The sequence below is a fragment of the Musca autumnalis genome, unplaced genomic scaffold (genome assembly GCF_047663935.1).
Source record: "Musca autumnalis isolate F117 unplaced genomic scaffold, ASM4766393v1 scaffold_3, whole genome shotgun sequence".
In the NCBI taxonomy this organism is placed as follows: Eukaryota; Metazoa; Arthropoda; class Insecta; order Diptera; family Muscidae; genus Musca; species Musca autumnalis.
The window spans coordinates 219,916,691-219,988,779 of record NW_027411866.1 but is presented as its reverse complement, the minus strand read 5'-3'; the positions used below and the strand labels follow the sequence as shown (position 1 = coordinate 219,988,779).

The window sequence follows — 72,089 nt, the reverse complement described above, 5'->3', positions numbered from 1 at the left end:
TTCAATGTCTCTTTTCTAAATGTTTGTTTGGAAGAATTATCATAATCAGGTAGGTTAAGAAACACGAATTGAAGATTTTAATATATTGATCAGAAAGTTGTAATTAAATGTATCGAATTTTAAACTTATAATGATATTTGACATTTATTAGTGTCTAGCAAGAAGCAAGAATAATCAAGAAGTGTAATTCCCTAATAATTAATTAGCTCATTTTTTATACAAATTTCAGAAGTGAACTGAACAATTTTCATATTTCCACTACACGACCACTTGTTGGAATTATTACATTTTCACACCTTCTAAGTAAAAATATTTTTGAAAATACCAGCCTGGCAACACTGTTTGTATCACACCTTCTCCCGTTAATTACATTTATTTATTTAATTGTAATTCGAAAGTGTAAATGTTTAGTTTTGACCATTGGTGGGTGAACGGTATTTTAGAGTCGTCAATGACTGGAAAACACTTTAAAGAAATTGCTCACATTTCGAATAATTTTCTTACAATGAATGTTTCACTACAAAAGTAAGATTACACTATGCAACACTGCAAATGCAAATAGCGAATATTTTTCTAAAAGAAAACATTAAGAACAAATTAACGGTTTTGGAGATATGGTGCGAAATGTATACAATTTATTGAAATTGTCGATATTTTATAAGATTTGAGGCAATAAATGTAGTTTTTCTAGTTCAATATTTCTTTAAATATTTTACTCTTGCCCTTATCTACAAATTTGCTTCAGAGGTCAGATGAAGATTCACATAGATTTCAGAGATATAGCTCAGAATTTCTTTAAAAAGTCAATATTTACCCATGTTCAGATGGGGCCATAAAAAATTTATGCTGGATTATGATCTGTGCTTTCAAAAAATCCTAAGCTCAAATTGTTTGCACAAGATCACCTTAAAAATGTTGCACAGTGTTAGTATAGAATATTCTTGCATTATTAATATATTTTTTATACCTTCCGCCATACTAGGAATTTTAAGAAATTTTAAAGGTATTAGCCCATTTTTACCACCGAATTCGTTGTAATTTGTGATTTTGTGTTTACAGAGAGTGAAAAAAATTTCTACCAAAAATTGTTTATACAGATCCACATATTGGTATAGCCCCCATATAACGGTACCACCCGATTTCAGGTATTTTCAAATTTGTATCTATAATTTCTGCCTAAATTGACTGTAAGTTGGCATTTATAGTTCTCAGCGGTATTTTTGTATCGATTTTTGGTATTTTTCATATCGCTCATTCACTCAAAGAGTGACATAACTCAAAAAATTCGTTTTCTGAGTTAGCAGTTTCTATTTTTATACCCTCAGCATTTATGCTAACGAGGGTATATACACTTTCATACAGACAAAATGTGCCTCATCGAAATAATAGTTTTAGACCCCAAGTATGTTTGAACGAAATGTGTTTCAGACAATTTGGAGTCGATTGAGCAATGTCCGTTCGTCTGTCTGTCTGGCTGGCTGGAGCGCACGATAACTCTCGAACGGATGAACCGATTCCGTTCAAATTTTGGCTTTCGTAATATTTTGCCCAAACTTAGTTTAAGTACGAAGATGGGCTATATAGGCCCACTCCTTCCGGTACCTCCCCCACAACAGTTCGAAAATGTTCGGAAAATTTGTGCGCACGATAACTCTTGAAGGAAGTAACCGATATGGTCCATACTTTGCCCATCGTAAAATGTGTACCAGGCTTAGACACGGTTTCAACATGGACTCAATCGGTCCACTCCTTCGGGTACCTCCCACACAAAATTTCGGAAAAGTCCAGTTTAGGGCCATCCCTCGAATCGCTTTGATTTTTGTTTTAGCAACTTGTATTCACTGCCCCCCATACGACGGTACAAGTTTTATCAGGGCAAGTCCATACTTCCTGAGAAAATATCCTGAGAGTTGCAAATAACCCCTATGACACCGTGTGAGGTGATTGGAGCGCAAGATAACTCTCGAACGGATATGCCGTTTCGGTCCAAAATTTGGTCTTAGTAATATTTTGTTCAAACATAGTTTAAGTTCGAAGATAAGCCATATCGGTCCACTCCTTCAGGTACCTCCCCCACAAAAGTTCAAAAATGTTCGGGAAATTTGTTCATACGGTAGATATATATAAGGTTCAAATATGGACTATATTTGTCAATTCCTTCGGGTACCTCCGACCAAAATTTCGGATAAAATCACTTTAAGACCTGCTCTTGGCTAACTTTGATTTCTGTTGAAGCAACTTGCAATCGCTGTCTCAATTACGACGGTAAACGTTTTTTCACTGGCAAGTCCATACTTCTTGGGTAAACAGCTCGAAAGTTGTGGAAACCCCTATGGCACCATATGTAGTAGCTGGAGAGCACAATAACTCTCGAACCGATTTGGTCCAAAAGTTTGCCTTCGTCATATTTTGTCCAAACTTAGTTTAACTTCAAAAATGGCCCATATCGGTCCTCTCCTTAAGATACCTCCCCGACAAATGTTCAACATGTGTGTCCAAGTGCAGTTTAGGGTCTTTTCGGAGATCCTTTGGAAATTTATACCGATGATGTTCTTTGTGGTCCTGTTATAAAATTATATTTTCCGTGGACAAGTCCATGCTTCTTGGCATACTGGTCCAACAGGTGTACGGTAATCCACTGAAATGACTAGTGGGTGCGATATCTATCGAAAAGATATGACTCTCAAAATAAGATCCACTTCCGTAATGCACTATGTCGGTCCATTCCTTCCTCCGCAAAACTTTTAAACTTTAATCCTAATCCACATTTTTGTCGTCAAGTTCAAATGTCCAAAAAGTGCCATAAAATTCAGAAAAGACCCTAAATACATTCGATCTATCCGTAGATGAAAGTCCCAATTCCCTGTCGGCAAAGCCGACTCATATTTTTTTACTTGTTTCTACGACTTTTACTTTATCTTGTGTCAAATTTTCATGCTGATATCTCTAAAACGCATAATTCAACACAAAAGTATTTTGAGCTTATGAAGCACTAATCATGCTTGGTCATGTACAGAAATTTAGCACTGATATCTGGCTATCTGCTTGAAAAATATGGTCCAAGTAGTTTTTTAGTTTTAGTATAATAATCTTTTTAAATTGGGAGTCAAATGTCAATCGCCAACTTAAAACGCGTTTTTCTCGAAACTTGATTTTTTTCGAGATGTGTCTCTTTGAGTAAATGAGCGATATGTTCCATAAGCCGACCTAATCAATCCTCTCAGTTTGCTGCTGTATTTTCCCAATCTGGGATATGGAGTTTTCTGTTGTCGCGTTTTACTTGTTCGCTCCGAAGCCTTGGCCTTCGAATTCTGTGTATGCCGCCCTTTTTAGCGGGTTCATCATCACTCATTCTTATGGCATAGCCTAGCCAACGCAATCGTTATATCTCGATTTGTTTAACTATACTGATGTCGTTGTATAGTTGATACAGCTTGATGTTCATACGGCGTAGATATTCGCCGTCAACGCAGATTGGCCCGTAGAGCCCGAATATTTTTTCTCTAGAACTTCCTTGTCAGCTTGCGCAAGTACCAAGGTAGTATGAGTGTTTTGTGCTCTTGAACCAAGTTATAGTGGTTCAGGTCTGAAGTTATAGTGATCTAGGTCTGAAAACTCCCTCAAAAAAACTATAACTGAATTTCTCGTAATTTTAAAAAATATAATGTTTTTTTGTTTTGTTCAATAATTATTTTCAAAATTATGAGAAATTCAGTTATAGTTTTTTTTAAGGGGGTTTCAGACCTAAACCACTATAACTTAGCCATTTGTTAACCGATTTAAACAAATAATAACTTTTTCTTATTCACCCCTTTAAAAGGAAGAAGGATCACTAGAAATCCGTTGTGAAAAAAAGAAGATATGTCCGTTAAAATTTGAAAATGTAAGAAACCCAGATTTTCACTACTTTTACCGTTATAAAAGAATAAAACGAAGTGACCCCAACAAACTAAAGGCATTGTCGTTGTCCATGGATCCCAACACGATATAATTTTGCATCAGAACACTTGAATATTTTTCTGGTCAACTTTTGTAGCACAGTGTCATTTATCGACATTTTTCGAAAAGTTTGCACCTTCCCAAGGCCAAAAACGCGAAGGGCTTATTAAGGTTTTCAAATCGCTTCGGCCTAGTATATACACTTTCATACGGGCAAAATGTGCCTCCTCGAAAAAATGGTTTTAGACCCCAAGTATGTTTGGACGAAATGTGTTTCAGACAATTTGGAGTTGATTTAGCCATGTCCGTCCGTCTGTCTGGCTGGAACGCACGATAACTCTCGAATGGATCAACTGATTCGGTCCAAAATTTGACTTTCGTAATATTTTGCCCAAACTTAGTTCAAGTTTGAAGATGGGCTATATCGGTCCACTCCTTCCGGTACCTCCCCCACAAAAGTTCGAAAATGTTCGGAAAATTTGTGCGCACGATAACTCTTGAAGGAAGTAACCGATTTGATCCATACTTTGCACACCGTGAAATTTCTACCAGACTTAGATGGGGTTTCAATATGGACTCAATCGGTCCACTCCTTCGGGTACCTCCCACACAAAATATCAGAAATGTTCAGTTTAGGACCTGCTCTCGAATTGCTTTGATGTTTGTTGCAGCAACTTGTATTCACTGTCCTCCATACGACGGTACAAGTTTCATCAGGGGCAAGTCCATACTTCCTGAGCAAATTGCCTGAACGGTGCAAAAAACCCCTATGACACCGTGTGTAGTGGTTGGAGCGCAAGATAAATCTCGAACGAATCTGCCAATTCGGTCCAAAATTTGGCCTTCGTAATATTTTGTCCAAACATAGTTTAAGTTCAAAGATAAGCCATATCGGTCCACTCCTTCAGGTACCTCCCCCACAAAAGTTCAAATGTTCGGAAAAATTGTTCGTAGGTAACTCTTGAAGGGAGTGGCCGATACGGTTCATACTTTACACATCCTAATATATCTACCAGATATAGATCAGATTCAAATATGGACTATATTTGTCCACTCCATCCGCTACCTCCCACACAAAATTTCGGAATTAAACCTTTAAAGGACCGAACAAAAATTTGCAACCATTTAAAATATGCCGTTATAATTGGAACCGAAAATAGGTACCTCGGGGTCTATGCCAAGACATTAACATTTGTTGACAATTTTTGGTGGAGAATTTTTGTGACTACTGGGCACCTTAAATGTTAAATTTCAGCTAGTTCTATCAAAAGTGTAGCTAAAATCCTCAAAAAAACCTAATATCGGGAGGTACCGTTATATGTGGACTATACCAAAACATGGACTTGTATGTTGAAAATTTTTTGTGAAAACACATTTTTAAAACCCTCACTTTTACCCAACTTGACATACCGCCGATGATCAATATACTAAATTTCAATCCAGCTGCAGCAATAAATATCTAACAATATTTATTGTCCACTTGGACCAAAACTATTGTGAATTGTAACAACATATACATAGTTTTACCTCTAACCAAAACTATCGTACTTACATGTTTGGTCCAAAGCGTTATAGTGTCGAAGTGACAATACATATTTATATTTAGAACACATAATATAGTCCAGTGTGACAATAACGATTGTTGGATTGACAATACTACATAAGGAATCCAACAATATGTTAACAATATATATTTTGCTCTTGGAATATTGTTGGATCAAACATATTTTTTTCTCTGCGTGTGTATAAGTTTTCCAAATGTCAAAAATAGCAAATTTATTATAATTTAATACGAATACCTATAGCCGACTCTATCCGCAGCCCGACAGAACTAATACCTGAAATGTCATTACCTAAAAAAATATGACTTTGACCTAATTGTGTGGTGCAATTGGTTTAGCATTACAAATGCTTAAAAACCATTCGAAAACAATTTATTTTCTTTTCATATAAAATACACACAATATATGTATCGTCACATCTAAACAATATATTGGATTATATTATTTCACTTATCGCTTAGCATTTTTATTTGATGAATGCATTTACCTTGAAATGAGAATAAAGGTCATTGATGAGGGAACCCAAAAAAAGAAATAGAAAATTTACATTTTTCAATGTTCCCCTCTTTCTGCAAAGCATTTTATATTATGTGAAGTTCAATCGAGTCGGACATTTATTTTATTATTTTATTGTGAGTACTGCTAAACATTTCTTTGTCTGAGTTCTTGAGTTCTAAAATTCTTTTTTCATTAGTCTATAATTATATGCGACTGACGGTCTTAATGTGCCGCGATGGTCTTTGTCGTAAACACTTGTTGAACGGAAATCCTCTTTAGAATTGTACGCCATGTCATTGACACTCGCATTTCTTATTCACTATTTGAGGTTTTCACTTTCAGCTGATCCTTTAAAACACGAAAAACTACAAGTAGGAAGTCTGTCAATTCAAATTCGCGTGCCTCATTAAATGCTTAGTTTCAATGACCTGTCAGGAAACAAACCTACACCACTCCTTTTTTATATTAACATGCACCGGAAAGGACATTAGCCATCTATTAAATAAATTTTTCCGAAAGATCGCACCAGCAGAAGTGGTCAATACAGACATACATATCTCCCTTGAGCCTGGAAGTCAGGTATATAACTGTTGAGATAGAGTTGCTGAACGTTTACATCCCACCAACAAATAGCTGTACTCCAACATTAGTCCGCTTTTAAAATGTCATAACCGTCTGGTATTGGGGGACTTTATTGCTCATCATGAATTATGGCATTCGGTCCTCGTAAACGAGCAGAGGGGTATAGTGATGGTTGAGCAGATTGATAGCTCTACGTTTTCCAGGGTCAGACGTAGCGGAAAGACTCCAGTTCGCCAGCCATAACACCGTGTCCCCTGATCTGACAGATGACGTCACCCGGTAACCCGTCGTTTCTATTGGATCAGACCATCTCCCCAAAATTTTCACCATCTGCAGACCGCCCGATTTGATCACTTTTAAACGGCGCACTTTCATCAATCATGGTAAAGCTAATGGGCCGAGTTTCGGAGAGTTTGCTACTCACAGCTTCGGAGATCTAACAAAACCTTCTGACGTTCGGCTAGCAGAAAGGACGCTCCAAGACATCATCACTACTGCAGCCTCTCGCCATATTCCTGCCACCAAACTTCCCACCAGACGCGACAGGATTAGCAAATAGCGTAATGAGCTTAGTCGTGCCAACCCCAGTGATCCCAGAGTCAAGGAGCTGACACTGGAAGTTATGAGGTTGGTCGGTGAGCATAAGCAGAACAAGTGGTTAAATTATCTAAAGAGTTGCAACATTGGAGGCGAAATAAGTTAAGTCACTCTCAAACCCTGATAAAAAGGAAGGTATTATCTCAGTCACGTTTAGCGATGTTACGTTGGCTGATGCGAAGAGGTGCGCAAATTATTTCAATCGGCAGTTTGTTGAGCACCCTGGGATTGGCAGGGCGAAGAGTACTACGTCTCATCAGATCTCATACTGCTGAGTATGAACCACCACAATTTAGAATGGATGATGTTGCGAATGGGGTGACGTAGGGGATGGAAGATAACAAGGAACATGGCAAAATCCAGGATTTATCTTGGTCCCTCTTTCATCTCAAGTGGACACTGACCTCCCCGTGGTGTCACTTGGGGAACTGCCTTTAACACCCGTTAAAGGTAGTGAGCTAACATGTGCCGCGCGTTCACCCAAAGAACGTTAAAAACTTGGGTTTGGGCGTGGGGTTAGTACCCCTCCCCTAGAAAAAAAACAGCCTACTATGAAACAAGTGAGAAAAGGCTATAGTCGGTACTGGGCCGACTATGTGATACCCTACACCACTATCTCTGTGCATAATATTTTCACTCGAAAACATTTCTTTTAGGGAGATACGAAAGTTTTCACCTTTCTGGCGTTTATACCAAATGACTTAAGGCGAACTGAACCAAAATAATATTTAATTGTATATTTGACTGCTATCGACATCACCAACATCAATAGGCTTCTATCTCTCTGAGAAAATTTCGTGATGATCCGATCAAAATTCCGACCTGTTAGTCAGGCTTTGCTTTTAGAAGGTCCCCAACCATAGGTGTGATATCCGTCATTATTATTAAAATCGCAAAAATGAAAAGTTGGGTTCTATTAGCAACTATTGCGATATCTTCGTTGTGTGACCGCCTACGACAACCTACGTTACATCGTTTCATAGGTGATATTTTCCACTTTCATTGCCAAGTTTTGCTTTTAGACGCTGAGATATTTGCTTTGGAATAAAATGTAGACTTTTTCTCCAAATAACTTTTTTGCTCATTCCGACCCCTAATTACTATCCGACCATCACCAAAATCAATAGGCTTCTTCCCCTCCGGGACCTCCATCAACACTCAAAATTTCGTGACGATCCGATCAAAATTGCGAACTGTAGCGTGATTTCCAAAAAAATGGAAAAATGGGATGTATTACCGACTATTGCGATATCTCCGTTAGTTGGTCACATACGCCGACTTGGTTGCATCATTGTAAAGATGGGATCTTCTACTTTCATAGTTAGGCTTTGATTTTGGAAAGTCCCCAACGAAAGCTGTAATATTCGTCATTATAATTAAAATAGCAAGAATGAAAATTTGGGTTTAATTTGCGACTATTGTAATATCTCCGTTGTTTGATCACCTACGAGAACTTACTTTACATCGTTAGAAAGGTGATATTTTCTATTTTTATCGTCAGGTATTGCTACTGGTATATCCCATATAGAAGCTGAGATATTCGCTTTAAAAAAACATTGTCTTTTTATCCAAATAAGTTTTCTGAACATTACGACCCCTAAATATTATCCGACCATCACCAAAATCAATAGGCATCTTCATCTGTGAGGCCCCCATTAACCCTCAAAATTTCGTGACGATCCGATCAAAATTGCGACCTGTAGCGTGATTTCCAAAAAAGTGGAAAAATGAGATGTATTACCGACTATTGCAATATCTCCGTTATTTTGTCACCTACGCCGACCTAGTTTGCATCATTGTAAAGATGGGATCTTCTACTTTCATAGTCAGGCTTTGCAAATGGAAAGTCCTTAACCAAAGCTGTGATATTCGTCATTATAACTAAAATCGCAAGAATGAAAATTAGGGTTTTATTTGCGACTATTGTAATATCTCCGTTGTTTGATCACCTACGAGAACTTACTTTACATCATTAGAAAGGTGATATCTTCTTCTTTTATTGTCAGGTCTTGCTTTTGGTATACCCCATATAGAAGCTGAGATATTCGCCTTGGAAAAAAAACGTTGTCTTTTTATCCACATAAGTTTTTTGCCCATTCCGACCCCTGAAAATTATCCGACCATCACCAAAATCAATAGGCTTCTTCCCCTCTGGGACCCTCATCAAGACCCAAAATTTCGTGACGATCCGATCAAAATTGCGACCTGTAGCGTGATTACAAGGTTTAGATGGACAGACGGAAAGACGGACGGACGGACTGACGGACGGACACACATAGCCAGATCGACTCAGCTCGTCGAGACATTCATTTTGGTATATATAAGTTTGGGTCTACGACCATTATTTCGATGCGTTACAAACTTTTTGGGCAAAACCAACTTATAATACCCTTCCCACATAGTGGTGTAGGGTATAAAAACGAAAGAAAAGAAAAACAAATCCCTCAAAAGTTGACGACCCCAGCAAACGTTTTAAGGACCATGATCTGCGAATCTGCACCTGGAATGTTCGCACTATTTATAGAGAAGGTGCAGTCTTCGCATTGGCAGACGTACTTGAAAAGTACAAGGCCGATATTACTGCCATACAGGAAATACGATGGAACGGGAAAGGCGTCACAACAACACCTAAAGGTGACGCACTGTATTATAGCTGCCATGACTCAAAGCATGAGTTTGGTTGCGGATTTGTAGTTGGTCGGAGGTTAAAACATCTGGTCTCCAGCTTCACCCCAGTGAATGACTGACTCGCTGCAATTCGATTAAAAGCAAAATTCTTCAATATCAGCTTTATTTGCGCTCATGCTCCCACTGAAGAAAAGGACGAACAGACCAAAGATATATTTTACGAGCGCTTAGAAGAAACATATGACCGTTGCCCTGCCCATGATATTAAAATCATTCTAGGCGATTTTAATGCCATAATTGGAAAGGAGAATATCTTTGGTCCAACAGTCGGGAAATTCAGTCTCCACAGGCGCAAACATTGATTCGGACCACTACCTTGTTGCAGCAAAGGTACGTACCCGTCTAAACTTTGCAAATAAAGCACGGACAGACACAACGCGGAAGTTGGACATCGATAGGCTGCAAACACAACAGATAGCCACAGCATATTCCACTCAACTAGCCCAATTGCTTAACGCGAGCACTCCTTGTCCCGATAACATAACAACACAATGGCAACATATTGCCCACTCCATGCAAACAGCCGCAAAATCCATACTTGGATTCCAGAGACCTCCACAAAGGAATTCATGGTATGACCAGGAGTGTCGTGCTGCTACCGAAGAGAAAAATGCGGCATATAGAGCTACTTTACAATCAGTAGCAACGCGTAGCGCGCGAGAGAGATATCGGGAGAAAAGGAAAGAGGAGAAACGTATTTTCCGCAGGAAAAAGAGAGAGATGGAAAAGCGGGAGTGTGAACAAATCGAGATGTACAGGAGACAGAATGAAGTCCGAAAATTCTACCAAAGAGTGAAACATCAAACTGATGGCTTAGGAACTGGCACATCCTCCTGTAGAGACCAGCAAGGTAATCTTGTAACTGATACAGATAGTGTGCTAAGGATATGGAAAGAGCATTTTTTCCAAACTGTTGGTATCCAATAGTAGCGAAGTCGACGAAGATACCACAGATCCAATCCCAGAAGATGGTATTTAATGTATACCACCCGGCCAAGATGAGGTAAAGACAGCAATAAACCGGCTGAAGAATAATAAGGCAGCAGGAGCTGATGGCTTACCAGCCGAGCTGTTTAAAACCGGAGGCGACACGCTGATAAGGTGTATGCATCAGCTAATTAGCTCCATCTGGCAGGAAGAACGCGTACCCGACGATTGGAACCTGAGCATCCTGTGTCCCGTCCATAAGAAAGGAGATAAGACTTTATACTCCAACTATAGGGGCATAAGTCTTCTCTCTATCGCCTACAAGAAAGTGTCAGTGATATTGTGCGAACGACTAAAGCCCATGGTCACCGAAATAATTGGACCATGCCAATGCGGCTTTAGAACTGGCAAGTCCACCATTGACCAGATATATACCCTGCGGCAAATCCTGGAAAAGACCCAAGAGAAAAGAGACGATCGACACCTACCACCGCAAAGCTCATTCGGCTTTGTAAAATGACTCTAAATGATACAAGACTCAGGCAAGGAGACAGCCTTTCGTGTGATCTTTTCAACATCCTGCTAGAAAAGGTTATACGAGAGGCAAACGTCAAAAGAAGTGGCACAAATCTACAATAAAATAGCCACATGTTACTTGCTTATGCTGATGATATAGACATCATGGGACGACCTCTAAAAGAAGTAACCGATACCTTTATGAAGGTCGAAGGAGAATCTGCTAAAGTGGGTCTGGCGGTGAACGGCGAGAAGACCAAGCTGATGGTGTCGACGCGCAATGCGTCCATTGAGATCAGACCAACTGTTGAAGTTGGGTCCTATAATTTTAAGGTAGTAAAAGACTTCGTATACCTCGGCACCCCGTAAACACAATTAACGACATCAAATGTGAAATAAAAAGAAGAATTATTTTGGCCAACAGATGCTACTGTGGCTTAAGTAAGCGCTTTAAAAACAAAGCCACAACTCGTCAAACAAAAATAACGCTTTACAAAACACTGATACTACCCGTTCTGATGTATGGTTCCGAAGCCTGGGTACTTGCGTAAGCAGATAAGGCAGTGCTTGGCGTGTTTGAGAGAAAAATTCTTCGAAAGATCTACAGACCAATTTGCGTTGACGGTGAATATCGACGTCGTATGAACCGCGAGCTGTATCTGCTATACAACCACATCAATATAGTTAAACGTATCGAGATGCAGCGATTGCGTTGGCTAGGCCATTTTTAAGGTGATCTTGTGCAAACAATTCGAACTGATGATTTTTTAAAAGTACATACCCAAACGACAAGAAACCCTAGTTGGGTTTTGTTGTGTCAGATCCAGCTCGGATTTTATGGCCCCATCTAAACATGGTTAAATATTTAGTTTTTAAAGAAATTCGGGGCTATATCTCTGAAACCAATGCGAATCTTCTTCTGACCTCTGAAGCAAATTTGTAGATAAGAACAAGAATGCAATATTTGGAAAAATAATGAATTCGAAAAACTACATTTATTGCCTCAAACTTCAAAATATATGCAAAAATTACACAATTTTTATACATTTCGCACCGTATCTCCAAAACCGTTAATTTTTTTTCTGAATATTTCCTTATGGAAAAATATTCCCTGGAATGTAATACACAACTCTTCAGAACATGTCATTGTTGTCAAATGCCTCTATCACGTTGTTTTCAGTACATTTTTCAACGACGATTTAATAAAAATGTCAATAATGTAGTGAAATCCGAAATGCAAGAATGAACTGTTGGTGTGAACTGTGTTTGAAATACGTGTAGTAAAAGATATGATGCAAAATACCGCTGAAACAACATGAAGTAAGCATTTTAGAGTTTCAGAATGTTCTAAAAATTGTTGAAAGCTTTATTTGGAAGGTTTTTGCAAAAGGTTACTTGGTTCAACTCCCAATAGTTTAGCCGATACTGACCAGAATTTCAGCAATTATGTAAAATTTTCTATATTTTAGAGATTTTGATACCCTAGATGGAGTTTTTCTTGCGTGGTTTTTTCAAAAGATAAGTTCTACTAGTTTAGGGCTACAATATTGCTAAAGACAGCAAGGCCAAATTCCTATTCGTTTTTAAGATAAAGGCCTCATAAATGCAAAAAAGTGTAGATTTAGCCCGGTTTAGATGAGGCCATAAAATCCGAACTGGATCTGACAGGACAAAACCCTACTAGGGTTTTGTAGTCTAAATATGTACTTTCGAAAAATGCATACAATGTTGCACATTGTAATAAGAATGAGCGATGATGAACCCGCTAAAAAGGTGTATAAATTCGAGCCACATGGCGGTGCACGCAGAATTGGCAGGCCAAAGAGTAGATGGCGCAAACAAGTGGATGAAGAGATGACAAGGCGCGGTATTTCAAAAAGCGAAGCACGAAACAGAGAGAATTGGATATCTTTACTTAGTTCGGTCTATGGAACAAATGTTCTGTAATGGCTAGCTAAGTAAGTAAGTAGATGTTGCGAATGTCATCAGGAACCCTAAATTATCAAAAGCGTTGGGCCCTGATGGAATCTCCATGGTAACGCTGAAAGAGCTGGATGTGCCCGGAGTCAATTATCTCACTAAAGTTCTCAACCTGTCGCTATCCACCCACAACGTTTCCGAAGTCTGGGAAATGGGTAGGGTGGTCCCGCTACTGAAGTCAGGAAGGATGCCAGCAAAGGCATATCGTACAGGCCGATTTCGCTTTTGTCGCCTGTAGCAAAGGCCCTTGAGGCGTTAGTCTTCCCCAGCGTTAGAAATAGATATACACTTGCCGATCATTAGCATGGGTTCCGTAAGCAGCACAGCACAACAACAGCGCTGCACGCCATCTTCACACATATTAGTCGAGGACCAGAGCAAGCACTCCGCGTTGTTTGAAGACCCTCCTGCCAATTTTGAAACATTGGGTACACAATTATAGTTGTGGACGCTAGTCGTTCGTCGAATTCGGGACTTCTTATTCCTGAATTTCAAAGCCCGTAGGGGGAAACTGACAGTTCCCCAATGTGGTGTGATATCTCTGGAACAATTTAACCTCTACGACTCCTGTATTCCGCCCGCTCCATTTACGATTGAGATCGTAACGTATGCGGATGATTGAACGATGATGGTATCAGGTACCTTCCCGGATGTCATTTGTGAAATGCTGAACTCCTATTTGACTGATCTTACCACCTTTTTTCCAAGCGAGGAATAGGCAAATACCCGGCACTAAATTTGCGGTCACTCTGCTCACCACAAGGATGGCAAGGTGAGAACAGTAGCGGAATTCCGATCCCAAATTCTAGGGGTCACATTCCATAGCATTTTCATGTCGTCCGCGCATGCCACAGCTATAGCCGGAAAATTTGCAGTGCAGAGAAAGAAACCATATAACGCGATAGGTCAGTCTGTGGTACGCTATGCGGCGCCAGTTTGGTCCGCGAATATAAGTGCAATGCCATGGACAAATATTCAAACCTGTCAGAATACCGAACTGAGAACTGCAAAAGGGTGCCTCCTCATGTCTTCAGTGGACCATCTACCTGAAGAGGCAAAGATTCTTCCAGTACAGCTACACAATGGCATGCTTTCGTTGCAGTACTTGCTCGGGTGTTACCGTGAGAGCCATCCTAATCATCATATGGTGAATAGCAACCACATTCCCAGTAATGGAGATAGAGCCAGATGAAGCAGAAAAATTAAAATTACAAACATAAAATAGGTCTGTCTGGTTATTTTCCCAGCAAGAACTTTCTCAGAGAGTAAGGAGTTTTTAATTGTAAAAAAATAAACATACACCTTCCCAGCAAAAACCAGCAAGCAATCAGCTGACTTGCTAAAACAGAACAATTTATCCGCCACTAAAGGAAAAAAGGAAGTAAAAATGTTGTATTGTATTTAAAATAAAAAAGAAAATGACCCAAAAAAGGAATTTTCCACATTGCAACTTTGTTCTCCGAAAAACAATGCAATTAGGCTTGATATTTCCACAATAAAATTGTTTTTAATTTTCACAAGCATAAATCACCGAATAATTAAAAATAGCCGATTTATTGTTTTCAGGAAGAAGAAGAGTTACAAGTGCTTGCTAGAAGAAATTTGTCCAGCAAGAGCTTGCAAACTCGCAGTAAAGGAAGTGTCAAAATGTCTCTCTCGATTCGCTCTCTTTTGCTGGCTTTTTGTGTTAACAGACGACTTCCAGCAACAATTGGAACAAATTGTTACAAGTTTTAGGGTAACCAGACAGACCTATAAAAACACTGTTATAACAACAACGGAATTTTTCCCACGTTTGAAAAAAATACTGTTCAAATTAAACTTCCATAACGATTATCATAACAATGGAAGAATTTTCTCTGACGTAATTTGATGTGATTTTTTTTTTCTCCGACTACGTCATATTTCGAGTTTTTGGTCAAACAAACAGAGTAAAACAAGTTCAAACAACTTTCATCCCTGCCTGGCAGTTGATGATGTTGACGAAAGTCACACTTTTATTGAATTAATTTTGTTCTTAATTGACATTGAAAATTGGTATAAATCTGTAAATTAATTCATCGGAGAAAACTGGTTCTCGAACGTGTTCTTTGTATGCTTGACCTATAAATATGCGATACATTAATTTTTTGTTTTCTTTTTTTTTTTTGTTCTCGGAATACGAAATATCGCCTTTGTCTGTATTTTTTCGATTATTTTTCGTACTTTGGCGTATAGCGGTCTTATAGAATTTATTCAATGTAAACAAATTTAACGTAAGCGGCATCTAAATTAGAATAAAGAAATATTCTATTTCGTATATAGGCAGCTACGCACAGTGCGAAATATGAGCACTTTAGTGGAACTTTACTAATATCTTTTAATGTAAAGCACGTAGGTTACCAAAATTTTGCACATATGTTTCTTTTATAAGTGGGTAGCATGGGGCTAAATATGGGCCAGAAAGACCCGCGGTTTCCAGTTGCGCTCATGTAACGGTGGCGACCGTTTTTTTTTATTCAACGGATTTTGCTGCAAATTAGTATATTGATGTTTCAGAGGATATAAAACTAATGTACAAACTATTATCAATATATGTTCGCGTATTGGTGTAGCCCCCATTGAACTGTACCGCTCGGTATGACGTATTTTAAGTATTGACGTCAACGTTTCCAAGCTATTTGATTATACATTCCCATTTTATGTTCTTAGTATATATACTACCTCTATGTGAAATATTATTGAGGTAGGTCCACGGTGCGATATAGCCCCCATAGTGGGAATCACCAAATTTAATGTATTTAGTAGTTTACTTAGTAGTTTTTTCTGTACTGTCACATTTTTAGCCTTCTCAAAAAAAAAAAAAAACTCAGCATTGGTCCATGGTATGGTGTGGCCCAAATAATATGTATACATGTATATTTTATTTACATTTTTAAATAAACAATATTTGTTTTTTTTAATACTATTGTTAATGAATTATTTTTTTAATGTTCATCGTTCACAGTTCGCATCAATTTTGCTGAACTTTTTGAAGAGGAAATTAGAGCCTTTTTCACTTTATTACCTCTTTCCGGAGAACCGAGCGCCAGTTCCTTGACGATCGCTGCCGAACTTCTTTTTCCAGATTGGTATAGTTTAGTTGAAGTGACATTCCCTAACTCCTCTTGAGTGCAAGACTTTACAATGTTATGAACTTTTCTCATTTGCACTTTTGGATGGCAATCCTTAAATTCTTTTTGCGTCTGGTTGCATTCGATACATTATCAACTGTCTTTGGAAACGGAACCTCGTGTTTAAGACAACTAGAATTCTTCCTCCGAAATGTCTTTAAGTTTCGCGAAAATTGAATCCACCGTATCTTTATTCTATAAACCAAATTAATAATAGTTGACCTTATAGTACGTAGTTCATCATTAATTGTAGTGCTGGCGTGCCCATTTTTCCCAAGAAATAGGATAAAATTTTATCAATTTTCGGTTCTTGTTTCCACTTTTGGAAAATGCAATTAAATGAAATTTCCGAAGACATTTTGAAAGAACTTGAATATCTCCGAAAACCGCACGTTCCCTTATCTGTTTTATAGCTTTCCGAACAGAGGAGGATCATATATTTCAGATTATGTATAACTTAACACGTGAATGTACGGAAATCACTTTTAAAATGTCCACGGAAAAGAAAAAATATATTTTAAAAACTTCAAAAAAGCACTTTTTTCCGATTAAAACTGCGCAAAAACAATAAGAGTTTTTTTTTTTACATTTCTTGAAGAGTAAAATCTCGTAGTTGTTTTGCAAAATGTTAAGGAAAAGAAATCGTGGCATACTGACATACCGTTTGCCCGCACCACTCCATTATCTTTAATGAATCGAAAATCTATTTCTTGAAAACAAAAATTTGAAACAAAAGTGCAACTTTTAAGTGCATTTCGAAGCCGTTTCGCGAAGTAAATCGTCAAACTGAGTATGGACCATTTACGGTGGGATACTTAGCTAACGATTGCAATACAAATATAATGAATTTTATGTACTTCCAAATTTCCTTAAAGTTCCACTAAAGTGCTCATATTTCGCACTGTGCTACGGTTAGATTTCAAGGCTTCGAAGCCATATAAAAATAAATTTCGTTTAGAAACAATTAGACACAAGTATTATTTACGTTCTTTTCGATCACAGAACGGTGTCGGAAAATGTTCAGAAATATAGTAGAGATTAATGTAAATATTATAGGTACTGTCATATGAAATGTTAAACACTTTTGCACTATAATTAATTTCCACAACAACATAAACACGATTTTTGAGATAACATATTCAAATATATTGATGCCTATATAGCCTATATATAGTCTATCTTCGAACTCTAACCAAGTTTGGACAAAATATATTGAACGCCGAATCAGCTGATCCGCTCGAGTGTTATCATGCGCTCCAACCACTACACATGGTGCCATAGGGGTTTTGAAACCTTTCGGACTATTTTCTCAGGAAGTATGGACTTGCCCTGATAAGACTTGTACCGTCGTAATGGGGGCAGCGAATACAAGTTGTTACAACAAAAATGAAAGCTATTCGAGAGCAGGTCCTAAACTGAAATACCCGAAGGACTAAACCGATAGAGTCCACATTGGAATCTCATCTATGTCTGGTAGAAATTTCACGATGTGCAAAGTATGGACCAAATACTCGCTTCAAGAGTTAGAGAGTGCGCACAATTTTTCCAAACATTTTCGAACTTTTGTGGGGAAGGTATCTGAGGGAGTGGACCGATATGGTTCATCTTGGAACTTAAACTAAGTTTGGATAAAGTATTACTAACGCTAAAATCGGTTCATCCGTTCGAGAATTATCGTGCGCACCAGCCGGCCAGACGGGCGGACATTGCTAAATTGACTGATGAAGACATGCTATATGAAGACATGAACCTATACCGACAAATTTCTCGTGGAAAGTTTCATACCCCCAATCGAAGACTTAGTACTAAATTTCAGCCATTTCGGTGGGATATTCAGGACACAAATCCTTGCATATGGTTTTGCATATGCTCATTTTATGAAAATTATGTCAAAATATATGTACACGATATGCAAAATATGCAAACATTTCTGTGCCTAATTCGTTTTATTTTGTGATGAAATGAGTTTCTGTCTAATCAGATTTTCTCAACGACCATCCTAACCATATATGCACTTGCATAGGATTCCGCTGTCTAGTCATCAGTGAGCATAACACCATAACATACGAGGGTCGCTCGAAAACCTTCTGGCCTAGGCAACTTGCAGTGTCGCAAAGTGTCATTTGACGTTTTTGAAAAAAAAACAACAATTTGCGAAAAAATGGAATTTCCTTCTGAACTTGTTCGTCCTATAATTTTTGACAACTTTCGACATGGATAATTACGGTAAGAGTGCATCGATCAAATTAAATCTTTGTATGTCGATAACGGGCTATCCTATATCACTATGAAAAACTGGTTTAATGAATTCAATCGTGTCCGACTTACTTAGTTACTTAGCTGGCCCATTACAGAACATTTGTTCCATAGACCGAACTAAGAAAAGATCTACAATCCCCTCTGTTTTTCGCTTCGCTTTCTGGAATACCGCGCCTTGTCATCTCTTCATACACTTGTTTGCGCTATCTATTCTTTGGCCTGCCAATTCTGCGTGCATCGCCATGTGGCATGTATTCAAACGCCTTTTTAGCGGGTTCATCATCACCATTCTTATGATATGGTCTAGCCAACGCAATCGTTGCATCTCGATACGTTTAACTATATTCACGTCTTTGTATAGCTGATATAGCTCGTGGTTCATACGACGTCGATATTCACCGTCAACGCAAATCGGCCCGTAGATCTTTTGAAGAATTTTCCTCTCAAACACACCAAGCACTGACCTATCTGCTTGCGCAAGTACCCATGCTTCGGAGCCATTCATTAGCACGGGTAGTATCAGCGTTTTGTATAGTGTTATTTTTGTTTGACGAGAAGTCTTTAACTACCTCAAAATTATAGGTACCAACTTCCACAGTTGGTCCGTGCTCTATGGACGCTTTGCGCGTCGACACCATCAATTTGCTCTTTTCTCCGTTTACCGCCAGATCCACTTTCGCAGATTCTGCTTCGACCTTCCTAAAGGTATCAGTTACTTCCTTTACTGATCGTCCCATGATGTCTATGTCATCAGCATAAGCAAGCAATTTCTTTTGACATTTGCATCTCGTATTACCTTTTCCAGCAAAATGTTAAAAAGGTCACACAAAAGGCTGTCTCCTTGTCTGAAACCCCTTTTGGTGCTGAACTGTTCGGAGAGGTTCTTTCCAATTTTAACTGAGGACCTTTGCGGGGATACCAAATTCAGACATTGCATGGAATACCTTTGATCGGAGGTGACTGTCGAATGCTGCTTTATAATCGACAAAAAGGTGATATGTGTCGATCGGCATCTCTTGGGTCTTCTCCAGGATTTGCCGCAGGGTAAATACCTGGCCAGTGGTGGGCTGGCCAGGTCTAAAGCCACATTGGTATGGTCCAATTATTTCGTTGACCATTGGCTTTGGTCGTTCGCAGAATATCCCTATCTTATCTTATAGGCAATAGGGAGAAACTTATGACCCTATAGTTGGAGCATACACTCTTATCTCCTTTCTTGTGGACGGGACACAGGATGCTCAGGTTCCAATCGTCAGGTACTCGTTCTTTCTGCCAGATGGTGCTAACTAGCTGATATATACACCTTATCAGCGCGTCGCCTCCAGTTTTAAACAGTTTGGCTGATTATTGTCGGTTGATTGCTGTTTTTACCTCATCTTGGCCGGGCGGTATACATTCTATACCATCTTCTGGGATTGGATCTGTGGTATCATCGTCTTTGCTACTATTGGATACCAGCAGATTGGAGAAATGTTCCTTTCATATCCTGAGCACGCTATCTGTATATGTTACCAGATTAACTTGCTGGTCCCTACAGGAGGATGTGCCAGTTCCAAAGCCATCAGTTTGATGTTTCAATCTTTGGTAGAATTTTCGGACTTCATTCTGGCTCCTGTACATCTCGATTTTTTCACACTCCCGCTTTTTCATTTCTCTCTTTTTCTTGCGGAAAAGACGTTTCTCTTCTCTCCTTTTCTCCCGATATCTCTCTCGTGCGCTACGCGTTGCTACTGATTGTAAAGTAGCTCTATATGCCGCATTTTTGTCTTCGGTAGCAGCACGACACTCCTGGTCATACCATGAATTCCTTTGTGGAGGTCTCTGGTATCCAAGTATGGATTTTGCGGCTGTTTGCATGGAGTGGGCAATATTTTGCCATTGTGTTGTTATGTTATCGGGACAAGGAGTGCTCTCATTAAGCAATTGGGCTAGTTGAATGGAATATGCTGTGGCTATTTGTTGTGTTTGCAGCCTATCGATGTCCAACTTCCGCGTTGTGTTCGTGCTTTATTTGCAACGTTTAGACGGGTACATACCTTTGCTGCAACAAAGTAGTGGTCCGAATCAATGTTTGCGCCTTCGAACGATCGTACATCCAACACGCTCAATGAATGTCTTCCATCTATCACAACATGATCAATTTGATTACTTGTTCTTTGATCTGGAGACAGCCAGGTGCCCTTCTGAATATCGAGATGATTGAATCTGGTACTGCTAACTACCATGTTTTTTGCAGCTGCAAAGTCTATCAGCCTCATACCATTGTCAGATGTTTCATTGTGGAGGCTGAATTTCCCGACTGTTGGGCCAAAGATATTCTCCTTTCCAATTTTGGCATTAAAATCGCCTAGAATGATTTTAATGTCATGGGCAGGGCAACTGTCATATGTTTCTTCTAAGCGCTCGTAAAATATGTATATCTTTGGTCTGTTCGTCATTTTCTTCAGTGGGAGCATGAGCGCAAATAAAGCTAATGTTGAAGAATTTAGCTTTTATTCGAATTGCAGCAAGTCTTTCATTCACTGGAGTGAAGCTAGATACCAGATGTTTTAGTCTCCGACTAACTACAAATCCGCAACCAAACTCATGTTTTACGTCATGGCAGGTATAATACAGTGCGTCACCTTTAGGTGTTGTTGTGACGCCTTTCCCAATCCATCGTATTTCCTGTATGGCAGTAATATCGGCCTTGTACTTTTCAAGTACGTCTGCCAATAAGCGGGACAATTCGACTTTACCATTTTTTTAACATTTCTAATTAGATCGCTTTTGGATAAAGACGGGGGACATGGACGATAACAAATCCTAAACAGCATCAACGGACAAAAAATCCGACAAAGTCCGTAAGAGAAAAGAAAGCTTACAAACAAAATCTGTTGATAAATTTTAAATTCTACTCGGTATGACAATGGACCAAAGAAGTGAGGTAGAAAATTCATATTTTTGAATTGTTCAGCATAAAGACCATAAAAAGTTGACATTAAAACGCATTACTACAGAGCAGGAACGCGGACCGGGGTCTGCTGTTCAGTATAAAATTTTGACTTTATAAATTGATTCTACCAATTTCTACATAAGAATATTTATTAAAGCTCTAAACATCGATTTTCATCGTTTTCCAAGACCCTAATACACTTTTTCAGTCCAAGTGGATGAACTCACTGAAGTTTCAAAAGCTAAACTAGCGAATAATGATTTAAAACTTTTTGCAAAATATTAAAGACAAAATTACGGGTGATTTTCTAGACATCGAAGTATTTACAATCAAAAATAGTAGACACAACCTCGGACTTCGTCGAAGGCGAAGAACTTTAAATATTTCTCTCTTTTAATTATGGATCTTAAAATAGTACAATACAATATACAAAGTATCAACAAAACTGAAAATAAGGACATTCTGGAACTTTATCTAGAAAAAGAAAAAATAAACATTGCTCTATTGACAGAAACTTGGGTTCGTGACAAAACGATGACGAACATCTGCAATTACATTTTCTTTGGGAATATATATCCGAAAGAAAATCAAATTCTCTATTATTGACTTGAAACTGAAGCATGAGGCTATAGCCATCAAAACGTTGAATCTTAAAAATTATATAAACATAGTTGTAGCCTATATTCCACCTGGCCTACATAGGAGCGAATATAATTCGACGTTAAATCCATTTTTGATGCAGCTGCAAAACTTAGCAACATTACTCTTTTAACTGGTGACTTCAACGCGAAATGCATCTCCTGGGGAATCCATATACGGATTTTCAAGGAGAGACAGTTTACAACTGTGCAAATAATATGAGTTTTACTTGCCTAAATCCTGGAGAATCTACCTTTGTTCTCAATCGACCTTTCTTTTATAAATTGTAGTCGCAATTATTCTATTATCTGGAGTGTACAAAATGCAATAATTACGCAAAGCAACCACCTGCCTGAGGCATGGAGACATGTGAGAATTGCTCCTTTACATAAAAAGGGTAAAAATCCAGGAAACATTGCTAACTACAGGCCGATTGCTTTGATGTGCACGTCACAAAAATTTTTGGAAGCTGCAGTGAAAAATCTTTTGAATAACCATATTGAAGAAAACCTAGTAATCCCTCGCAGATCGTATGCTTTCAGTCCTGGGAGGTCGACAACAAACTGAATAAACGATATGATCAACTCTGTGGAACTACACAAAAGAGCCGGTAATGTGGTCGTAGGTGCGTGCTTGGACGTGGAAAAAGCGTTTGACAACACCGACATTGGAAAACTTGCTCTTGTAATGTTTAAAAAAGGTTTCAATACACACATTATAAATTGGCTGCATGATGGCATGGCCAAGCGAAAACTTAATCTTGGAAACAGCAGTGTGGTAGTTAGAAACGGTTTACCTCAGGGTAGTGGGCTCAGCCCTACTATTTTTAAAATTTATACCGCGGATTTGCGCAACATTAACTCGGAACGGTGCACGCTTTTTCAATACGCAGACGACTTTTTCACACTTTGTTATGAAAGAAGTTTCGTGTTGCCAAGGACTGCTCTTCGTTCTAAAATAGTGGAGTTTAAAGCTAAATGCTAGCAGCTCAGTTTGAGCTTCAACATGACCAAGACTAATGTGGCACACTTCAATAGAATACAAAAAGATCTTGAGATTACAATTGATAATGAACAGTTGGTCCAGGAATTGAGAATCAAATATATAAGATTTATTCACTTCAGCGGTCGTGCATAGTGCATCATATTTAAGGATATTAAGTGGTTGTAAATTCGGAATTAAGCCTTCCAAGGCACTTCATCTATATAAATCATACGCCAGATCTAAGCTTGAATATGGAGCAGCATCTTTTTCTAATTTAACTAAGCAGTCCGAGAACAAATTGAAAAAAAAAATCCTCCAACGAAAGATCAGGATTTAATAAAATTTGGGGAACCAGTACCCTTAAATTTTGGTTTAACTAAGGTCATTACTGATCCAATGAATGTCCGAAGTGGATAGACAACTCATTAAGAAACATAACTTGGCAATTCTCCAATAAACCATAGATTTGGTAGTTTTTGCAATACATTTATTGTCACCTCCAACTAGCAGTTAATTCTTATTTTTGACCGTACTTTTATAAATCGCAAATAAACTTTGCATATTTTGACGGAATATTGTTTTGGGGACCAATAGCAAGAGATTTGCCCTAAACCCCGTATAGTTTTTACATAATTTTTTTTTTACAATGTTGGCCTTTGCAATACCTTTGTTGTCTAACTGTATATTTGTTTATTTTTAAGAAGTGAGTGAAAGTAAAGATTTTCTTGCTTAAACTTCAACACTGTTTCGTGGAAGTCATATGTTTTATAAATATTGTAAAAGTTAAGTTTCTTAATATTTTTATATCAACTTTTTAATGTGAATACATGTATTTTATATATTAATAACAATTGTTTTACATAAGCTCTGTTCCTTTACGTTCAAGAATTTTCAACTTTTACCACTTTTACTCGAAAAGCGTTCCTTTACTTTTAAAAGTAAAGGAACAGACCAATATTTCGCAGATCCTGTTGATTAATTTATTGTTCTTCACTGTTTAAAAGGCATATTGTTTTTCTACCAATTGCCAAAGTGACGTATTCACATTTAACATCCTAAAACGGCGTTTGCCGGGTTAACCTTCTTTATGAGGAGTTATTTGACGTTTGCGCTATGGAATTAACATTTGAAACCCAGTGGGTTTATTAAATCCGGTTAAGTACAAACGGGATATAATGCTAGGTTTACATTTACGAAATCCACTTGATTTCAACAGTCAATTCCATTACCTAAACTTTAATTGCACCGTGGACGACACACTACAACAATACCCGACCCCAAAACAGATGCTTCAAAAACTGACACCATACTTAAATTTGGATTACAAAACAGATTAAATGGGTGTGTTTATGTATCCAACCGTAGCATACTTTACGGCTGTATGTATTTCTATTAATATCATATTTACACTCTACTATTGCAACTGTGTATAGTGTAAACACGACCAGTAAAGACACAAACCAAACAAAGTAACAGTAATAATGCATTGAGCTGACTCAGAAAAAAATTTTCGTTTATTATAGACTTACAGTAGCTGTGTTCCAGAACTAAAAAGTTTTTACAATTTTTACGACTTTTACTCGAAAAAGCGTTCCCGTACACAAAAAAGCTGTAAAATGTTCACTTCTCTTTAAACAAAAATGGCGCTGAATGACGCTCTCTTTAAAAACTTTTTACACGACAAATTTGGGCGAGTAAAAAAATAGTAACATGGTTGCCGGCGTCTGATTGGCTGATACGCCGACTTTGACATTTGTTCCAGTTTTTTTGATGTATTTTCCATTTTTCCGTTCCCGAACTATTTCAGAAAACTTGTGTGTAAGAACAAATTTTTCGCAGTTCTCTCTTTTACGAGTTTTACCATTAAAAAGTACGGGAACGAAGCTAGTATGTCGAAAGAAGAATAGCTTCGTTCCCGTACTTTTTAATAGTAAAACTCGTAAAAGAGAGAACTGCAAAAAATTTGTTTTTTGAAATAGTTCGGGAACGGAAAAATGGAAAATACGTCAAAAAAACTGGAACAAATGTCAAAGTCGGTGTATCAGCCAATCAGACGCCGGCAACCATGTTACTATTTTTTTACTCGCCCAAATTTGTCGTGTAAAAAGTTTTTATAGAGAGCGTCATTAAGCGCCATTTTTGTTTAAAGAGAAGTTACATTTTACAACTTTTTTGTGTACGGGAACGCTTTTTCAAGTAAAATGTGTAAAAGTCGTAAAAATTTTAAAAACTTTTTAGTTCTGGAACACAGCTAATATTTCAAAAACTAAAGTTTGGGTGTCTTTCATGCGCACACATTTTCGTTTCGAAATACATAAACTGGGGGAATATTTCAAAAACTAAAGTTTGGGCATCTTTCATGCGCACACATTTTCGATTCGAAATACATAAACTGGGGGTAAAGCTCGGGCGTGTTTCATTCGCACACATTCTTCTTTCGACATACAGAAACTGGCTGTTAATTAATTTTTGTTTATTAAATCAAAATTTAATTTGGTTTTAATAAATACTTTTGTAACCGAGCCCTAAAGGCAAAAACACAATGACTTTTGTTGCTTGCTTCACGCTCAATTTTTTGTAAATGAACAAACACCAGTAGGCCTATTCTGTAACTTTTAACAACTATCGATATTGTTTAAATTTCTTTTGTTATTGTAACAAAAACAAAACAAACAAATGAAATTGTTGTAAAATAAACAATGAGTAAAGTTGTTAAAAAGTTACAGAATATGCCTACAGGGTACCTATTCTGTAACTTTTTAACAACTTTACTCATTGTTTATTTTACAACAATTCCATTTGTTTGTTTTGTAGTTGTTACAAAAACAAAAGAAAATTTTAACAACTTTTCAATCGATAAAAGTTACAGAATAGGCCTACTGGTACTACCTAAAATAAATGCGATCTTGGATTTCTTTATTCTTTTACAAAAATTTATGCTTAGATAAGCCAGAATTTCTCATTGTGTTCTCACCTTAATGGTTTCAGAAGTATTAGTGTTAGTATAGTGGTTCCCCACTGAAACGATGGCATCAAATTTGAGGCCGATCTCACTTTTGTCGCCAGAACGATAGATGATTTGTTATACCTTACTGTTCCCGCAGCATTTGGAGTGTTATCCAGTTTCTGAACATCTGGAACAAGCATAGTGCGCACAAATTTTTCGAACATTTCGGAACTTTTGTGGGAGAGGTACCGGAAGGAATGGACCGATATAACCCATCTTCGAACTTAAACTAAGTTTGGACAAAATATTACGAAAGTCAAATTTTGGACCAAATCGTTTCATCCGTTCGAGAGTTATCGTGCGCACCAGCCATTTTTCAATCTTCAGAATGTCAGCATCCGTTTGAGGTATATACAGTGGGTATATTAAAAAATCATACATTAGAAACCTCATCTCTGGGGGCCTATTCTGTAACTTTTTAGCAACTTTACTCAAATTTAAACAATATCGATAGTTGTTAAAAGTTACAGAATAGGCCTACTGGGTACCTATTCTGTAACTTTTTAACAACTTTACTCATTGTTTATTTTACAACAATTTCATTTGTTTGTTTTGTAGTTGTTACAAAAACAAAAGAAATTTTAACAACTTTTCAATCGATAAAAGTTACAGAATAGGCCCACTGAAGTGTATTCTTTAACTTCTTATTTGAGCATTAAGTTCTACATTGTGTTGTAAAGCCACTAATTGTAAGTTAACACAAAAAAACTCGTTGCCTTCAACGCATTTTTCCTATTTAATACGACCACAGCTTCCGCTCAAATTATTATTTTAAGGAATCCATCGGTGAATCGGGCTAAAACAGTTTATTTTACCGAAATGCGTTCAAAAGTTATGGTATAGTACAACAATTCGCGATATACAATACCCCATACCTCAGTTTCAACATAAGTCAATTTCCTACAAAAAGGTCGATATGTACCCAGCTAGCATTTGGAAGACTGTTTTTTCAAAAATCACATTGAGGAGTCTTTTTAGAGTCCTCTTGGTGATCAAAAACTGATTAAGTCGCTTGTATGATCAGAAAGGGACTCGAAAGTGACTCCCTGTAGTGATTAAAAAGAGTTTAATTAAAAATACAACAATAAATGTGTAGCAATCACAAATTAGTCATTGAAGTGTTTAAAATGTGACCATTTTTTGTTATTTATTGTCACATTTTGATCATCTGGAAGATTGAAAAGTGCTTAACCCTTTCGGTGCTTCTTTTTTGTTTTTGATCTGAAAAATATATTTTACCAATTTTATATATACTTAAGCCCACTATATGAATAATCAAAACTAATTTTTTAACATTTTGTTTGGAAAAGTGGTTTTTGGACACTATGCCATATGGCATAGAATGTATTTAAAGGAAAAAAAAAAAAAAACAAAACTAAAATATTCAAGTTTTTAATTAAATGTCATCTTATTGAAGACCAGGAGGCCTTATAGAAGAGGAAGAGGTCTTCTTATAGAAGAGCAGGATGTCTTCTCATAAAAGAGCAGAAGGTCCTCTTATAAAAGGGCAGGATGTCTTCTCCTGGAAGAGCAAAAGGTCGTCTTATAGAAGGACAGGATGTTTTCACATAGAAGAGCAGGACGTTTGCATATAGAAGGGCAGGAGGTCTTCTTATAGAAGGGCAGGAGGTCTTCTTATAGAAGAGCAGGAGGTCTTCTTATAGAAGAGCAGGAGGTCTTCTTATAGTAGAGCAAGAGGTCTTCTTATAGAAGAGCAGGAGGTCCTCTTCTTGAAGAGCAGGACGTCTTTTCATAGAAGAGCAGGACGTTTGCATATAGAAGGGCAGGACGTCTTCTGATAGAAGAGCAGGACGTCCTTTCATATAAGACGTTTGCATATAGAAGGGCAGGAGGTCTTCTTATAGAAGAGAAGGAGGACTTCTTATACAAGAACAGGAGGTCTGCTCATAGAAGAGCAGGGCGTCTTCTCGTAGAAGAGAAGGACGTTTGCATATAGAAGGGCAGGAGGTATTCTTATAGAAGAGAAGGAGGCCTTCTTATATAAGAGCAGGAGGTCTGCTCATAGAAGAGCAGGACGTCTTCTCATAGAAGAGCAGGAGACCTTCTTATAAAAAACCAGATGGTCTTCTCATAGAAGAGCAGGGGCCCTTCTTATAGAAAAGCATAAGATCTTCTCATTGAAGACCAGGAGGTCTACTTATAGAAGACATGAAGGTTTTTCAGAATAACTGGAGGTCTACTATTAGAAGATTTGGGGTTCTTCACATAGAAGGTCTTGTTATAGAATATCTGGAGGTCTTCTTTTAGAACATTTAAAGCCTCTTATAGAAGACCTAGGGTCTTCTTATAGAAAACCTAGGGTCTTCTTATAGAAAACCTAGGGTCTTCTTATGGAATATTTGAAGCCTTTTTATAGAGAAACTGGAGGACTTCTTATAGAAGACCTGAATGTCTTCATATAGCAGATCTGAAGGACTTCTTATAGAACACCTGAATGTCATCCTATAGAAGGGCTGGAGGTCAGCTTGTAGAAGAGGTGGGGCCATCTTATATAATATCTAGAGGAGAAAATCTGCAAGAATTGTTATACATCATCTGGAGGTTTTCCTATGGTGGATCTGGTGGTTTCCTTATAGAAGACCTGGAAGTCTTCGTATAGAAGACCTGGAGGTCTACTTATACAAGAGGTGGAGGTCTTCTTATAGAACCTGGAGGTCTATTTATACAAGATCTGGAGGTCTTCTTATGGAAGATCTAGGGGTTTTACAATAGAAGATCTGGGAGTCAAACAAAGTGAAACATTTCCGTTGGGAAAAATCTATGCCATATGGCATAGTATGAAATATAAAAAAACTGGCAGCTCCATTGAACTATATTTCGGATCTTTTTTTCGTTTTAATTATTAAGGCAATGATTATCTACTAAATTAAATACAAAAAGTTAACTAAAAAAATATTTTTGTTAATAAAATATATAAAATTATAAGATGGTATTTTCATGCAAATTTTAAATCGAACGAGGAGCGCTTGCTCTTTGGGACATAACAATGTATAGGGTACACCAATCAAAAATTGTTGTCGAATTATTTTTAGATAACACTTCAGGGAAAAATACAAAATTATTAAAAAAAGAGTGCCCATAAGTATTTTGCCTTAAAACGGGCTTCGAAAACTGGTTATGCCATATGGCATAGAATCACCGAAAGGGTTAATCAAAAAAGGGTCATGCAGGTGTTTGAAAAGTGATTATAATTATGTACCTTCTGATCATATTTTGAACAGTTAGGTGATTAAAAACTGATTGCTTTGTTTTATTTTTATTTGGTTGTAAATAAAAAAATAAAATTCTCATATACACTTTCTACAAAATTTTGATATAAATGTAACGTATAATATTAAAGGTACAGACAAACACAACACAACAGGTTTTGCCAAGTGAAATGAAGAAGCAGTATACTAACCACCAAGCAACATAAAGGATAATTAAAAGACATAACAAAGCAGAAAAGACTATAAAACAAAGGAAAGAAAAAAAGAAGAATAAAAAGAAAATTTTTTTAATTTATTTCGTCTAACGAAAAGACTCATAAATGACTCCCTAAAGACTCATAAATGATTATAAACATGACTCTAAAAAGACTCGAAAAAGGGTCCCAAATTAATCAACAAAACACAAAAAAATGATTGAAATACGACTCGAAAAAGACTCATTTGTGATTTGTTTAGAAGAGTCGCCTGAGGTTATGTTTTCCTACCGACAAAGGAGTCATTTATGATCAGAAAATGAGCTCATATTCTAGCTTTTTAATCGTGCAGTCGGATCAAAAAAGACTCGAATTTGATTAAAATTTTCAAAAAATGCTGACTGGGTATATGTTCGGTCTACATTCATATCTGAAATTCAGAAATAAAGAGTTCAAATTCTGTAGTAGGGAATTCCCTTACGAAGGCTGATATCTCCGGAACTATCTAACCTCTACACATTCAACATCACATGGACTTGGACAATAATTTAAACCACTAACTATCCTATTATGTTTATACCCTCAGCATTTATGCTAACGAGGGTATATACACTTTCATACGGGCAAAATGTGCTCATCGAAATAATGGTTTTAGACCAGACATGACCAAAAAGAGAACGGAGAAAATTCAAAATATTGGCAACTTATAACAGTGTGTTAGTAAGTTTGTATTCACGCAAGCTATAAAACAATAACAAATCAAAACATTTGTTCTCTTTTGTACGCTCTTTCTGTGCATTCGGGTCGTGTGTGTGTAAATTGCCGAAAATCATCGGCACCGCCGTGTCAAAGAAGAACACATTTGGTGTAAATTGCCGAAAATCATCGGCACCGCCGTGTCAAAGAAGAACACATTTGTTTTAGACCCCAAGTATGTTTGGACAAAATGTGTTTTAGACAATTTGGAGTCAGTTGAGCAATGTCCGTCCGTCTGCCTGGCTTCGCAATATTTCGTCCAAACTTAGTTTAAGTTCGAAGATGGGTTATATCGGTCCACTCCTTCCGTTACCTCCCCCACAAAAGTTCGGAAAATTTGTGCGCACGATTACTCTTGAAGGGAGCAACCGATTTGGTCCATACTTTGCATATCGTGAAGTTTCTACCAGACTTAGATGAGGTTCCAATATGGACTCAATCGGTCCACTCCTTCGGGTACCACCCACACAAAATTTCGGAGAAGTTCAGTTTAGGACCACTTCTTGAAGCATGTCCGCAATCTGTAGCACTTAGCTAACAGATAGATATTTGTTAACTACCGACAACGCGTAGATCTCTTATGCTATGACCACTATTGTTGTATTTCAACGTAAGTGATGCGTAATGGAAAAATAGACAAGCCTGACGGTCCGTCGGCACAACAAAATGTTGCAGAATCTACTTAGTATATTTAGTATACACCTGTCCAGTCAAACTAAACTAATGAGTTAACATTTAGTTGTGGACAAATCCTATCCAGGAAGCGTCATTTTTTAGCTTGGAGTTGGAAGCACAACTTTATACAAATGCAGTGGTACACCCAGAAGAAAGAAAATCTCATTCTTTTCTCATTTTCTGAGTTTTTCAGCCATGAAAAACTTTTCCAATAATGCCGCACTATGTCGCGAGTTCATATTAACTGTGGCCAAAAATAGAAGGAGTTGTCGTAGGTGCATCAATTTTGGTACACGTACCTATTATTGACTTACAATCTACAGGACAAAAATTTGGGTTGGTCGGTCCACGTTTTGATATAGCCGACATAGAACCGTACCTCCCTATTTTCGGTATTTTGAATGTTTAAGACACAATGACCAACCGAAAGTATTCAAATTTTGTGGTTAGTCTTCGGAAGAGGTATCAAACATTCCAACAGAGAATTGTGGGCTTAGGTCCACGTTTTGATATAGCTCCCATATAACGGTACCTCCCGATTATCGGTATTTTAAAGATTTTAGCCTCATTATTACACCGAAATTGCTGAAATTTGGTATTTAGTCTTCGCAGGGGGCATTATACCTTTACCATGAAATTTGTCTGCATAGGTCCACGCCTTCATATAGCCCCCATAGGACGGTACCTCCCGATTTTCGGTATTTTGGAGGTTTTAGCCTGATTATCACACCGAAATGGCTGAAAATTGGTATTAAGTCTGCGTTGGGGGACTTATAACCTTTCACCAGAAATATGTCGGTATAGGTCCTCGTCTTCCTATAGCCCCCATAGAACCGTGTCTCCTCATTTTCGGTGTTTTGAGTGTTGTGGCCTCAATATCCACCCGATATGACTGAAATTTGGTGTTTAGTCTTCATATTGTTTGTGAGCATATTGAATATATCAAACTCTTGGCTTTATATATGAGAAATTTCCTTTAAAAAAATTGTTGACCGATTAGTGGTCAAAAAACGGTCAATTTTTTGTAAAAAATCGAATTTTGATTTTCGCTGTTCACATTTTTTTTAAAAATTTATATTTTTAAAAATTCTCACGTTTTAAAGCAAGACTATTAGGTACTTAATAAGCCCACAAAAATATATGATGATCGGTTCATTCGTTTTCGGGCTATAGCCAACACCGCAAAACGATTTGTTAAAAAAGGCGGTATCCTCTCAGTGAGGTGGTCGCTGAAAAAGAGAAGTGACACATTCGTCTGCAAACCTCTGCAGCTGGGACCTTTATATATTTGAAGTACTCACTTTTTACTACTCATACAGCAAAAAATATCGATATACACTTTTATACAATTTTTTTCCCACTCCACTCAATTTAAAATTTGCTTCAGAAAATTAATAAACTTAATAATACATGTTTGGGTAAATGTAAACACCATATGATTAATATTTACATGCAAACAAAGGTGTAGCCAAGTTTATTACATCCCAAGAGAACTTAGGAACCACTTTTGCAGCGACCGTTACTTTTAAATTTTAAATATTAACGCATAATATAATTTATTAATTTTAGAAAAAAACACACAAAAATACGTATTAACTAAAATTGTCGGATTTAAATCCTCATATAGCAAAAACTACTTCACGTATCAGTACCAACATTCAGATTCTTCTTAATTAATATGTTTTCTATCACTCCCCATCAATAAATTTGATCAACGAAGTATTTAGATTTTACCATTTTTGGCCACGGTCGTGACACTGTGTGCCGTCGTACCAAACTAGAAGTTCGTGGTAACTTATATTGTACATATATCGCCTATGTCTTGATTTCTCAGGAAATTCTAAAATTCCACGAAAATATTGTCGTATTTTGGATCGCCATTCAATAAATATTGTTACGAATGTAACTGATAGGTTTAAGTTAATTTAGTTTAATTTCCGTTAATTTAAAAATTTGAATTGTAACGTAAAGTTTTTATTATGCAGTTACTTTATTTAAGCAACAACAACTACCATGTAGAATTGTCTTCATTATTCTAGTTGTTACTTTACCTTTTATTAATTATAATTAATTATCGTTTTGTTGCTACTTCTTTCTTGCATTTGTTTGTTGTTGTAATTACGTCATTACTGTGCTTGTCGTCCGCCTGTATTCCCCCATGTATGTATGTGAGTATGGTTGTTCGCTTAGTGCGAATGTGCGTCTGTGTGTTCGTTGCACAGATTCGAGGTGTTGCCAGACTTTCTGGATAATTCTAGACCAAGGAGACTTTGGGGTATAAATACAGGGGAACTGGCAATGACGAGGGTGAGTTGTGTTTTAAGCGTTGAACTGAACAGATCGGTTAAAGAATAGCTGCGTGCTAACTAGAGACTTGCTGTGTGCTTAGCTATAACAGTCGGTTCTGAATAAGTGTAATCTATATATATAAAAGAGCTTAGTGAGTGAGTGAGTGAGTGACTGAGTGAGTGACTGACATATCATCGCCCAGACGAAACCGCTGAAGCTAGAAAGCTGAAATTTTGACTGTGGGTTGCTGTCGTTGTGTAGGGGTGAGATAAGGCTGGGTTTTTGGAAATTCGACCTAGAAGGGTACGAAAAGTACTAAAAGGTACTAAATATGGTACCCTTTGTATTAGGCAAACGGGAAGAGCTAGAATTCTGAAATTTGGAATGAGGGTAACTGATGGAGAGTTAGAAAGATGTACCAAAGGGTTTTTGGAAATTCGACCTATAAGTGTACGAAAAGTTACTAAATTTGGTACCAATTGTATATTTTGAGCGGATATAGCTACAATCTTCATATTTGGTATGGGAATCAAGGTTGGGAAGTGGTGTTGATATAAGGAAATGATTTTGGAAGTTCGTACTTACGTGTACGAGAAGTACTAAATGGTACTAAATTTGGTACAATTTGGATTTGGGTGAACGGATAGATCTGGAATCCTGAAATTTGGAATTTAATTACTTTTGGAGTGTAGGATTGAGTTAATCTTGGAAATTCGTACTTATGGGTACGGAAAGTACTTAATGGTACTAAATTTGGTACAATTCAAATTTTGTTGAACGGATAAAGCTGGAATCCTAAAATTTTGATTTAAGATCACTATTGGGGTGTAGGATTGAGCAAGTTTTGGAAATTCCTACTTAGGGGGTACGAAAAGTACTAAATGGTACGCAATTTGGATTTGGGTGAACGGATAGAGCTGGAGTGCTGAAATTTGGAATTAAGATTACAGATGGAGTGTATGATTGATGAAGTTTTGGAAGTTCGTACTTATGGGTACGAAAAGTACTAAATTTGGTACAATTTGGATTTGGGGGAACGAATAGAGCTGGGATCCCGAAATTTGGAATTAAGATTACTGTTGGACTGTAGAATTGACTTAGTCTTGGAAATTCGTACTTATTCGCACTAAATGGTACTAAATTTGGTACAATTTAAATTTAGGTGGACGGATAGAGCTGTAATCCTGAAATTTGGAATTAAAATTACTTATTGAGTGTAGGATTGAGGTAGCTTCGGAAATTCGTACTTATAGGTACGGAAAGTACTAAATGGTACTAATTTTGGTACATTTTGGATTTGGGTGAACAGATAGAGCTGGAATCCTGAAATTTATCATTAAGATTACTTATGGAGTGTAGCATTGAGGTAGTTTTGGAAATTTGTACTTATGGGTACGAAAAGTACTAAATGCTACTAAATTTGGTACAATTTAGATTTGGGTGGACAGATAGAGGTGGAATCCTGAAATTCGCAATTACTGTTGGAGATAGTTTTTGAAATTCGTACTTTCATACGAAAAGAATTAATGGTATTATGAATAGAGGTGGAATTCGGAAATTTGGTGTTATAGCCGCTGTTGGTGTGTAGGGTTGAGATATGGATGTGGTTGTGGATATACGTACAATAAGTGTACGAAAATTACTAAGTGGCATAGAATTTGGTCCAAATTGTTATTGTGTAAAGGCGTAGAGCTGAAATTGTGAAATCCGGTATTAGAATAGCAGTTGACGTTTAGAGTGGAGATAGAAAGGAAGTTTTGGAAATTCGTACTAATGTATGCGATAAATACTAAATCGCGGTTGGGATATAGTTTTGGATAAAAGGAAGTAATTTTTGAAACTTATACATACTATAAGTATTAAATTTGGTACCAGTTTGGTGTTGCATGAAGGGATATACATAGGTGGAATTGTTGTATGAGGGATTGTGTTGGTGTTTAGATACGGATTTTTTGAATTGCATACAAATTCTAAAATTAGGCTGAGGGCTGGATGATTTATTGAGAAATACGAAATATACTAAATGCTATTAAATTTGACGTTGGGTTGGAAGATGGAATTATATCATTAGTGCGTGAAAAGTACAAAATTGCAATAAATTTGGTATTGGGCTAAGGAATAGAAGTGAAAATCTGATATATTATTGATTTGTCAGGTTCATTGGTAGAGGTGGTCGTACAATAAGGGTACTAGAAGTATTAAATAATACTAAATATTGAAGCACTGGTATTGGGTGAATCGATAAATGAAATTTGTAATGAGGATCACTGTTGAGATTGGATCAGAATATTTATTCCCCCTTTAAATGTATGAAAGGTTTCTACATGTAATACCATTGACATTGGGTGAACAAGAAGAGCTAAAACTGTAACGTTTGAGCTAGGGTCCTGGATTTTAAAAATTGAACTGAATAATGTACTATTGTTTCTAGGCTAACACGAATTCGGTTTCTAAATAATGTACTGAAGGTTTTTACATCCAGAGAAAAAAAGGCCTAAAATAAAATGTCTCAAGAATTAACTGTTATATAGGGTAACATCCTCTGAATAATGGGATTCTACATTTTTATATCACAAATTCCAAAATTTGGTTGGAAAATGTGGATAAAATTTTCAAAATACCCATACCGTTCTAATAAAACATGGACTGAAATTTAAAATGTAGGCCGCTGTTGAAGTGTAGATGTCGAACAAAACGTGTACGAGCTGTACTTGAAGGAAATTAAATATCAATTCAAATAGGTATTAGTACATCAAAATTTTCAGTGTTCTCCATATTAAATATTGTTTATTTGTATATTATTCCTTTTCCGCATACGAAGTAGCGGGTATTTTGCTAGTAAAGTAAATAAAGCATTGTAGAAACGTAATCTAAAACGAACCCTGTTTTATTTTGTACAAATCGTATCGGGGAATAAAACAACGTCTACACGGACATTAGTTAAATCTAATTCCGTAACAATATGTACATATTCTATATTTTTATAGGATATCGTAATTAAGCTCTTGCTTTACATTGACTGTTATTAATACACTTTATTACCAAGTAGATTGTAATGAATACAATACGTATTATAAAATTGTAATAAAATATAGCTAGTAAATACATACATATAAATAAAATAGATATCAAAGAGACCAAGATGTACACAAGAGGTTTATATGTGCTAATAAAACTTTAATAATGAATCATGACAAATATTTATTTAAGTTTTTATTTGTTTATGAATATTTAATAAAAAGCATTATCGTTGACTGGCCAATGGCGGTGGTGCTTGAGTCATATGTTCCATATTATGTCTTAAATTGCATTTATACTATATCAGTGTTTATTTGTAGATTACTTTACTTCGTTACTACTAAGAAAATAAACTACAGAAAAATTGGGAGAAGCTGGGGATTAGCGACAATATCTGATTTTATTCGAAAGAATAAATTTCCTTTGACATCCACATTCATATGCAATTGGTGCCGTAATGAACAACAATGTCTATGGTCTAAAACATCCAGAAATCAAAGTGTTGGCACTAAACGTTAGCTGCTCCGAAACAAGGAAAAAACAAACAATACGTCAATCTAATACAGCTTCTTTTTAACTTGGGTATAACGTTCCATATAATCATCATAGCCATCTAGCTGATTGAATTCTTTGGGATTAAATAGATTGCCATCAACAAATAGATTACACACTTTTGATTCTTTAAGTATGCGTGGGGTAAAGGCACTGGCCTGTAAGCAATTCTCTTCCAAACGCAATGTTTTCAGCTTTGGACAATCGGCAATTTCTTCAGACAACATTGAAATTTGATTCTGATTTAAGTTCAGCTCTGTTACACGCAATGTGCCAACCTAAGACATGGAGAAAGAAATTGTAATATTGTTTATTTACCAAATACTCCCATTGCAACCTACCTCACTGGGAACAGCTGTAATTTTATTGCGCGACAAATCCAAAACATCCAAATGTTTCAGACCACAAAACATCACAGGGAATTCAGTTAGTTGGTTGTGACTTAAATTCACAGTCTTGAGATTTTGACAATTTGATAAGCTTCTTGGTATCTTTACAATCATATTGTCGTTCAGCAGCAACACTTCCAATTTAATAAGTTCTCCCAGAGCATCAGGTATATCGACAATACGATTCCCACTCATATTGAAATGTTTGATCAGTGTAAATCGTCCAATTTCATCGGGTATTTTCTCGAAACGATTTTGTGACAAGTCCAACGTCTTCAAAACATTTGGATAATTCTTCAATTGTGGAGGCAGTTCTTGTAAACGCTGCAAACTAATCTTCAATATTCCAGTCTTTTGTGCCGTTTCCAAATGTTGTTTGATTTGCTTGTTTCCCATTGTTGTATGCGCCTGTTGGCTACGATATCGATTTGTCTAATTAATTATTTACTTGTATAGGAGGAATACGAATAATTTCTTCTTTTTCCGCTGTTTGTTGTTGTTGCAGTGACAAAAATTTAATTATTTCAAAAACAGCTGATTAATTTCGAGTAGGATTACCATGGTGGAATAAGGTGTTACACATGGTACAATTACAGAGGTAGATGCATCGGCGAATTGCTACAACAAAGCAACTTTTTTTGTAACGTAAACTGTCAAAATTTTCGCTAAATGGTCTCTTGTTGTCTCTTTTTATCGCTTGTGTTTGTCTATAAAGTGTAGACTTCCTATCTCTTACTTACCGAATCATATGGTTTTTTGTTTAGATTTTTCATGGCGAATTCCTAGTCTTTTGACGTTTTATATTCGATCAGCTGGGCTGAGGCATCTACCTTTGTAATTGTACCATGCATCAAATCATAGCTGTGTTCCTTTACTTACCTGAGGTTACCATTTCTTACCATTTTTAACCTACAAAGTGTTCCCTTACTTTTAATAGCATACAATTTATAGCCCTGTTCCTTTACGTTCAAGAATCTTCAAGTTTTACCACTTTTTACAATTCATATGGTAGCAGTTTACAACTTTTGCTACTTTTGCCGGTTTTACCACTTTCAAAAGTAAAGGAACAGACCATATATGATAGCAGTTTACCACTTTTACCATTTTCTGCCACTGTTACCATTTTTAAAAGTAAAGGAACAGACCACATACCATGGCACAATAATACAGGTACAGCGGCAAAAACAGCTGGTAATCACACTAGTTGTCAAAATTCATTATTGTGAATAAAAACACATTCAAAATGTAAACAAGCAATTCACAATAATAAATTATTGTGACCAAATTTGACGTTTGGTATGATTTGATGTAACACCTTCTTATTCCTTCTTATTCTTATTAGCGCCAAAAACAGCTGATCTTCATACCAGTTGTCAAAATGCGTTATTGTGAATAAAATTACATACAAAATGTAAACAAGCAATTCAAAGTAATGCATTATTGTGAGCAAATTTGACGTTTGAAATGATTTGATGTAACACCTTCTTATTCCACCATGGCTGTTCTTCATACCAGTTGTCAAAATGCGTTATTGTGAATAAAATCACATACAAAATGTAAACAAGCAATTCACAGTAATGCATTATTGTGAGCAAATTTGACGTTTGACATGATTTGATGTAACACCTTCTTATTATAGTATTTTATATTATAGTATTTTGCAGGGTTAACCTTCTTTATGAGGATTTATTTGAAGTATACACAATGGAAATGACATTTGAAACCCAGACCCACTGGGTTAACCCGGTTATATGTATGAAATTTGTTTTTGTTTCTTTTGATATTTTAAACCAAACGGAACAAAAACATAAATTTTAAAATTGCAGTTTACTTATTTAATGCTTTAATCCTATCCACAACGCTTTAGAATCTAAAAAAATGTGCAATTGTGAAATTTTCTTGGTCAAAAATGTTAACATTTCGAGTTGTTTACATTAAACAGGTGATTAAAAGTCAGCTGATCAGACTTGCAAATTTTTGCGGGTCAAATTTTCCCAGCAAAAATTTGCAAGTTCTCAGTCACAAAACTCTCCAAAAATCTCTCCAAACTCGCTCTCTTTTGCTGGATAATTTTGTTATCGTACAGCATTCAGTAAAAATTTGTACGAATTTGTACAAATTATTGGGTTATCGTACACACCTATTATAGCCTTTTGCAGGGTTAACCTTCTTAGTGAGGATATATTTGACGTATACGTAAAGGCCGCTGCACATACGGCGCGTTGAGCGTTGGGTTACAACAACCACATGAAAACTTCATGAACAAACTTGGCATTACTTACACATTTTTCATGTGGTTGTTGTTTTCAACACGCAACGCGTCGCACAACGGACCGTATGTATTTGGACCATTAAGTCCAATTTACATATGCACATTAAATGATTTCGTTTTACGAAATCCTAGAAACAAATGAAGTGTATTTACATCTGTTTTTTGCGTCATTTGCTTACGTACACAATCGCACATACACACGGATACAATAACACATACACACGCACACAATAATTTTAATTCCGAAAAATAAGAATTTCACAACACTAAAGCGCTCGGCACATACCTCGCGTTGTGCGTTGCGTTACAACAACCACATGAAAAAAGTGTAAGTGAAGCCAATTTTTTTGAAAAACAACAATATGGCTGACGCATTAAAGTTAAACCTAATTTAACTGTTTTGGGACAACGCGTGTCCCAACGGGCCGTATGTGCCGAGGGCTTAATGTTTACCAAATAACTTGACTTAATTCAAAATTGAAAAAAGAATAATTTTTGCATGTTTTTTACACATTTATTTACACTTTTGTCATCGTTTGAGTATTTTTGTTTTTCTGCAACACACACAAACAAACAAAGACATCATAAAACAGTTGCATTTTTGGTAGTTTATTACGAAAAAGCAGGGTTGCGTATAATAGTATGGTGTTTTCGTGCGTTGTTTAGAATAAATGACGCCTTGCTTTCCTGCTTCATTTTTGACATAATTAAAATAAAAGAATAAAGAAGGCCGAGCAAATTTCGAACTGGGTTGCCCTTTTCTTTTTTATTCTTTTATCGGAAATAAGCAAGGTAAGCAGGCAAGGCAGCTTATGTACGCAGGCCTTAAGTGCCAACCACTATCGAAGTATCCACAAAATCCTCCTGATTTCATAAAATTAGTTAAAAACGAAATTATGCCCGAAATTATGTAAGTAGCAGTTAGGAGAAGTTTTAAATTGTAAAAACATTTGTTAAGAAAATCGCGCTATTTTTTCAAAAATATTTTCGTTTTTCAGAAAGTATTTGAATATTTGTAAAAAATCTCGAGATTTCTGTTTTCAAAAATATTTTCGACTTTTTATCTCCTTTAATTGTGAACATATTTTTGAACACTTTTTCAAAAACTTTTTATTTTCTTAAATTGTAAAAATATTTTTGTAAAAATATCGCGCGATTTTTTTCAAAAATATTTTTGCCCGCGGCGCTTTTCGTTTTTAGAAAGTATTTGAATATTTTTACAAAAACTTTTTATTTTCTTAAATTTGAAAATATTTTTGTAAAAAATCGCGCGATTTTTTCAAAAATATTTTCGACTGCGGCGCTTTTCATTTTTCACAAAGTATTTGAATATTTGTTAAAACACTTTTTATCTTCTTAAATTGTGAAAATATTTTTGTAAAAATATCGCGCGATTTTTTTCAAAAATATTTTTGCCTGCGGCGCTTTTCGCTTTTAGAAAGTATTCGAATATTTTTACAAAAACTTTTTATTTTCTTAAATTTGAAAATATTTTTGTAAAAAATCGCGCGATTTTTTCAAAAATATTTTCGCCTGTGGCGCTTTTCATTTTTAACAAAGTATTTGAATATTTTTTACAAAAACTTTTTATATTCTTTAATTGTGAAAATATTTTTATAAAAAATCGCGCGATTTTTTCAAAAATATTTTCGACTGCGGCGCTTTTAGTTTTTCAGAATGTATTTTAATATTTTTATAAAAACTTTTTATCTTCTCAAATTGTGAAAATATTTTTTTAAAAAATCGCGCGATTTTTTCAAAAATATTTTCGACTGCGGCGCTTTTCATTTTTCACAAAGTATTTGAATATTTGTTAAAACACTTTTTATCTTCTTAAATTGTGAAAATATTTTTGTAAAAATATCGCGCGATTTTTTTCAAAAATATTTTTGCCTGCGGCGCTTTTCGTTTTTAGAAAGTATTTGAATATTTTTACAAAAACTTTTTATTTTCTTAAATTTGAAAATATTTTTGTAAAAAATCGCGCGATTTTTTCAAAAATATTTTCGCCTGTGGCGCTTTTCATTTTTAACAAAGTATTTGAATATTTTTTACAAAAACTTTTTATATTCTTTAATTGTGAAAATATTTTTGTAAAAAATCGCGCGATTTTTTCAAAAATATTTTCGACTGCGGCGCTTTTAGTTTTTCAGAATGTATTTTAATATTTTTATAAAAACTTTTTATCTTCTCAAATTGTGAAAATATTTTTTTAAAAAATCGCGCGATTTTTTCAAAAATATTTTCGCCTGCGGCGCTTTTCGTTTTTCAGAAAGTATTTGAATATTTTTACAAAAACTTTTTATCTTGTTAAATTGTGAAAATATTTTTTGTAAAACATCGTGCGATTTTTTCCAGAACGTATTTGTGAATTTTAACAAAAACTTTTTATTTTCCTGTAGGCAGCATTTTTCGTTTAAAATAGGTTTAAAGACAAATTTTGAATATAGTTCGATTTGACATGGCCACTACTTATTTTGTACTTAATTTTCTTAAAAATTTTAAATCAGTTATACATTTTTATGAAATGAAAAATGCATATGAACATAGAGTTAATTTTTAATTTTTTTCTTATACATTTGAAATAAAAATTGTATTTAAATAAAAATCACTTAAATTTTAAAAACGGACATAACTCCCATTGGGACTTATGTCCGCTAAGGGGGGTCGGACATAGCTCCCAAAGAATTTGGGAGTTATGTCCGCAAACCAAGGTGGACATAACTCCCAAAATCGTTTTGGGAGTTATGTCCGTTGGGTGTTATGTCACGGCACCCTTTCTTATTGTACCATGGTAAAATGTTAAAATTTGTAAACTGGCGAAAAATAAAACAATTCGCCCATGGTACAAATACACAGGTAGCCGCATCGGCAATTGTTGGTAACATAAGATGTCAAAATTTGACATCAATTCAATGCAATTGACACATTATGTTACCATCAGCTGGCTTGATAATGCTACCTGTATTATTGTACCATGAATTCGCCTCGGCCATGGTACAATTAGAAAGGTAGATGCCTCAGCACAGCTGATCGAATCTAAAACTTCAAAAAATAAGAATTCGCCATGAAAAATCAAAACAAAAAACCATATGATTCGGTAAGTAAGAGATAGCATGTCTACACTGTATAGTCAAACACAAGCGATAAAAAGAGACAACAAGATACCATTTGGAGACAATTTTGACAGTTTACATTACAAAAAAAGATGCTTTGTTGTAGCAATTCGCCGATGCATCTACCTTTCTTATTGTACCATGGCCTCGGCATATGATCTTTGCGGCAAATTTATTTAACAAATCAGAACGCAGATTATCTTAATCATATGTTTTTTGCTTCGATTGTTTTTGACGTTTGAGTATTTGCTTTGATATTTCATGGCGAATTCCTAGTTTATTTTGCATTCTATCAGCTGGGCTGTACATCTACCTTGGTAATTGTGCATTGTTTTGTGGATGCCATGGTACAAATACACAGGTAGCCGCATCGGCAATTGTTGGTAACATAAAATGTCAAAATTTGACAATAATTCAATGCAATTGACACATTACGTTACCATCAGCTGGCATGATAATGCTACCTGTATTATTGTACCATGGTGGATGCGTTGACATAACTAGTAGAGTTGTATAGTTCATGAACGAAATAGTTCAATTGAACGATTCATTGAAAAGAGCGTATGAACTAGATCAGTCGATATAGTTCATTATAGTTCAATAGTTCATTGAACTATCTATAATCAGTCGGTGACCGTACGATCAGCGAACGATTCACAATCTAGTTCAACATGTCGTTCACAAATACATAACGTGACGGCGTCGTCTATGTTAAGGGATGCCTTCGTAATGTGATCAGTTTGTTTATGTTTTGGATCAAGGTAAATGGAATAGCTGTCCGAAAATGAAGATTTCTACAAAAACATACGAGACATAAGCTTTGTTCCTTTACTTTTTTAATGGTAAGGGTGGTAAAAGAGAAAAATGTCAAAATTGCTCTCTCATGAACATTTTTACCAGAAAAGTAAAAGAACGGAAAAACGGTAGATGTGGCAGCAATGTCAAAGAGAAACATAAAAAAATCAATTTTCGTCTTTTATTTCACAGTTTTTCATTTAGTTTTGTCAGCGTTCGACTCAAAAGTCGAAAAATCAGTTCTGCCATTTTTTACCTGCAGAAATTTTGCTGGTAGCCTGTGGTAGAAGAGAAAGTCATTTTCGCCCTCTCTCCACTCTCACTCTCTTAAAAATTGCTTCCAGTTTTGCCACTTTTCGGGGTTAAGGAACGCTTTGCAGGTTAAAAATGGTAACAAATGGCAAAAATGGTAACCTCAGGTAAGTAAGTCGATGGTCAGACTAGCACGATTTCAACATGGCGACGTCAAGTTTATAGGCGAGGGGTATGAAGTAGTGAAACCCATGTACATGATTTTCTGTGTTTGTTGTGTTGCCTCTTCTTGTTCTTCGTTGCAAGATTTTTTCTTCAATTTTCTTTCATTTTTATTTTCTCAAGCAAACGTTAACAACAAAACAAACATAAATATATTTAATAAAAACATTTAATTAATGAAATAGTGAAAATTTAACTATTAATATTAATTTAATTATTAATGTTAATTATTTTATGTTATTTATGTCTTTTTTGTTTTTATTGGTATGAGAAACACAACAAACGCGAATGGTGAAATAAAGAGGACACGCAAAGATCTTAAATTTCACGTTAACGTGTGTGGACATTAACGAAATTTGAAAAGAAACTTTAACGAAATTGGTTTCATGAAACCTTGCTAGTCTGACCATCGACTAAAGGAACACAGCTATAATGGGTACTTTACACGGTATGTTTTTTACATATGAGTTGTCACTTTTCCCGTACAAAATGTATATGCAAAGGGACAACTCATATGTAAAAAACATATCGTGTAAAGTACCCATAACATATTACAATATGTCGAATCCATTACATATTGAATCTGCATTTTTGGATAGAAAAAACGGGAAAAAATAAAAAGAAGCACACATGCACAAAGCTTTTTTGCAATGACAATTTCTACACACAAACACAACATACGATTTTTTGCCAGCCACCTAAATGAAGGATGTTTTTTCTAAAATTAATTAATCTTTCTTTAACCCTGCCAGCAATTGGAAGTGAGTTTCGCACTCCCTCGCCTAAGAGGTCACTCCGGAGACACCCCAAGGAAGATCGTCGGTGAATTACACAAACAATTTCGATAGCCTTATTGTGATTACGTTTTATCGCGTATGCCGACACTTCGGAGTGACTTCTGAGGGACTTCCAAGGCGATTGTTTACATTTATTTAATGATTCAACACATTTGAACAAATATAGAACATTTTCTATGTGATGATTATATGAGATGGTGGTTCAGTGGTAAGCATACTCGCTTTGCACTCTGAAGGTCCGGGTTCGCTTCCCAAGTCAGGCAAAAAAAACATCACATTTTTAAAATGAAAAAATTAATGTAGGCGGAAATTTGCAAAGAATAATTTCTCTAAAATAGAAGAGAAATAAAAAATAAATAAAAATAAAAAATATTAAAAAAATAAATATGTAAAACTAAAAAAAATAAAAATAAAAAAATTAATTAAAAATAAATAGAATTTTTTTTTTAATTCCTAGAACTATCGCGGAAATGATCTTCTAGAAGTGTCTCTGGAGTGACTTCCAAGACGACACGCCGGCGTGGTTCATTTCTTCACAACGGAGGTCACTTCGGGGTGACTTCTGCGACTATCGCCGCGACTGTTTTCATCGCCCTGGGCGACACGCCTAAGTCACTTCCGCGATAGTTTTTGCTTGCAGGGAAGGATGCAATAAAACTATGTAGATGTTATATTTTTGTCATGGAGTAGTTAAATTATATTAGTCTTTTGTTTGTTTGTATTTGGTGCATGTATGCGTTTTCATCAAACGACCGATTAAGAGCCGGTGAACGATTTTGATCCGAATGATTGAACTGGACAGTGAACTATGAACTAGATTACTGACCTAGTTCAGTTTAAAGAGCTGAGCTATTGAACTAGATCTTTCAAATGAACTAGATTGTACAACTCTACAATCAGCTGTACAACTTTTGCACTAGTATTGGTGAGAAAAATTGTATTGGAATTTGTTGGCAATTTTATTTTTTTTTGTTTAGTGTCGGGAAAATTTGGTTAAATTTGTTAATATAGAGAACCATGATACACAGTTTGTTTATAGTAAATAATAGTGGGTGAGTAAAACACGGAAATAAGTCACTGGCAGATTGTTGAACTTTATATTTCACCATAGGGATGTTTTTCTTGAGAAGCATTGGCGTTCGGTTGTCTCCCGTTCCGTATGTGATTATTTTCTGGATGCTCAAAGGAATTCACAAAATGTAAGTTGTATTAAATCTTTTTCAACAAAATCCAAACTTCAGCAATTGCATTTTGTTAAAATCTTTCTTCCAGGACGTGCCTCCAGTCATCCCCACACCTCATTACTACTTAATTACTGTTCAACGAAAGGGAATCTCATTGGTGGCTGCTTGCAAACAGGAGGTACCTCCATTGTTTGTTATTGAGTTTTTACATCGTGTCATCGATACATTTGAAGATTACTTTGGTGATTGTTCCGAGTCTATTATCAAGGAGAATTATGTTTTGGTCTATGAGTTATTGGATGAAATGTTGGATAATGGCTTTCCATTGGCAACTGAAAGTAATATATTGAAGGAGTTGATAAAACCACCCAATATTTTGAGAACAATTGCCAACACGGTGACCGGTAAAAGCAAGTAAGTCTAACTTAACAAACAAAAACTTTAACTTTAATCTCATAGCTGATTTTGGACTTGTTGTCTTCAATGAAATGAAATATAGAGTACGGAACATTGAAGGCCCTTGTCTCGGAAAAACATATATCATTGTAATCAGTGCTACAAGGGTAACAACAGGTTAGACATGACAAACAAATCTGAGAGTCGATCTTAAGCTAGGATTCTTTCAAATTTAATTTCAATAATGGTTTTAGACCTCAAAATCCGTTTCAAAGAGTATAGAGTCGTTAAAGCAATGCACGCCGGTCTTTCTGCCTGGCTTCTGAGAGCGATAACTCCCGAACGAACTAACCGATTTGGCCCAAACTGTGGCCCTCGTAATATTCTGTTCAAACGTATGTCAAGTTCAGGGATGTGTCATATCAGTTCATTCCTTCGGGTACGTTACCCACAAAAGTTCACAATTTTCGCTAATATGGTGCGCACAATCTCGGTAACTACCCAAGTGAATAATGGATTAGCCCAAACTATGCACATCGTAATATTTCATGCACACATAATTCAGATTGGAATTTGGACTGTACAATTTTACGGGTATGGTACAATTTTTTTCGAGAACAAGCCATATTATCTGATGTATTGGCCAAAAGGAACTAAAACTGCTACCAATTTAAATCTATCTTAAGAATTGGGTATCCAATTTGTTCGTAAATGTTATTACAAAATTAAATCAAGTTCCAAGAACGCCTATATTGGACAACACCTTCCGGTACCTCCCTCACAAATGTCCAAAGTATCCTAAGTGCAGTTTAATTGGCCAAACAAAATGGATAGTTGGCACGGTAGTTATCGAAAGAAATGGTTCTCAAGATGGCAAACAGTTCCTATTCCATCTTGGCCCATTTCAATTTCTATTTATATTCAATACTAATAAAGTCATTTAAGCCCAATTATACAAGTACTGGAAGATTAACTTAAAAATAGTACTTAACCATGATAGAATAGACAGATTTAAAACTAACAACGATAAGAATGGCCCACAGCCTTATGAATATTGTAAGATGCTCGGTTTGTCACATCCGCATCTTCACCCAAATCTAATCTTCGGTGAGATGCAATAGATGCCGGGAGAGGATTCATCTAAGTGGTTGTTCTGGACTTGTTCCTACGAGGTACTACGACGGGGACAATTTTACTGCGCGAACACAGCCCCCAGTGAGTCGTCGTCAGAAAACGAGACTTCTCCACAGCACGCACAAGCAGCATGTGACACCAGCCGCAATGGACTCCGAGGTAAGATCAAGGAAATAATGGACTTCATGAGTCGGAAGAAGATCACGGTAGCGGCGGTGCAGGAAACCAAACTCAAAACAACCGCACCATACAGCGTTGTGATGGTTACAACGTACTGAGGAAGTATAGCACCAGAAGTGGAGGTGGGGGATTAGCTTTCATAGCTTTTAGCCTTTAGCCTGACTCTAATGACCCGTACATGCAATGTATGGGGATAGCAGTCAGGTGTGGAGCTGCCGAGGTAGAGTTTCTGAACATATACATCCCGCATATAAATAGCTGTACTCCAGGTTATAAACCTAAAATTACCCCGCTTTTGGAAGGTCATAACCGTCTGGTATTGGGGGACTTTAATGTTCATCATGAGTTGTGATATTCGGTCCAATGTAACGACCAGAGGGGTACAGTGCTGGCTGAGCAAATTGATAGCTTAACGTTTTGCACCGTCAATGAGGACAGTTCGTCAGACATAATCATCGTGTCACCTAGTCTGACAAATTACATCACCTGGCAACCCGTCGTTTCTCTTGGGTCAGACCATCTCCCCATAATTGTCTTCATCAGCAGACCACCCGATTTAATCACCTCTGAACGCAGCACTTTCGTCTATCATTGGAAAGCTAATTGGCCGAGTTTCAGATAGTTCACTAATCACCGCTTCAGAGATATGCCCAATTCTTCTGATGTTCGGGTAGCGGAAAAGACGTTCCCAGACATCATCACTGCTGCAGCCGCTCGTTAAATTCTGAAATACTGGTCGAATACCGTAGTGAGGCCAAACTTCCCAACAGAGGCGACGGGACTCGCAAATGAGCGTGAAGACCTTCGTCGTGCCAAACCCAGTGACAGCAGAGTCAATGAGCTGACACTGGAAGAGAACAGGTTGGTCGGTGAACGGAACAAGTGGTTAAATCATCTGAAGAGTTGCAACATTGGAGCCCGAATAAATGAATTATGGACAACGGTTATGTCACTCCCGAAGCCTGGAAAAAAAAGAAGATAGGTCTCGTTTGCCTACGTTACGCTGACTGATCCGAAGAGGTGCGTAAGTTATGTCAGTCGACATTTTGTCAAGCACCTTGAGAGTGACGTCCCATTAGATATTTTCCTGCCGATGATTAACCACAACAACTTACAATTGATGATGTTGAGAATTTCACCAGGAACGCTAAATCATCCAAAGCATTGGGTCCTGATGGTAATGCTGAAACAGCTGGATGTGCCGGGAGTGGAGTATCTCACTAAAGTTCTCAACAAGTCGCTAGATTCTCACATCGTTCCCGAAATCTGGAAAATGGTAGGGTGTCCCGCTACTGAAGCCAGGCAAGGGTACCAGCAAATGTGAATCGTACATGCCGATTTCACTTTTGTCGCCGGTAGCAAAGACCCTTAAGGTCAGAGATCCAGTTGCCGACCATCAGCATGGATTCCGTAAACAGCACAGCACGACAACAGCCCTGCATCTCACATATTTGTTGAGGGCTCAACCAGAGACCGCCGTGTTATAAAACAGTGACATGACTTGTCAAAAGCCTTTGATACTGACAAACACTCCGCGCTCTGTGATGACATTGAGCAGACAACCCTCCGGCCCAGTTCGTTCAGACGCTAGTCGTTTGTGGATTTCAAAAACAAGAAATCCAAAACCCGTAGAGTGAAACAGGGAGTTCCCCATTTGGGGTGATATCTACCGAACCTGCCAGAATGACGCCCTTGGAAGTGCAACAGTTTGCCTACTGATGACGCCAGTGGAAAGTCTTTACGTGTAAACGAAGATATTACCGGCGCATCAACAACATAATATGTTGTTGTTGCAGTTCGTGGTTCAGTGTTACCGCCCTGAGCATCACTGCCACAATCTAGTAGACGTGCATACCTAGGTAGATAAGGAGAGATATTTAGGATCTGGAGAGAAAGGTCTAAAGGTAAAAGCGAGAACCTCCAGATCAAGTAGCCTATCAGGCAGACTTGAATAGCATTAACACTGATGTAGTTGGCCAGTATGTGTAGTTTTAGCCCAGTTAAGATCCGAACGACGAAGCCGAATCGATTCACATCGGGCCCGAATTGATTGTAATACATGCCCTCTATGTGGATTGGCACCACACGAGTTGCTGCATTTGCTTATCTGCTCAGCTAACTCCACCCACCTGTCTTCTAATTCTCTATGGATGCAGCTGGTCCAGGTTGCAGAATTTTTGAATTTGGACACCGAGGAAGCAGAAGCAAATAACTGAAAATATACGAACGAACAAATCTGGGTTGTTACAACAATGACGAACACATAGCTAGTTTCAATTCAGAAATTGTACCTTAAGGTGTTGCTGAGGCTCTGAATATTCTGTACTTTTATCGGTCTTGTACTTGTCTTGGAAATTAATTATCGTTCCATTGAAAAATATACATTTTTAAATATTTTCTTCTACTTCCTTTTTATATCTTCTCCTATAAGGTTTGTTCGCTCGATTTTATGATCTTGATTTTATTATCTTGTCCTTTTTAGTGTTAGCACAATTTTGCCCCAAGGACAACTCTCGGCTATACCATGGCGAAGAAGTGGCGTACGTTATACAAACAATGAGGCGTATTTTGATGTTATTGAAGAAGTAGATGCTATTATTGATAAATCTGGTTCAACTGTATTTGCTGAAATTCAAGGATATGTAAGTTTCACAAGTCCACTCTATCCTTTAAAGATTTATTAATTATTTATTTTTCTTTTTTTAGATTGATTGTTGTATCAAACTAACGGGAATGCCAGATTTAACACTGTCCTTTATGAATCCAAGGTTATTTGATGATGTTTCATTTCATCCTTGTGTTCGCTTTAAACGTTGGGAAGCAGAACGTTTATTGAGTTTTATACCCCCCGATGGTAATTTCCGTTTAATGTCCTATCACATTAGCTCACAATCTGTTGTGGCTATACCCATCTATATACGTCACAATTTCTCTATAAAAACTGGTGAACAGGGACGTTTAGATTTAACTGTGGGTACCCGAACCCTTATGGGTCGTGCTGTCGACAAAGTGAAATTGGAAATAGCTATGCCAAAATGTGTACTGAATTGCATTCTAACACCAAATCAAGGCAAATATACATTTGATTCCGTAACCAAGACACTGATATGGGATGTTGGTCGCATCGATGTTACCAATTTACCAAATATTAGAGGAACGGTAAGTGAAAGTAGTATTATCATTTCGGTAATATAATAATAATATTTTTTGTATCAATTTCTTCTAATATTAGGTTTCCATTCCACCCGGCACCCCTAGTTTGGGCTCCAATCCTACTATAAATGTGCAATTTACAATCTCACAAATGGCTGTATCTGGACTTAAGGTCAATCGTTTAGATATGTATGGTGAAAAGTATAAACCTTTTAAAGGTGTTAAATATATTACCAAGGCTGGCAAATTCCAGGTCAGAATGTAAACAAAACTGACATAAAAGTGAACTTCTAAATTATTCCATTCGGTGTTTTTTATTTAAAATAATTCTTTAACTTTAAGAACATGCAAAAATCTCCACTTTAAGGTAATTTTTAAAAATAAAAATTTATAATTTTATTTAATTTAACATGCTGTATGGTGTTCTTTTGTTTTGTAGAACATCAAATTCTTTTAGTTTATTGTGCTTCAATCAACACGTTAAAAATCAAAAATAACGTACATATCATGGCACATGCTAATTGTGCCATGGCACATATCTCATTATTTCAAGTTTCCATTTTAAGTCATCAATCAACATCAAATCATACAATTCAAAGAACATTTTTTATAATATCAAAATTCAAGGTAAGTTTAACATAACATTGTAATATTTTGTAGATGTTTATAGCGTCACGTATTAGAGGATGTTCGTTTTTAGAATTGAAATGATGCAATGAAAAAATTTTAGATGGAGAAAAAAAATTAATATTAATAATTGACACTCATCAATATACCCCCATTATTGTAAGTCTTCTTTTGCTATTAACTGCATTTTTCGAACAGTTTTTTATAGCGTGCCGTTGAAGTTGGGAGTGATTATTAAATTTCAAGTAGGTCCTCCTGAAAGCCCTTCAAATTGCTTAACTTTGCGACTTCAAAACCATTTAATTGTAAAATAAATTGTCCATATAGTAATAATTGTTTACCAGGATACTAGGATAGCTGAAATGAGAATAAATTTTCTAAGCTGGTCTTTAATTTGTATATCCTCCAGCATGATTTGATACCCTATAAAGTCTGAGCCGATATATGCATACGGTGACCAACCGTACTCTATTATACCAGGATAGAACCGCCATAAGAATTTGAACAAATCCTTTGCCAGATGTGGAAAACTTTTACAAAAAACTACTTATAATTGAAAATAAAGACCGTGAGTGTCCATTCCTAACAAATATTCGGCAAAAAAATTGTATTAGGGTGTTGGAATATGATGAAAATCGATGCTGAGTGCTCAAAAAGAATTCTTATGAAGAAATCGATAGAAACAATTTACAAAGTCGAAATATTTTCAAGACTACAATAAAATCACAAAGAAGTCACATTTGAAAGCTTTATAAGCCCGAAACAGAAGAAATATGGTAAAGATAATTCTAATTTCTGCTTTTCCAATTCAATGATTGATATTTTATCTGAGGAAAATGAATGAAAATCGATGGGTTCCGCGCAGTTTCCTTGGCTGTGGTTCTTAGCTCTTCAATATATAGTAATAATTGATTAGTTTAATAGGCTACGTGTATAGCATAGAATAGTTTTCCTACGCTGACCTTTAAATTTTTTTTTTATTGTCATACCTTTTGGGATAGTTTGTGGTCGGAATCAGGACACCAACGACCAATATGTTTATATCTATGTCGTTTGGATGGTGGGAAATTTCAGAAAGGTAGAGGTAAAACATTTGGGAGATATCGCCCCGCTTGAGGAACTCGCTGTTTCAGTCCACGGGTCATAAAATTTTTATTTCTGAATTCCACAAACGATTGGCGGCTACACATACTGGAAACTGCTTCTCAGTATCTCCAGAATCTTCGCTCCTGGCGACAGATCGGCCTGTATGATTCGCCTCTGCAGGCATCTTTGCCTGGCCAGCATTATCATTGAGATACCGCGTGGGCCCAACGCTATGGATGATTTCGAGTTTCCGATGACATCGGCAAAATCGCTGATCGTAAATTGTGGTGATACCTTCTCGACTGAGAGAGCTCTCATATGGAGTAGCACGCTTCTCGTCGCTCTGGCATATCATTCATCTTTCCCGGATTCGAGCACTTTTTCCGCTTATGCTCGCCTAATAGCCTGTTAACCCTTGGGTTTTCACGGTTCGTACTACGAAGCTCACCACCTCATTTGCTTGTCCCGTCGCTTTTTAGGCAAATCAGTTGTAATAGCTTGACATATTTACCTTTATTGTTCTTGGAGTACAGCTCTTGATTTCTCAGACAACGATATTCACATTGAACGCAGATTGGCCTATATGTTTTGGAATAACTGTTCTCTAGCTCATCTTCTTGCCATGTATCGATGCTCCATATGTAATACCTGGCAAATTGCAGACAGATGCTAAATATCTAGAAGTAGGCGAACAATGGAGCAGAAAAGAACTACTCGTCCACGAAGAATAAGTTCGTATTTAGAAGGTTATCAGTTTCAAGTTATCTCCGATCATCAGAAAAAAGCAAGATTGACAATCAATTATTCCGACATTGACAATCAATGACATGCGAATTATGAAGATTGTGCTCCATGGAAGCTGTGAGGTGCGAGCCATTTACGAGAACGCGTTTTAAAGGAAAATCATAATCAGCCAGCCGCAGAACATTTTGTTGTTGTAGCAGCTGGACACCCACGTACAATCATAGGTTTGATGCTGGGTTGGCAGCCGCTGGCCGAAACACTGTGGTTTCGGGTCAGTCCGGTACGTTAGAACCCGCTGCCGTGGGATTGCAGAACATTTTGTGATCAGGATCAATGATCAGTGACAATGGTAGACAATTTCTTAAGCAGGAGATTAAGTAAATAGCTTCAAGAGATAGGTGTTCGTCAGCAATTTATCCCAAGAAAATCCTACCGAACGAGCAAATTTATTTGGCACTAAATCTGTATCTACGGTATATAGTTCAGCGCATTTAGTGCAAGGACGTGAGCCGCGCACTTCGATAAAATTGTACCGGAGACATACACCCTTGAGGAAAAGGTCAAAGAACTACAGGAGGTATACACACTCATTAGATATCATTTCTGTAGAGCGGCAGAAGATAAACGATGGCAATATAATCTACGGAGCCGACCCCTGTTACATAACACTCCCTTTCAAAATCGTTGAAAGTTTTGCAACCAATTTAGCACCTAAATATGGTGGATCATATGAAGTCTTAAGCTTCGTATCCCCCGCCATCGTTCGTGTCCTCTATTCCGCAGATAATTATATTTTACGATGACTAAACAACAAGGAACGTTCTTCACCATGGAACCCAACAAGTAGCGCTACATTCAGCTCGTATCTCAGGCTATACGGGTCAAGCAGAACCTGCAACTTCGTTCCCAAGACGATACAAATGAATAGAACGAAGACCAGGAAGCCGTACCGCACCCATCTAAACGGAGTTGATACATTTGGTAACAGAGGTCATTTGGTACACTCGTCAGAACAGCCTCACCACCCTACAGCATCAGGTGTCATTGGTTAAAAACGTCGATTAGCCGAGTGATAAGTGGTTCTGAACCGGCTAAGTGGAGATGATTCAGGAACAATCAGGTTGTGAGGAGTTGTAAATGGTCAAAATGAACCCTCCAATCTTTTTCCAAAAGACGATGAAGGTTGAAAGAATACCGGAGGCCCTACCGCCCCATAATCTCACCACTTCCGAACTGGAGGAGATAAATTTGTTAACGGAGGAGGAAATTATAGAACTGTCACTTTGTCGCTTTGGTACGCATGCATTATAGATGGTTTGGTTTTAGGACGCGCAGCTACCATTGTTGGCAGCTACTCCACTCTGAGACCTTGAGGTCCACTGTGATCATCCTTAAAAAAAGTTGTGTGTGCTTGTTGGTCTATTGAAGATTTTGTTGATGTAGAGTTGTTGTTGTTGTTGTAGCAGCATATAATGCTGGGTTGGCAGCCGCTGGCCGAAACACTTTTGGTTTCGGGTCAATCCGGTACGTAAGAACCCGCTGCCGTGGGATTGGTTGATGTAGAGTGGTTTGATGTGATGAAATGAAGACTTGCGAGAGGTGGCTGCTGGTTTTGGATGTGGGTGTGTGTGGTTGATGAGGCTGTGGTAAGAGCTGCAGTTTTTATGTTCATATGGTGGTGTGTGGTGATAGGTCTATTCTGAAGTGATGTGTTATGGATATGGGTGTGTGGCTGCTGAAGTTGTGATAAAGAGCTGCAGTTTTTATCCTCCTGTGGGGAGAAGCAGAAGAAATTAATTAGATTTGTTTGCCAAGCCATGTTCGATTTTTGGCAAATTGGTATATGTAGATGGGATCTATGTCGGAAAAGAAAGTCAGAGTATTTATATCTACCGAAGAATCGATGTCTCCTCGTGAGTAGCGAGGGGAACCTACCTGTTTCTTCAGGGTCCTGACATAGTCTACAGTATTGTTGTCCCATCTAAAAGTTAGGGATCTGACCATGCTATGACCGATAATGAGTCCTACAGTGGTCTTTATCCCTAACTTATTTAGTGAAAAGAGAAAATTGGTTATGTATTGAGAGTAGCTAGGCCTTGGATACCTTGCAACCAGGATCCGTTTGCCATCTTTGCTCTGCTTTCTCAAGAAAGAAGCCGCGAAGTTTTCGGATGTAGTAGCACTTTGGTGGTCTGGTAGATGACTCTACTGGTAAGTCAGTCGACTGAGAGCCACCCCGTGCTAGTTCATCCGCCACTTCGTTCCCTCTATATCACTGTGTCCTGGAACCCAGCAAAGACCAACGATATCACGTACTTCAAGTAGAGCGTTTTTGCAGTCAAGGATAGCATTTGAATTTGTGGTCCACGACTTGACTGCCAATAAGGGCCGCTTGACTATCGACAAATATAGTCACGGGTCGTTTTAGGCTGCTCCCAAGTTCTTTGACAATCTCCACTGCTTTCCTGAAAGACGCTGCAATTATCTTTGAGTTTAAAGGATTGTTTAATTGGTGGGTTCTCGCAGTAGGTCCCTACTGCTGTGCCATCCTCCATCTTGGAGCCGCCAAGAGGAGGACTGCCACTAGACCTGGCATCCCTGCTGGGAATTGTCACGTTTACTGGGTTGAAGTTGAGTGAAGTGGGTATATAATCGCTAATGAGATTGAGTACACTAAACTCAAGTAGTTCGGTAAAAGGAGAGTCTCTCTAGGATTGAAAGCCGTTCTCGCCGCTTGAAAATGAATAGTGATATCCAGAGGTTGGAGATCAAGTATCACATTCAAAACGGCTTGAGGTGTGCTTCTGATAGCTCCTGAGATGAGCAGAGATGCGGCTCTTTGAACACTGGATAACTTGGACAGAAGTGCACTATTCCCGCCACCAGATAAGCCCGCCATAGGTAAGTATGGGAAGAACCACTGTATCATACAACCAGTGTATGACCATTGGTCTGAGGCCCCAACTTTTACCAATGGAGTTCTTGCAGGAATAGAGTGCCATAAAACCCCTCTTTGCCCTCTCCTCAGTGTTCTTTTTCCAACTTAGGCGTTGGTCCAGGATCACACCGAGGTATTTGGCTCGGATGAAAGTCTTAAGACAACTCCGTCCAGTTTTGGTAGCAGGAATTCGGGAAGTTTGCGCTTCTTCGTGTATAGTACGAGTTCCGTCTTTGCTGGATTCACTCCCACTCCATTGGCGCGAGCCCAGCGAGACAGCTGCACTAAAGCACGTTGCATAAGGTCTGATATGTTAGGCAAGAACTTGCCACTAATGAGGATAACATCATCAGCATAAGCTACTACCTTCGTCCTTATCTGGTTGAATTTCACAATAATTTCATTTATTACAAGGAGCCAAAGAAGGAATGATAAAACTCCTCCCTGTGGCGTATCACTGCAAACAGTTTTCCTTACGGAACTCTTTCTAGTGTTAGTTGATGATTCTGCTCTTCAGCATCTCATTAACCCATCTAACAAGAATAGAGGAAATTCCTGCGTTGATAAGCGAATTATGAATGGATTCAAGTTTCAACTTTGTTGAAGGCTTCCTCTATATCGAGGAAGGCTGCATGTGTGAAGCCCGATTCCTCCATATTCCTCTCAATATATCAAACCATCTGGTGTAAGGCGGTATCTACTGACTTGACTTTAATATAGCCATGCTGCGAGTTGCTTATATTGGTGGGGCCTAGATGAGACCGGATGTCGTAGTCAAGTAGTCTCTCTAGAGCTTTAAGGAAGAAAGACTAATAGGTCTATAGTCTTTAGGTAGTGTGTGACTTGTCTTCCCAGCTTTGGGATTGTAAGTCACCGTTACCTCCTTCCATGAGTTAGGTACGTACGATAGACGCAAGCAAGCCCTATATATCTCCTTTATGGTTGCCAGTACCGAATCAGCCACGTTTTGCAGCATAGCCGGTATAATGCCATCCGGTACAGGGGATTTATAGGGCTGGAAGCTGTCTTTCGCTCATTTAAGTCTTGGGATGCTACTTAATCTATCAATCAGTTGCTTTGATTATGATTTGTTTGCTGCAATTCACCTTCTAGGTCAGTACAGCCTGGAAAATGTACTTCTGACAACAGATTTAGAGTCTCTAGGCCAGAATTAGTCCACGTGCCGTTTTCTCGTTTGATGCTACCCACGGGTTTGGGATCATTGGATAGAATCTTACGAAACCTGGCAGCTTCGTTAACTCCTTCCATAGACTCAGCGAAGCAAGCCCAAGATCTCTGTTTAGCCTTCTTGATTTCACTCTTGTACTTATTGAAATTAACCCTGTAGGTGTCCCAATCTGTACTGAGAGATTTACTGGCTTTATTATGTGATTTCCTGGCTGCCTTACGGAGATCCACCATACCGGCTGAGATTTCTTCACAGGGTAGGTAATTGGACAGGAATCCTCTTAGCATCTCAGGAGTGACTTACTCAGAACATTTACAGTTTCCTTGACTTCGTTTGCTGTGGACAACCTTTGGGGATTACTTAGGACCGAAGTCGTCATTGAACTGAACTTGTACCAGTCTGTCCTCCTGGGATTCCTGTATGGTTTATGTTTCTCCGTAGTTATGGGGACTTGGAAGAATATCATCTTGTTCGGAGTCATCCATATTAGTTAGGGTGATGTCTATGACTTCCCCTCTAACTCTATTTTGGAAAGTAGGTGTTACATATTCTTAAATTATTTAATAATTTAGATCGTGGCATTCGGCACCAGTAGTGCGGTTCTCTAACTAAGTTTTTGAGTTACCGACAAAAATCGGTAAAATTAAAATGCTTATAATTTGGGTAATTAACGATAACGATAAGGCAATATAATCCACCGCCGTAATCAGGAATTTCGGTAAATGCATTGTCGCTGGGCATCGGAGAAAGTCGCAAATGAAGCAGAAGCCCCTAGCAACTGTCGTAAGAAGTAAGGCGTCACCCAAGGTCGCAATAGAAATTAAAGCATGAGTACATGGCGCACTGATGAACACGATAGTTATAGTTATTGTAACAGCATAGTTACTTCAGCGTCTATATTTTACGGATTGGAACCACTTTCGTGCAACTACGATGAGGTGGTGTTCTTCATTTTCGATCATTTGTTGTTTTATATGGTTTTAGATTTTTTATACTTACTTACTTAGCTGGCCTTTTACAGAACATTTGTTCCATAAGCCGAACTAAGAAACAATCTCCAATCCTCTCTGTTTGCTTCTGTATTTTCCCAATCTGGGATATGTAGCTTACTGATATCTCGTTTCACTTGTTCGCTCCAACGAAGCTTTGGCCTTCCAGATCTGCGAGAACCTCCATGCGGCCCGTATTTATACGCCTTTTTAGCGGGTTCATCATCACTCATTCTTATAACATGCCCTAGCCATCGCAATCGTTGTATCTCGATTTGTTCAACTACATTGATGTCATTTTATAGTTGGTACAGCTCGTTGTTCATACGACGCCGATATTCGCCGTCAACACAGATTGGCCCGTAGATCTTTCGAAGAATTTTGCTCTCGAACACACCAAGCACTGCCTTATCTGCTTGAGCAAGTACCCATGCTTCGGAACCATACATTAGCACGGGTAGTATCAGTGTTTTGTAAAGTGTTACTTTTGTTTGACGAGAGGTGGCTTTATTCCTAAACTGCTTACTCAGCCCAAAGTAGCATCTGTTAGTCAACACTATTCTTCTTCGTATTTCACAACTGATGTTATTTGTTGTGTTTATGGCGGTGCCGAGGTAGATGAAGTCCTTTACTACCTCTAAATTGTAGGTACCAACATTCACAAATGGTGCGGGGTTTGTGGAAATATTACGCGTCGATACCATCAACTTGGTTTTTTCGCCGTTTACTGCCAGACCAACTTTAGCACATTCTCTTTCGACTTTTGCAAAGGTGTCAGTTACTTCCTTTACCGATCGACCCATGATGTCAAGGTCGTCGGCATAAGCCAGTAACAGTTCGTGTATATCGTTCCATTTCTTTTGACCTTCGCGTCTCGTATGACCTTTTCCAGCAGGATGTTGAATAGATCACACGACAGGCCGTCTCCTTGTCTGAAACCTCTTTTGGTAATAAACTCTTCGGAGAGGTTCTTTCCTATTTTAACTGAGGATCTCGTCTCAGTTAGTGTCATTCTGCAAAGCCGAATGAGCTTTGCAGGAATACCAAAATCAGACATGGCTTGGAACACCTTTGAACGTATAGGGCTGTCGAATGCTGCTTTATAATCGACGAAAAGATGGAAGGTGTCGATCTGCATTTCTTGGGTCTTTTCCAGGATTTGTCTCAAGGTAAATATCTGGTCAATGGTGGATTTGCCAGGTCTAAAGCCGCACTGATAGGGTCCAATAATTTCATTGACCATAGGCTTTAGTCTCTCACACAATATGCCAGATACTATCTTATATGCAATAGGGAGCAGACTTATGCCCCTGTAATTGGAGCACACAGTCTTATCACCCTTCTTGTGGACTGGACATAGGATGCTCACGTTCCAATCGTCGGGTACGCGTTCTTTCTGCCAGATGGTGCTAACTAGCTGATGCATACACCTTATCAGCGTGTCGCCTCCGGCTTTGAACAGCTCGGCTGGTAGGCCATCTGCTCCTGCTGCCTTATTATTCTTTAGCCGGTTTATTGCTGTCCTTACCTCATCTTGGCTGGGCGGTATACATTCAATACCATCTTCTGGGATTGGATCTGTGGTATCTTCGCCGTCTTCACTGCTATCGGATACCAACAGTTTGGAACTATCTGTATCAGCACACTATCTGTATCAGTTACCAAATTACCTTGTTGGTCTCTACAGGAGGATGTGCATGTACCAAAGCCATCAGTTTGATGCTTCACTCTTTGGTAGAATTTTCGGACTTCATTCTGTCTCCTGTACATCTCTATTTGTTCACACTCCCTCTTTTTGATCTCTCTCTTTTTCCTGCGGAAAAGACGTTTCTCCTCTCTCCTTTTCTCCCGATATCTCTCTCGTGCACTACGCGTTGCTACTGATTGTAAAGTAGCCATATATGTAGCAGCACGGCACTCCTGGTCATACCATGGATTCTTTGGTGGAGGTCTCTGGTATCCAAGTACTGATTTTGCGGCAGTTTGCATGGAGTGGACAATATTTTGCCATTGTGCTGATATGTTATCGGGACGAGAAGCGCTTTCATTAAGCAATTGGGTCAGTTGAGTGGAATATACTGTGGCTATCTGTTCTGTTCGCAGCTTAGCGATGTCCAACTTTCGTGTTGTGTCTGTCCGTGCTTTATTTGCAACGTTAAGACGGGTACGTACCTTTGCTGCAACGAGGTAATGGTCCGAATCTATGTTTGCTCCTCGGAACGATCGTACATCCAACACGCTCGATGAATGTCTTCCATCTATCACAACGTGATCAATTTGATTTATTGTTCTTTGGTCTGGAAACAGCCAAGTGCCCTTATGAATATCGAGATGCTTAAATATGGCACTGCTAACTACCATGTTTTTTGCCGCTGCGAAGTCTATCAGCCTCATTCCATTGTCTGATGTTTCACTATGTAGACTGAATTTCCCGACTGTTTGTCCAAAGATATTCTCCTTTCCAATTTTGGCATTAAAATCGCCTAGAACAATTTTAATGTCATGGGCAGGACAACGGTCATATGTTTCTTCTAAGCGTAGAATATATCTTTGGTTACTAGCCAGACGCCCAAACCCAAGCTTTTAACGTTCTTATGGGTGAACGCGCGGCACATGTTAGCTCACTACCTTTAACGGGTGTTAAAGGCAGCTCCCCAGGTGACACCACGGGGAGGTCAGTGTCCACTTGAGATGAGAAATGGGACCAAGATAAATCCTGGACTTTACCATGTTAAAGCCGGTCAGGACCGTTCCTTGGTATCTTTCATCCCCTAAGGGCCGAAATTCATTATATCGATGAGGGATATTTATCATCGTATTAAAGTGAATGCGGCGTCTATAATACATGTAATATCCTTCAGGAATATAATGGACATAGTGTTCCCAACGCTTGAGCAAACACTAAGAAGTTTAGCTTACAATATTCCATCGACATTGCTTACAACATTGTAGTAAGTCTACTGTCTCCCTTAGGTGTTAATTTGTTAATTATTCAAAAGACAGCAGTTTCAACGCAAATGCAAATGAATGAATTTATTTAGAGACCAAATGAAAGCAACAGAAGACAAGCTTTAACAAAACTATTATTTTATGAAGCATTTACCAATGCATCCATCAGCTGCAATACAACGAAAGCTGAAACCAGTTTTGTAAAACCAACAATGAAATGCATTTTCGAGCTTAACCCTCTTTGAGCTTTACAAATTTAACTGTATGTCATGCTGACATATTTTAAATGGTATACATTTCGTATTTCTATACTGGTTGCTTATGGGTTAAGAAGTGCAAGCTCATTTAGATGAAAGGGAGAAAAAAGAAACAACAACCAAGAAATATGTAAATTCATAGAATGCAACTTTGAAAATCCAACTGGGTGTATTAGTTGGATTTTCATTACTCTTTACACAAATAATAAGAAAGTACCATACAATTGCATTTCATGGAGAACTCCAAAGGAGTACGCTTTATTGTTGAGCTATAAAGAAATCGCTGGGTGGCATATGAATTAATGCCCCACACACGAAGTATACTCAAGTTTCTATTTATCATAAAGAAAATAAACAATAATTCTTTCTTCATTTAAAGAAACTTGCATTTGTCACTGGCAGTGGGAAGGTTGTGGACAGCAAGCAGTAGCTAGCAAACGAGCCTATTTTAGGTGTGTCTAAAACGAAAGACTTAAGGCACAAACCGCTTGATTCATTTTGTGTGTTGCCACACATTCGTGATGTTTGTTTGCTGTTTCTTTTTCTTCTTCTTGTGTCGGTCTGATTTAATGTTTCTTGACTTTTTATCACTGTTTTACTTGGAATATAAATCAGAAATTGTTGCACGCAGCTTTTGACTATCACATGACTGGAATCACACAAATGTACCTCTTTTCGTGTCAGTTAACCCTTCGATTTGTATTGACTATGAAGATAGTTTTTAGTATTAAGACTTTATTTGTCAATTCTCATCTACTGATAGATTTGTTTTTAAAGAGTTAAATCAATTATCAGCCCGATCATGAATATCAACTCCCCATGAGTGCTCTCACTCCCTCCATTCAGTTGCAACGACAGAGAGACAAAATTCACGGGGAGTTTACATTCATGATCGGGCGGGCTGTATACTATTCAGATATTTTTAAAACCATTCAATTTGCTTTTTTTTAACTCGATATTTATAATGTTTCTATTTAAATACTTGGTTGGTTAATAAAGTAATCGATCTGGTAATAATGAGTCTTCTATGTTCCCCCCCCCCCCCCATCTCTTAGCGAATAGTTAAACGTAACTAAAAAAAATCTTCTTGATGAAGTTTGTAGGCAAGTCTTTGAGTAAGTTAGTTGTTGAATCACACTCAACACTAGCTTTATAACCTGAAATGTGTCTCTTTTTGTTTGTCGTTAAAGTTTGTTGCTTCTTATGTTACATGGGTGCGGCGGCATAAACAAAATGTTTGGCCAATGATAAATTACTTAAAAAAAAAACTTGATTTTATGCAGGGATAACTTCAAATTCTTTCACGTTTACTTATTCAGAAGGTACATTTTATATGTAAAAAAATTAAAACCACCAATAATATTTAATTTTACCAATAATAAAAAAAACAAGTGAAAAAGTATCAGTCGACTTTGCCGACGGAGATTTACCCTCAGCCTATGTGTATTGAAAATTTCATCTGCGAACAGATCGAATGTATTAAGGGTCTTTTCAGAATTTTATGATCCTTTTTGACATTTGAACTTGCTGACAAAAATGTGGATTAGGATTAAAGTTCAAAAGTGTTGCGGTGGAAATGGACCGACATAGTCCATTTTGGAAGTGGATCTTATTTTGGAGCCATATCTTTTTGATAGATATCGCGCTCGATCTTCGAACAGATATCGGCCATTTTAGAAGTTAAACTAAATTTGGACAAAATATTAGGACAAACAATTAGGGCACCTGCGCTGGGGGAAGTATCGTAAACAGAAGATCGATTTCGGTCATTTTAGAAGTTAAACTAAATTTGGACAAAATATTAGGAGATCAAAAGTTTGGACCAAATTGGTTGCCCCGTTCAAGATATACCGTGCATACCATTTTAGTGACATTTTTTAAATATTGGGAGGAAGTACCGGAAGTTGTTACCCATCATCGAACTGAAACTATATTTGGACAAAAAATTACGAAGTCCAAATTTTGGACCAAATCGGTTGATCAGTTCGAGAGTGCTCTCCAGCGACTACATATGGTGCCATAGGGGTTTTTACACCTTTCGGGATATTTTCTCAAGAAGTAGGTACTTGCCCCAGAAAAAAACTTTTGCCGTCGTAATTGAAGCAGCGAATGCATGTTGCTTCAATAGAAACCAAAGTGATTCGAGAGCAGGTCTTAAAGTGAACTTATCCGAAATTTTGTGTGGGAGGTACCCGAGGGATTGGACAAATATAGTCCATATTCAAACCTGACATACATCTGGTAGATATATTATGATGTGTAAAGTATGGATCAAATTGATCACTCCCTTCAAAATTTATCGTGCGCAGAATTTTTCCGAACTTTTTTGAATTTTTGTGGGGGAGGTACCTGAAGGAGTGGACCGATATGGCTTATCCTCGAACTTAAACTTAGTTTGGACAAAATGCTACGAAGGCAAAAGTTTGGATCGAATCGACAGATCCGTTTGAGAGTAATCTTCTCCAACCACTACACACGGTGTCATAGGATTTTTTTTTTAACTTTCGGGCTATTTTCTCAGGAAGTATGGACTTGCCCCAGATGAAGGTACTATCTTCGCATGGGGGCTGTGAATACAAGTTTCTACAACAAAAATCAAAGCGATTCGAGAGCAGGTCCTAAACTGAACTTCTCAGAACTTTTGTGTGGGAGGTCCTCGAAAGGGTGGACCGATTAAGTCCATATTGGAATCTCATATATTTCTGGTAGAAATTTCACGACGTGCAAACTATGGACGAAATCGGTTACACGCTTCAAGAGTTATCGTGCGCACAATTTTTTCGAACATTTTCAAACTTTTGGGGGGAGTAACCGGAAGGAGTGGACCCATATAACCCATCTTTAAACTTAAACTACGTTTAGACAAAATATTACGAAAGCCAAATTTTGGAGCGAATCGGTTGATCGGTTCGAGACTTATCGTGCGCTCCAGCCAGACAGACAGACGGGCATGGCTAAATTAACTCCAAATAGTCTGAAACGCATATCGTCGAAACATACTTGGGGTCTAAAACCATTATTTCGATGAGGCACATTTTGCTCGTATGAAAGTGTTATAGTGTAGTGTTAGCATAAATGCTGAGGGTATAAAAAGAATAACAAAATCGGACAGACTATGGAAGAGAGGCCAAAAATAGAAGATAAGCATATCAGCGTTTTAAAAGTGAACGTCTGGATGTAACCTAAATAGGTTGTTAATATTTCCCTTGTATCGTTGATTTGATCTTTTGTGTGGGAACTTGATGTACGTTTGGAGTAAATATTACAAACACTGAAAATTTTGTTGTACTTTTTGTACTGTAAGTACCCCTTACTTCAATTTTCTAAAAGATCAGCCGTTGTACACCAAAACTCACCCTTACTACAAAATATAAAGATACCAGCACTCTACCTACACCCAACAACAAATTTAGTACCATTAAGTACTTATGGTATGTATTTCGACGACATATGTCAATCCCATGCTGACATTAATACAAAATAATAACAGTAATCGTAATTCCAGATCTCAAGATTCCAGCTGTATTCGGTCGTACTCTTTGAATCCATTTCGTACTCTTTGAATCTATAAGTAAGATTTTCTAAAACTACCTTAATCCTTCAATTTAACAGTAATCTTAATTCCAAATTTCAGGGTTCCAGCTCTATCCGCTAAACCAAATCCAAATTGGAGCAAATTTAAAACAATTTAGAACTTTCATACCCATAAGAATGAATTTTTAAAACTTCCTCATAATTTCGAATTACAGGATTCCACCGTACATTTCGTTCCCATAAGTACGATTTTTCAAAACAACCTGATTCCTACCTGAATCTTTATCTGTTCACTCAAATCCAAATTGTGCCAAATTTAGTACTGTTCGTACTCATAAGTACGAATTTCCAAAACTTCCGCAATCCCACGCCCTAACATCAATCGCATCAAAATGATACCAAATTTAGCACTATTTAGTACTTCTCGTACTCAAGTACGAACTTCCAAAATCATTTCCTTATATCAACGCCACTTCCCAACCTTGATTCCCATACCAAATTTGAAGATTGTAGCTATATCAGTTAAAAATATACAATCGGTACCAAATTTAGTCCTTTTCGTTCACTTATAGGTAGAATTTCCAAAAACAATTTGATAAAGCTCCATAATTCTCCACCAGTTTCAGAATTTTAGCTCTTCGCGTTTGCCTAATACAATGGATACCATATTTAGTGCCCTTTAGTACTTTTCGTACCTTTCTAGGAAGAAAACCATTTTACGCAAAAAAAAATTGTACCAAATTCTGTACATGTTAATACTTTTCATAGTATGTATTTACAAAGTCATCTATCTGCATATCTTAACCCCACACATAAACAGTGAATCTAACAACAAATTCTAGAATTTCACCCCTGCCCCTACACCCGATACCAAATTTAGAACGCTATTCGTGCACTTAAATCCTAATTGTACCATTTAGTGCCATTTGTTACATTTTGTACCCATAAGTACGAATTTCAAAAACTGCCTCCTAGACTCCAACAGTAGTCTTACAAAATTCCAGGATTCCAAATGTAGTACCACTTAGTACTTTTCGTACCCATAACTACGAATTTCCAAAAATACCTCTGTCCTACACTCCAACCGTAATTCTAATTTCAAACTTCAGGACTCAAGCGCTGTGCGTTCACCCAAATCCAAATTGTACCCATTATACCAAATTTAGTACCATTTAGTACTTTTCGTACATATAAGTACGAATTTCCAAAACCACCCTCATATCTCAATCTTACACTCCAAGAGATTTTGCAGCTCTATCCGTTCACCCAAATCCAAATTTAGTACAATTGAATTTAGTACTCTTCGTACTCCACCAGTAATCTCAATTCCAAATTTCGAGATTCCAGCTCTATCCGTTAACCCAAATCCCCATTGTTCCAAATTTAGTACCATTTAGTACTTTTCATACACATAACAGTAATCTCAATTCAAAATTTCAGGATTTCAGCTCTATCCATTTACCCAAATCCCTATTGTACCATATTTAGTACTTTTCGTACACATAAGTACGAATTTCCAAAACTACCCATATATCTCAATCCTACACTTCAACAGTAATCTTAATTCCAAATTCCAGCTCTATCCGTTCAACCAAATCGAAATTTTACCAAATTTAGTACCCTTTAGTACTTTTCGTACGCATAAATAAGAAATTCTAAACCCATTTCCTTATGTCGACACCACTTCTCAACCTTGATTCCCATACCAAATTCCATTATTCTAGCTATATCCGTTCCAAATATACAGTTGGTACTAAATTTGTAAATTTTAATACTTTTCGTACACTTATAGTTCGAATTTCCAAAAACCCTTTGGTACATCTTTCTAACTCGCCATCAGTGATCCTCATACCAAATTTCACAATTCTAGCTCTTCCCGTTTGACTAATACAAATGGTACCCTATTTAGTACCTTTTAGTACCCTTCTAGTTTGAATTTCCAAAAACCCAGCCTTATCTCACCCCTACACACCAACAACAACCCACACTCAAAATTTCAAGTTTCTAGCTTCAGCCGTTTCGGCTGGGCGTTGATGAATCAGTCAGTCAGTGAATCACTCACCTCACTACTCTTTTATATACATATATAGATTAGCCATAATTTCAAGATGTAAGTTTTGCAATCGAGACCACAAGGACAACCTTCAGTAAAAATTTCCAAACTTTTTCAAACTGCCCTTAATCTGCACTGAACATGGTTTTTTATTATAAGGACAGTATTTTCCGCATGATTATGGAATGGTATTTTTTGTGATAACCCCAATGTATACATGTACTTTCTTTCATTCATGCGAATTCATACAGCAAAATCGCCTTAATAATCAAAATGCCTTAATAATAATAAATTTTAGCATTCCTTTATGGCCATAACATTTCACACAGATAATCTGCAGTGGGTTGGTCGTTGGACGATATTAAAATATCTCTTAATTTTCATTTTCTGTATAATTAATTCAAAAGCCATTAATTAACAAGTGTATAATTCGATCTTAATGTCTGGCGCTTTTAGTTCATTTGTTACGAGGCTGCGAAATCGAATTTGTTTACTGGTGTGATACGTTAAATAAATTGCCAATGGAATTTGTCAGAAATGTGAATATATAAATGTAAACAAAGAAGACTCTGTAAAAATTTGCTGCTCTTATTAAAAGTTTTATAATACTTTTGGGTATAAAATTCTTCCCGAACAATATTAAGAACCCAAAAGAAAATTTTGTCATAGGTCGTGATGTTTGGTCTAGAGCTGGCAAACTATCGATATTCCCAACATAAGATATTTTCGATATTTAATTTCAAAAAATCGATAGCTATCGATATAATCGTTAATTTGTCATCACAATTAATTTGGAAATAAAAATGGCGGAAATGTCTATGTTTTTGTTGACATTTGTACAAAGAAATATAAAGGAGAAAAAAATATTATTTGAAAATTTTGCCTATTAGGCGAATGTCATTTTTTATTAATTTTTAATTAATTTCTCGTTAGAGACGAGCTTACTGACCAAGATGCTTGTTGAAAAAGGAAAGCCGACGATACGAACCCACACAACCACCACTGTGTGACATGACATGCTCCTCAGACACATCGATTGTGGTGCGGCTTCGCTATCATCTAACTTTTTTCCTCTTTCAAATGCAATTGTTTTTTACAAAGTTGATTTTTTTTGTTCAAATCTTTGTATGGCTTTCATGACAAACGCCTAGCGAAGCCTTTGAAAGTTATGAGTTTGGTTCTGAACACTAACACGCCGTGACAACACTTTTTTCCATGTGTTTTTCAAGGACGTGGGCCTGGCTCAAGCTGATTTTTATTTTTATTTGAAAATTTTGCCTATCGATGCAAATATTTTACCAGTTCTTTGTAGTGGCTAAGTAAGTAATCCAACAAAAAATTTTGAAAATTGGATCAGATTTTAATTTTGGCTATATAAAGGGCCCCAGTGGCACGTGTTAACATATTCTGATTGAGCTCAAACTTTGGCAATCTTAATTTTTAACATGACTAAACATTTTAGGAGGGTGCCGCATAAAAAAATCCGACATCGATTTTTTCCCATTGAGTTAAAACCAGTCTAGCGCCCATGCCCCGACCGAAGAGAATGATGAACAGACCGAGGATATATTCTACGAGCGCCTAGAGATAGCATATGATCGCTGCCCTGGCCATGACATTAAGATTGTTCTAGGATATTTTAATGCTAAAATTCGGAGAGAAAATATCTTTGGTCCCACGATCGGAAAGTTCATCCTTCATGAGGTAATATCCGACAACGGAATGAGGCTGATCGATTTTGCAGCGGCAAATAACATGGTAGTGAGCATTACCAAATTCCAACACCTCGACATACACAAGGCCACGTGGATATCCCCAGATGGAAAAACAAGAAACCAGATGTGTTAGATGTCCGATCGATTTGAGGACTGAACATCGATTCGGACCATTTCCTTGTAGCAGCAAAGGAAGGCACTCGTCGTAAGTGGGATCTAACACAGGACGGAAGCTGAATGTCTAGAAACAGCAAACACAACAGATAGCACAAACCTATTCCGCTCAACTGACTCACATGCTGGAAGCCGGCATTGCTTGTCCCGATAATGTGGAAGCGCAGTGGCAAAGAATATCCCACTCACCTCAAAATCTGTGCTTGGGTACCAAAAACCACCACCTAAAATCAATGGTACGATCAGTAGTGGGATTCTGTAACTCATTTTTGCTGATACCGACAAAAATCTGTAAAATTAAATCGCAAAATTATGACTAAAAACATAAAGAAAAGTTGCCATCACTGTTTGTGTCGGTAGAGGCAAGCGACTACTTTTTATTCATCGTTAACTTACCGAAAAATTTCGTTAATTATCGAAATTATAAGCATTTTAATTTTACCGACAATTATCGATAACAGCAAACATGTTACCGCTAGCCTCTACCGACACAAACAGTGATGCCAACTTTTCTTTATGTTTTTAGTCATAATTTTGCGATTTAATTTTACAGATTTTTGTCGGTATCAGTAAAAATGAGTTACAGAATCCCACTACAGGAGTATCGTTAGGCTACTGAAGAAAAGAACGCGGCATACAGAGCAACCCTGCATTCACTAGCAAAACGAAGCGCGAAAGAAAAATATCGGGGGAAGAGGAGAGAGAAGAAGCGTATTTTCAGTAGAAAAAAGAAAGAGCAAGAAACACGTGAGCGTGAGAAACTCGAGATGTTCAGGAGTCAGAATGATGTCCGAAAATTTTACCAGAGTGTAAAACACCAGACTGAAGGGTATGATGCAAGCACATTCTCCTGCAAAGATCATGCAGGGAATCTGGTAACTGATGCATCTTTTAGTATTGAATATGGGTGGCGATAAAGATACACGAGAACCAATCGCAAACGACGACGTTGAATGTCTTCCACCTAGCCAATGAGAGGTCATGAAAGCAATTAATCTTCTGAAAAACAATAAAGCAGCAGGAGCTGATGGGCTGCCCGCCGAACTGTTCAAGACCCGTGGCGAAATGCGGATAAGGAGTAGGCACCAATTAATTAGCGAAATTTGGCAGGAAGAAAGCATACCCAACGATTGGAACGATTGACAAAGTGGTAGTCTATCGTGTGACCTATTTAACATACCGATAGAGATAAAAATAGCACTATATGCAATAAGGATATAATGTTACTGGCCTACACAGATGATATTGATATAATAGGTCGATCAAGTCGATCCGTAACAGCCACCTTTGTGAAAATTGAACAAGAGTCTGCCAAAGTGGGTCTGGCAGTCAACGGCGATAAAACAAAGTTTATGCTATCAACACGCAAGTTGTCCAGTAGACTCGGACCAACTGTGGATGTTGATAATTAAAAATTGGAGGTAGTAAACGACTTTCTTTACCTCAGCACCACCAAAAATAAAACTAACAATATAAGCTTTGAAATAAAGCGAAGAATAATATTGGCCAACAGATGCTACTTTGGTGTAAGTAAACAGTTTAAAAGCAAAACCACCTCTCGGCAAACAAAACTTACACGCTACCAGACACTGATACTACCCGTACTTATGTATGTATCTGAAGCATGGGTACATGCGAAAGCAGATGAGACAGAACTTAGTGTGTGTTTGAGAGAAAAATTATTCGAAAGATTTATGGACCTATATGCGTTAACCGTGAATACCGACGTCGTATGAACCAAGATTGTGTTGGCTTGGCCATGTCAGCAGGATGGATAAAAATGCCCCCGCCAGAAAGGCATTTGAAAACGAGCCACTCGACGGTATACGCCCCAAGGGAAGGCCAAAACTCCGATGGAAGGACCAAGTTGAAGAAGATATCACAAAACATGGCATCTAAAATTGGAGAAGTAAAGTAAAAGATCGGTGCGTTTGGAAATCTATTCTTAGTTCGGGTTATGGAACAAGACATTCTGTTTAATATAATAGCCATATAAGTAAGTAAGTATAACTAATTGGATCATCTTCGTTTGTAATTCAAATTTTTCAATTTGTAATTTAATTTTTTTCATTTGAAATTCGAATTATTTCGTTTCTAATTTGAACCATTTTATTTGCAATTTGAAAACCCAATTATAAAACTAATGCAAACAATGTTGTAATTGTCTGTTTCGAATAATTCAAATTACAAATGGAATAACACTGTGCAACATTTTTAAAGTGATCTTGTGCAAACAATTCGAACTGAGGATTTTTTGAAAGTACATACCCAAACGACAAGAAACCCTAGTTGGGTTTTGTTGTGTCAGATCCAGCTCGGATTTTATGGCCCCATCTAAACCTGGTTAAATATTGAGTTTTGAAAGAAATTCAGGGCTATATCTCTAAAACCAATGCGAATCTTCTTCTGACCTCTGAGGCAAATTTGTAGATAAGAACAAGAATAAAATATTTGGAGAAATACTGAACTCGAAAAACTACATTTATTGCCTCAAATTTCAAAATATTTGCAAAAATTCCTCAATTTTTATACATTTCACACCGCATCTCCAAAACCGTTAATTTTTTCTGAATATTTTCTTTTGCAAAAATATTCCCTGGAATGTAATACATAACTCTTCAGAACATGTCATTGTTGTAAAATGCCTCTATGCCGTTGTTTTCAGTACATTTTTCAACGACCATTTCATAAAAATGTCAATAATGTAGTGAAATCCGAAATGCGAGCATAAACTGTTGGTGTGAACTGTATTTGAAATACGTATTGTAAAAGATATGATACAAAATACCGCTGAAACAACATGAAGTAAGCATTTTAGAGTTTCAGAGTGTTCTAAAGAATTGTTGAGAACATTATTTGGAAGATTTTTGCAAAAGGTTACTTGGTTCAACTCCCAATAGTTTAGCCGATAATAACCAGAATATCAGCAATTATGTAAAATTTTCTATATTTTATAGATTTTGAT

The 72,089-nt window shown here is 37.3% G+C and overlaps 2 protein-coding genes across 3 annotated transcripts; one reads left to right on the top strand and one right to left on the bottom strand.

Annotated features, from left to right (window-relative positions):
- Positions 1-36,418: 36,418 nt before the first annotated feature.
- Positions 36,419-37,900, bottom strand: LOC141398998 (leucine-rich repeat-containing protein 57). The gene is made up of 2 exons (XM_073976895.1): positions 37,321-37,900; positions 36,419-37,257 (listed from the first exon to the last, which is right to left on the bottom strand). The coding sequence occupies exons 1-2, from the start codon at positions 37,762-37,764 to the stop codon at positions 36,985-36,987; spliced, it is 717 nt and encodes a 238-aa protein (XP_073832996.1). The 5' UTR covers positions 37,765-37,900; the 3' UTR covers positions 36,419-36,984.
- A 7,820-nt stretch (positions 37,901-45,720) lies between these two features.
- On the top strand, positions 45,721-51,345 carry cm (AP-3 complex subunit carmine). 2 transcript variants are annotated; one of them, XR_012411745.1, is made up of 7 exons: positions 45,721-45,874; positions 45,934-46,021; positions 46,095-46,420; positions 50,199-50,358; positions 50,423-50,875; positions 50,949-51,236; positions 51,309-51,345. XR_012411745.1 is itself a non-coding variant. In XM_073976894.1 (6 exons), the coding sequence occupies exons 1-6, from the start codon at positions 45,840-45,842 to the stop codon at positions 51,132-51,134; spliced, it is 1,248 nt and encodes a 415-aa protein (XP_073832995.1). In that variant the 5' UTR covers positions 45,721-45,839; the 3' UTR covers positions 51,135-51,275. The 2 variants fall into 2 exon arrangements, 1 of the variants encoding a protein (XP_073832995.1); XM_073976894.1 differs by lacking the exon at positions 51,309-51,345 and having other exon boundaries at positions 50,949-51,275.
- Positions 51,346-72,089: the final 20,744 nt, after the last annotated feature.

Bases quoted from the DNA above. Each gene is read 5' to 3' on its own strand.
- LOC141398998 (XM_073976895.1), bottom strand. From the start codon at position 37,764: ATGGGAAACAAGCAAATCAAACAACATTTGGAAACGGCACAAAAGACT. The intron at 37,258-37,320 runs GTAGGTTGCAAT...TCCATGTCTTAG, and splicing joins TTACAGCTGTTCCCAGTGAG to GTTGGCACATTGCGTGTAAC.
- cm (XM_073976894.1), top strand. From the start codon at position 45,840: ATGATACACAGTTTGTTTATAGTAAATAATAGTGG. The intron at 46,022-46,094 runs GTAAGTTGTATT...TCTTTCTTCCAG, and splicing joins CTCAAAGGAATTCACAAAAT to GACGTGCCTCCAGTCATCCC. The intron at 46,421-50,198 runs GTAAGTCTAACT...TGTCCTTTTTAG, and splicing joins ACGGTGACCGGTAAAAGCAA to TGTTAGCACAATTTTGCCCC.